This window comes from Caloenas nicobarica, chromosome 15 (assembly GCF_036013445.1).
Source record: "Caloenas nicobarica isolate bCalNic1 chromosome 15, bCalNic1.hap1, whole genome shotgun sequence".
NCBI classification, from domain to species: Eukaryota; Metazoa; Chordata; class Aves; order Columbiformes; family Columbidae; genus Caloenas; species Caloenas nicobarica.
The window spans coordinates 13742101-13814189 of NC_088259.1; the positions used below are offsets into that span (position 1 = coordinate 13742101).

Below are 72089 nucleotides of genomic sequence, written 5' to 3' on the forward strand. Positions count from 1 at the left end.
ACTAGGGATTTTTGTGGCCAGGGCTTCAGAGAACCAAAGGAATCTCCAACTTCCATCTTGTTTCAGACCAGTGCAGAAACGCTGCTATAAATCATTACAGATATAAAGAAAAGTTATTTTAGAGGCAGAACCAGAGGCAAAAAAAAAAAAATGCACATTGTATCTCTGCTGCCCCATGCAGCTCCCAATTGGCTCTAATATGTATTCAAAATAAACTGCTAAAAGAATTGTTCCTATGGAAATGAAATATAAATAAAAGTAGAAGCGGAGACCATATTAAGATAATGTTGGACAAAATTGTCTCCCGCTTATTTAAACGCGCAAGATAAGCCTCAACAGGAGAGAAACTGTGGGCTGCAGCTGTTGTATATAATCCTGCTTCCTACAGACCTGTAAAACCCACGGTCTCCAAAGATCTCTCTGCTCCAGCAACCGAAGTTTTATGATTCAGGAGCATGGTACATATGGTTTAGCATACACACCCCAATTTTCCATGCAACCTCCCCTGTTAGGATTACTAATACTTGTGGCATGAGTAGTTTGTACAGCAGCTGTGCAAGGGTTATGCAAGCGTTTATGTACACACTGGAATAAAGGCACAAAATAATGGTTCTTTTGAGGTATTACTCTGCACCTGCCTGGAGAGAAAAAGTAAAGCCATCCAAATTTGTCCCATTGCATTTTACAGGTCAGAATCAGTTATTGTTGTTCCCTTCGAAAATAATGAATAGGTTTTATTTAGCTGAGTGTTTAAAGTGCCAAACATCTCTACCTTTTGTGAAGACAAACAGCAGAAAACTAAAAAATACCCCAGAAGGCATAAATACATGTTAATTAGAAGAAACCTAAATATCTGATGAGGGGCTGTGTAGGGGGAAAGTTCACCATTTATTATAAGAAAACGTTACAACTAAGCAGACTTTCAGAGGCCCGTTTCCAAGATGCTGCAGTGTGGCTTCAGTCCGCTCCTAACACTGTGTCCTCAGCATCGTTTTTCACAAATATAAGCCTAAAATTTCAGATGTTCAGATGACAATGTTACCATAGAAGGAAATGCGTGGGTTTATGCCGAAAGCTTCAACCAAATCAAGTGTGCACAAAATAATTTAATAGTACAAAATTAAATTCAGTTTTGTTTTGGCTGCTTTGGCAGCGTATGGACCTAAAAGTGGTCCTACATTAAACAATATTCATATGTACATGTCTGTGCTACAGCAATATATTACTTAAAGACATTATTGAAGTATACCAGTATATGCACACAGACACGTGCTCATACCAATATACAAACAATTGCATATAAACATATATATAAAATAGACCATAGGTCTATATTCAAGCTGTACATAGATGTAGGATAAATATAATACTACAAATGTTTCAATGATATGAACTGATTTATAGAGTTCTGGAGTAAATAATAATAAAATAATTCCCACAGAGAAGTGGGGAACTGTGAAGGACTGAACTTTGTCCACCTTAGTTGATGAACATTAGATTTGGCACTATAGTCCCATTTCATAATTCCAAATATCACATTCTATTTTAGTTATCACTAGCATCTCCAGAAGTAATAACGCCCAAAACACAGATTTCATTTCTGGCTCTCCTCTGATCACAGCAATGAGAATCAATACTTAATTTTTGCAACATAATCAGTCTGGTCCGACCCAGCACAGTTCAATCCGGATCAGTTCTAATGCCAATTCCTGGATTAGAGCTAATACTGTGGCTTAGCCATAATGCGATTACTTTCATGTTGGTGAATATGTTCTCAGTAACAATGCTGAAGAAATGAATAGAAACTTTTGATAAGAATGATCCAATATAGCATAATTAATAATGCAAGCTAATTATGCGTTGCTATACAAATAATAATGCTATTATTTTTGTTATATAAGTGTTTTGCATGCAGAGGACCCAGAGGAACAGTTCAAAATTCCCCAAACACATGCTATTTTAGTGGGAATATTTGGAAGAAGAAAAGAAGGAAAAAGTTTGCTATAATTTAGGACTCGCATTTTGTGCAAGACAAATGAGAGAAGATGCAAAACAGAATGGAAAAGAAATATGGTTAAAGTTAAAAAGCGGACATCAAAGTAGGAAGGCAAGGAGCTTGAAACTGATTCAGCAGAAAAGAGGAAAAAATGCTTTGTGTCTGATTTTCAAAAAGGCATGAAATGAGTTTGTGAACAGAACCCACACTTTTTATTGCCCATTTGGTAAAACTGAATGCAAATGGCCAAAGTCTGCCACTGGCATATGCCTAAGACGGGTACACAATGATGACAGCAGCGCACACAAATTCATCAAGCACAAACCTGCACATTTTTGTCTATTTCATGTTTTAAAACCAGACCCTTTATCTCCTAAATACATGTTTCCAACTATACCAGCTTCCACACAAACAAAAAGAATGGCAGTAGTTGGTACAAAAATCAGATAAGCGCATACACGCAAAGCTCAAAGAGATCAAAAAGTTACTCAATTGGCAATGTGGCTTGCGCAGAACCCCAGAAACATTGAGAGTTTGTTTTTATAGAAATTATCTGAGGCAGCAAGTGCCAACAAAGAGGGATTACTTCATCATAAGCATTTAGTTTTCCTTCTCAAGAAGAGGAGGGCAGACAAGAGAAGCAGAGAAGAGTAAGAGGAAAAACTGGTTTCTTAATTGATCCAGGAAGGAGGAGGAAAAATACAATGACATGAGGGTGCCGATATTTCAGCAGCCTGCGTGGAACTGATCCCACAGGAAGCGGAACGGGGTTTACACGGCAGGCAAGAAAGGAGGGAAGAGAAAGACGTCGTCCATGAGAAAGGCAATCCAGTTTGTACCTCTCCTGAGTGAAAGGTATTTGAAATCCAAGCTGGGATCTAAGGACTGGACCACTGTGGTTTGAGCTGCATCATCCTTTATTGTATGCAGCAGAATAAATGCCGCTCTTTGTTGTGTCCCAAGGCAAGCCGGAGTCAAGAGCTGAGGACTTCACATTCAAAAAATTATTCTTTAACAGATTGCCTTTCCCATAGCACACTCCCACCGTGGTGTTGTTATGCTGTTCTAAGAATACATGCAAGCAGTACCACCACGGCAAACTACCACGCATTTATTTAATGCTGTACCTGGTGCAATCAGATCATGGGAAATATTACTACAAAAGATTAAACTCTCTCAGCTGTTCCTATGAAGAGGGTACAGTTGCAGCATTAATCCCTCTTTAAAGACCATATCCCGCACTAAATCAGAATGTATCTAAATTTGACCAAACCCAGATAACTTAAACAAACAAACAAGAAGGAAATAGATTTAAACATCACTTTTCCAAGGAATCTGTCAAATCAGGAAGTTTCAAGGTTTACTTTTCTTCCTCTGCTGCTTCGTCAATGACACAGCTTCAACAGTCGTTACCTAAGGTGTTAATGAGTCAGGATCCAAACTTCCCAAACTATCTTTTTCTTTTCTTTCTCTCAAAAATTGATGTCACTCAACAGCATGACACTGACCTGAAATTTAGTCAGTTTCCAAACGCGAGCTACAAGCAATTCAGGTTTAAGTAATTCAGGAGGCAGCAGAGACACCTGCTCTCCAGTCCACTCTTCCACCCTCACTGAGTTTTTTAATCTCACTGTCCAAGTCTCCTTGCCCTGCTGCTGCCTGGTGAAAGACCAACACTCAAAACTCAGGCAAAAAACAACTGCCTAGAAGGAACAAAAGTGGAATCAAGCTATCTGCAGCTGAAAGAGAGAGCAGAGGGATACTGAATCATGTCTGCCCTTCCACCACCAGTTTAAGCCAACCTAAGGCAGCCCAGCCCAGCCCAGCCACCCTCTCCTTGCCCCCAGCTGTGCATTCCTGTGGCCTCCCTAGTTCCAGCACAATATGGAGTCAGTCAGAGCAAGGAGCTGATCCAGCAGAAAATGAATTCGGCACAAACAAATACATAAATGGTTAAAAAAAATATTGCTTTTAAAAACAGAATCAGCTTCCTGACCTGCGTGTGGATGTTAGTAGCGGCATTGGAGAGGGGTGGGTTTGCACAGCTGAAGGTCCAGGCTGGGGTGGGATGAGAAAAAAACATCATTCTCAGGAGGAGCCTGGCTTTAGATCAGCTTAAATTGATCTAGAAACCACACCCCTGGCAAGAGAGAAACTCAGGCAAATACCTGCCTGGTTAAGAGCAGTTTCATGCTGCTCCTCAGTAAATACAAAAGATGCTGGAGAGTTTGATCTTAACCTGACATCCAAAATGCAACTAGCGTGGGGCAACGGGAAGGCAGGTACAGGGGCGGCATTTGAGCACCCCCATTAGCACCAGCAAATTTAGCAAGTGCTCTCATGTTACCTAAGGTGGATGTGGCTTCACAGCCTCTCTCCCCTCACCATCCTCCCAGAGCTTGAGCCTTTCTTAAACATGTGTTAGGACTGAGCTAGGAGTTTAATGCTGGTTCCACCACTATTTCAATAGCTCTGTGAGTCATTTCAATGTCATGCCTCAGTTTCCCTGTTATTAAGAGGTGCACATGCATACACACTAAATCACTCAACATGTTTCCCATGCAGCTTTTTTTACTAGTTACCTGCTGTTCACATAAGGATATTAAAGAGCTAGAAGAAGTGCTTAATATTATTTTCTAGAACAGATGCAGGATCTGGTGTTGGATACTACTGGATATTGCTCGTCTGAAAACATCAGATGAACAATTGTTAAAAAAACCAACACTGACCTTCTTTTTCCCTTGCCCCTATTCTTCCTCCTTTGCCTAGGGAATGAATCTTAATGTCGGCATAAACTTAGTGTGCACACACACACATATATATATATATATACACACACATATATGTGGTTTCTGAAATTACCTCGGGCTGGATTCAGTGACTCAGATAAACCCTTCCATCCTGCCTCCTCCTTGCTTTACAAGTAAGATTTGGGAAGCAGTAGTTTACATTTGTTATCCGAGACTATTATTATTTACTGTTGCAGTAGACATCTACCTGGACTAATCAGGGCTGGGGCTCCATTACTGTGGATGTTACACCCACTGAGCTGCTAAAAAAAAAAAAAAAAAAAAAAAAAGAGTTGCTGCTTTAAAAAGCAGACAATCCATCTCCAGACAGTATTCCACAAAGGCGTGTGCCAGACAGCAGAAAGAAAGGGGAAGGCGAGAGAGCAAGATAATGTAATGGCATAAACCACCCGTGTGCACAGGTTGATGGTTCTGATCCAAGTAAACTTTGCTGGTTTTATGACTCTCCTATGATAACTCTCCCCTCGGATTTTTAACGCTTCTCCATTAACTCTCCCCGCTGCTGGTTGGAAAAAGTGACCTGGGGCTCTGTGCACACAGACGTACATGCCTACGTGCGTGAATATAGAACCATCACATTTTAAATCATGCACTGCTGTTGGGCTTGTCCTGGACAGTGTCTCCCCAGATGTGCTTCTTAAAAAAAAAAAGAAAAAAAAGGGGTGGACGGGAAGGAAAAAGCATGCCCGTGTATGCATGTTTGTGCAGACAGACGATCTACTTGCATCTATAAACTCTCCGCGAGTTTGGGCCCTTTCCTTCTACATAAACCACCCTGCCTGCTGGGGTGTCTTCTCCTTAATTACGTCCACGTTAATTTAAGCACTTGGGACCGGCTCACCCTCTCTCCCGAGCCAGCAGCCTCCACAAACATCCTGAAAAGCAACCTGATCAGATGTTCCTCCTCTAGGCGCTCACACGGACTTTTCTCTCCCAAGCGGTTTGGAGCGGGCGAGCGAGAGCGCTCGGGTTTTCCAGCCTGCTCCTCCCACCAGCCACAACCTCCCGCTGCCTCTCCGCCGAGCAGCACTGCTCACACGGCTCCGCCGCGGCGTGCGGGGCGCGGGCAGAGCGCTCCGCTCCCGCCGCCGGGGGAAGCAGCGCCTCGGGCCGCCGCCGCCTGCGCTCCGTCCATGGGCCGGGGCCGCCGCGCAGCCCCCGCCGCGCCATGAGCGGGCTGCGGCGCCTCCGCGGGGGCTGCCGGCCGGCGCCGTGAGCGCGGGGCCGCGCCGTCCCTCCGCGCCGCTCCGCGCATGCTGCTGGGGCGCGTCCCGCGGCGGGGCAGCCCCGCGCCCCCCGCGCCGCCCCTCCGCAGCCGCCGCCGCCGCGCCGCGATGCCGGCGGCGGGGCGCGGGCAGCCCGCCTCCTGGCTCCTGGTGCTGGGCGCCGCCGCCCCCGCCCTCTGGCTGCGCTGCGTCCTCGCCGACTTCACGGTGGACAACGAGGTGCACTCCAGCTTCATCCACCGGCGGCTGCGCGGCCCCGAGCGCCGCGAGATGCAGCGGGAGATCCTCTCCATCCTCGGCCTGCCGCACCGCCCGCGGCCCCACCTCCACGGCAAGCACAACTCGGCCCCCATGTTCATGCTGGACCTTTACAATGCCATGTCCGTGGAGGAGGGGGCGGCGGGGGCCGCCGCTGAGGAGGGCGAGGGCTTCTCCTACCCCTACAAGCCCATCTTCAGCACCCAGGGGCCACCCCTGGCCAGCCTGCAGGATAGCAACTTCCTCACCGAAGCTGACATGGTCATGAGCTTCGTCAACTTGGGTGAGTGCCCGCCATCGGCGAGGCCCCGGGGCTGGAGCCGGGATGACTGGGCAGGGGACCGTGCCAGGGGGAGGCTGGAGCAAGGGTCCTGGCCACCAACGGGAGGGCAGGGGCCGGTGGCACAGGTGGCCCCGGTACGGAGCTGTTTCTGCAGCCGGTCGGATGGTTGGCAGCCCACTTGGGCGAGGAAGGGCAGGTAGCGGCCCTTGGAAAGGTGGCTGCTTTGCGAGGCGGTAATTAAATGGCAGCAACCTGGAGAGGGCTCTGACTTTCCATCGCAGCATTTGGACAGCCACAAGCTCTTGCCGCGTTCACCCTGACACGCTAAGTTCTTTGTCGTCTTCTCCCTTTGATAGTTATTTGCTGCACCTCAGAAATTGGATTTGCAGGTAGGAGTTGAACGGGATGATTAGCAGCTCTGTTCTGCATCCTGCACCGCCAAGGAAGACACAAAACCCAGGCAGGACCACGGGCCAGCACGGCTCCCAGCACCGGGCCGGCGCTCGTGCAGGATGCAGAGCTACCAGGGCTGCCGAGATGGATGGTTCCGAAGGGGCCGAGCGGCTCACACGTTTTCCTAATGGCTTGGGAGGGATTCCACAGTAAATCCTTATTTACCCCTGCAGCTTTTTCTGTTGACCCCAGTTTCCGCAGCTAACTCGCCTCTTTTCACGAGCACATGTGGATGGGTTTATGCAAATGATACAAAAAGTTGGCATGCTTTGTATGCGGCTCACTAGGCCTCTCTAATTGGATGCCACGGCCCGATCTGATTTCTGTTTGCTTGCTGTAGATTGCACACCCGTGCAGACTGACTTGGCCGGATTTGAGTCAAACATTGTCGGGATGAGCGTTCTATTTTAAATATGTAATTATAGACCTGGTTCACTCTATCCATTTTTAGACCTCGTCATGTGCAGCTCCGAAACCACCACACGTACACATTGGGTGCCTACGAGTTCAAGACAGAATCTGAATAGTATTTCCGAAACAAGATCAACTCAAACTTTGTCCCAAACAAAGGGACGTGCAAAGAGCAAGAGGAGCCCACCTCTGGCACGTAACTGGCCAGGGATTACAGACACCCCCCATCACCAGTAAATCCATTAACACCTTTATGGATGTCACTGTTCTGGACGCTTCCACTGTCTGGAGCTTCAGAGGCAACAAAGATTAAATCACCACCTAAATCACCACATCTCTAATCCCAGCACTTTAACTAACTGAAAAAGATCAGTAGCTGTAAAGGCTCTGTGACACACGTTAATAATTATTAGACACGGTAGCCATCCCGGCACAATTCTTGCACGATAGGGAGACACGGGACGCCGTGGGAGATCTCCAGTTTGCATGAGCTGCACCTCCTTATTAACTACCATCAGCTGCACAGTGGGAAGCTCTGAATTACAATCTGGCCTGGGGGCTGCGCTCTTTGAGAGCGCTGGTGCTTTCCATTTGGAATTACAGTGTTTGTCTAATTGCTGCTAGGTACTTAAGCTGATCAGCAAATGATACATTTAAAATCAAATATTTGAGCAGCCAAAAGTACCAATGGCGGTCAAATATTTGACTTTAGAGATAAGAGTGATCTTGCTAACATTGTTCTCTGTGGTTCTTGGGTCCTGCACCGTGTACAGCCAGAGTGCAGGGAGAGAGTCCCGAACAGAAGACAAAGGATGTTGAAATAACGATAGCGAAATTCACACTTCTGTTTCCATTTCGGTAGAGAGGAGAGAGCCTTTACCAAACATGTAAGTACCTAATGGGAGGGAGTTTAGCCCTGGGGAGGCAGCTCTGCTCCTCGGGTCTGTTTGCTGCGTGACTTTGAGCAGTGAAGCTGCAGCGCTCCCATCCTGCGCTTCCCATGTAAGGAAAAGTCACCTTTGCAGCCCATGGAAGTTTTACATGTTCGGGTTCCTGATTATTTTGAGTACAAAGGAGTGAAATCAATCCACAAACTGTGAAATACACACGACATTTTGGATATGTCTGTGTCTACGTGAGAACTTTTTATAGAGCAGGTTTTACCTGTATAAACTACGTAATCAATAATCAACATCCCAATGCTATGCGATGACTATAGTGGATATATTAGTTAATTTTGACCTGCTGGGTTTTGTAGTTGGTTTAGAAATCCACAGGTGTTCTTTATGCAGTATACTTAATTATCATTTTATTTAATTGCTGTCAGTGTGGTCAGTGAGTAGTAAGAGCGCAGGCAAAATCCGATCGTTTTAAGGACAGGTGGAATTATTACCAGCAGGGCACATTTCGGAGGTTTATCTGTACTGTTTTGTTCCCTTGTCAACAGTGCATGCCAGGACAAGTTTAAAAAGGACATAGATCTATAATAGCTTTCTTCATCGCTGTGCACACCTTTCATCCCATTATAGTCATCGGTCTTTCATCTTTATAGGACAAAGACAGGCTTGTTTATGGACGTTTTAGTGAATTAGACCAGCCACTCACTCCCGTATATGGTCAAATACAACACCTGCTTTTATATGTACAGTTTTCTATGACATTCAGGGAAACTTAAAAGATCTATTGTAGAACTGATTTTTTTTGGAGACTTTTGACAATGATCCCTTTTAAGGCAGAGCTGAATTGCTAAATGCAGACTGTAGTAAACTGTGTCCTAGTTTTGTAAGAGATACTCTGCGAGCATTACATTTCACAGGTAGGCTTTTATTACTATACTAGAGCCATCACAATGAGGAAGTGTCACCACATAATACAGGTTCGTCTTAGATTGGAGGAAGTAAAAGTGAGTAAAGAAATACTACTTTTAAATTTCAATAAATAAAACATGCTATTCCAAGCTTCCAAATGCTAATCTACAAACCCACTTTTTTTGCTTTATTCATATTCTTCAAGAATCTCATTGTACAACTTTAGAGTAAAAAAAATATTTTAAAAAATTAAAGAGTTACGTTGCAAGATTTACTGGGCTACATATTAAAAAAAGCCCCCAAACTAACAGCACCCTCCCGCCCCCAATTGATTTCTATGGAGATACTGTGTTTATTTTTTCCGGGGAATTTATACTGGATATTGGTAGGGAGGAACCAGAATACAGGTGCTCTATTTCAGGGTTATGTTGCAGGGAGCTTTGTACTAAGCATGTAATGTTACTGTAAAATCTTGGCAATTAATTAGATTTAGATTTATAACCAGTTAATTCACAGGCTACATTTTCTCTTGGCTTACACCTGTGCTAAGATGGATGGGGAATGGATTTGTGTCAAGAATGAAGTTACATGTAAATTAAAAGAGCATTTAGCCACAGTGGTCTAAGTCAGTTGATTACTGGCTAATTTTATAAAATTTATTACTATGATTTCAGTATTTGGAATTTAGTTTCGGATCCTGTCCAAGTACAGTTTACAAACCGATCCATTTTAGGAGCTGAAAAAACACAAAGCATTTTTTGCACAAGTTTAATTTCAAGTTTATAAACGGCAACTACGGAGTAAACATCCTCTAAATTACTTAGACCCTCTCTTCTAAAAATAATTGAGTTGTGCTTATGTGGGTGATCTTGCCTTGGTAAACAGACTTGCTTAGAATATTTTTAAAAGAGTCGGCACAAGTGATATGCAATTTGTTAATTTGTCTCGTGATTGATTATAAAATGAACAACATTGTTTAATACTGGCAAAAAATAAGGGGGGGAGGGAAATTAGTCATCCTTGGAAGGAGCACATGAAAGTGGCTTTTGTTAATGTATATCAAGAAGCTGAAGAGCCCCGAAGTTTCCTTTTATTTCATACCATCTGGCTATCCTTTTTGTTGACAAGTGTTTGGCATAGAGAACCATCTCCTTGCCCTTTAATAACAGGCTTTAACACTGTAGGGTATTAGAAAAAGATTCTATAACAGTTAAAAAATTTCCTTCGGGGAATACTTTATAAAGTGAGCACGGGCTGCAGGCATTTGCAGCTGTAACCTGGCTTGTGTTAAAATTTGGAAGGGGCTGCCTTGCATTCCAGCTCACTACAGGCCGTCATTGGTGTACAGCCAAAGGTTAATATAGATGTCACACAGTTTTTCTTTGGAGAGCCTCAGATATAAGAGTGCGCGTACAGCTGTGTTTTTAGTAACCCTTTCATAATCGCTTCTTTTAAACCTCATTTTCCTGCTTATATAAATCAAAGATTTTCAAGGATATTTGACCTGGATTTGAACTTATTTGATCTTCACATATTTCCCACTTGAAACAAAGCAGATTAAATGTTCGCCCTGGATGCCTGGTCACGATCACATGGTTTGTCCATACATTAGGCCAAGCCCTCGGCTTTTTTTTTTTCCCCCCCTCCACCTAGCACTGTTAGAAGCTCTCAAGCCTGGACAGGTACCTCCCGTAATTATTTGGGACGGTATGGATATATGCAACACTTAGTGGTATAAAATCAGCCAAGGTAGAAGGCTTGCAGCAAACTAAAGGTATAAAGCACACTGACCGTGCAGCCAGTAACCGGCAGGTGTTCTTTCAATGCACCCATTCTAGAGAGACCTATTCTGGAGAGAAACTCATTGGTTTTCTAATTTTCAGACGCAAAATGGCAGAACAGAACAGGAACTATTTACCGCCGCCGTCTGGGTGCGGCGGTGGCAGAGGACGGAGCAGTCGGCTGAGGACACACGTCCTCGTGCAAAGACAAGGGACACGGAAATTGTCCCCGTCCGCTCGTGCGCCTCGGCAGCGGGTTTCTCCCAGAAGCCGGGTTTTTGGTTTTTCCTCCGTTCCCGCACAGGCTGTCCTGGGGAGGTGAAGCCCCCTCCGGGAACTGTAGTTTAAAAGCCAAAACACAGCGGCTTGTGAAGTGCTTTGAAGGAGACAAGCCTTGATGGCCAGATCTTGTGATGCAGGAGTTGGGCACCAGTGAAGCGTGCAGGACCTGCACCCACCCGGGCTCGGCTGCTGTGCGTGTGCGTCCCCCGTCCCCCTTTGGCAAAGGAGATTTAATGGGCTCTGGGCAGGCAGCGTGACACCAGGCATTAGTTTTTCCTCTGTAAATAAGCTCGAAACGCATTTCTGGGTAGGGGGAGGGGGCAAGATGCGTGAGAGAAGGTTCCCCAAGTGGTTGGAAACATTAATTAAAAAAAAAAAGATTATAACTATTAAAAGCCTAGTCGGAGCTGTTGACAGGCTCCTTTTAAATAGAACACTGCGATGTTTTAGTTTAATACATTCTGGCAGTGTCACCGGGGTTAAGGCTAATACTGGGATGTGTGGATCCTGTCATGTTATTGTCAGGAGGAATGCAGGGATTAGGTTTAAAAGTGGCGGTGGGTGAGTGGTGCAGCTGTGTACACTTATTATAAAAGATTTAAGTCCCACTGGTAAAATCAATATATTAAATTGCAAGAGCCTCTGTTTTTAATTAGTTTAAATCAAATATACTGTTGGTGCCATTATGGCTTCTATCCTTGAACCAAGCGAGGAAATGCTAATATTTATATGGAAACTGTTAATCTGTGGTTAAAATGATAACACATTTCGTTTTATGCCTCTAAATTGTTCTAACTGGATGAATACCAGTGAGAAGTTGCAATGATGGTTGAATTCATCTGAACAAGAGCACAAGTAAGCAAACTTTGATAGCATGCCAGATAAACAGCCTACCTGTTGATACACAAAATTAAGAAACCACGATATTTGAAGCCCTTTCCAGTGGTACAGTCCTCCTCTCTGGGGCCTGCATCAAAGCACTGACTTGAATTTACTATATATATATATATATTTTTTTTTTTTTAACATATATAAAAATAAAATATGCTATTATATGTATGCATGTCTTTTTGAAAGGGAAGGGACTTCTAAAGAAATGAGTGAACTGTTTAAATTAGTACCAGGATGAAGACTTTCAGCCTACAACTGTTTGAAGTAAACGGGACTACTCCCGAGGACTAATCACGTGGATAAAGTCCTGCACACGCATATGTTTGGAAAATGGAAACCTGACAGAAAATTCTTGGCTAGGTCTTCATCGGTGTAAATTGTCAAATTTCTACTGAAGCTGCCCCTATGGTCTCATTTATACGAACTGTATGTCCAAAGTAATTCCCATAAACTCCCTGTTGATTTACACTAGCACAATTGAGAACAGAATTGGGCCACAGAAATGCCCCCATGTTGAAATAATGAGCCTGCAGTAGTTTCTGCTAGAGCTTCAAACAGTTTTCTCTCCTAATCTTGAAATTGTTTTTGAGGGAGTCTTCCTTTGCTGCAAAAAATCAAAACATGAACTAGCTCCTATTAGTCACTGCTTATCATTATTAGCCCAATCCTGGTTGTTAAACTACAGCTGAATTCCCATCTTTGCAACAAACAGAATTTAACAAATAATGCTTAACAAAAATGTGAAACTGATATTTCTTAATACAAGACATATTTCATATGGAGAAACTTCGGTGATGAAAGATTCCTGGTATCAAAATATCTGAATCACAGTACAAACAAACAGTGTGTTGTAAAGACTGCCGGGCCAAATTCCGTGCTGGAGTAATTCCACTGAAGTCAGTGGCCTCGTGCCAGGAGATAAACTGCCATCTACATTTATTTTTTGTGTACATGTGAAAACCAGCAGTGTTTAAGATTTTGTCAGTAAACATCTTTGCTAAGAGAAAGCTTGCAGGTAGAAAAGTTTGAACCGATCCTAATTCTAATACCTCTTTGGGAAATCCTTATTTTGTTGATGAAAGCTACAAACTTTGCCGATGCCTCCTTTTTTGGGGGTATATGTTGTACAATTCTATTTTTTATAGATAAATTTACCTGATTTACAGCAGGTAATGTGAGAGGGTCTTGGGTTGCCCCACAATACCATGCCTTGCACATTCTTTTAAACATTTGTGTCGACTACATCTTGAACTCAGTGAAAATCCTTTAGTGATCCAGATTGAATGGATTGAATTAATGGCAACTTTTAGACTACAAGTTTTAGTGTAATTGCTTTATTGTTTTGGAACCAAGATACTTACAATCCAGTTCCTGTGCAAACATGTTTAACGTGTGTTAATGTGTTTCAAACCCAGACCCTCTCCGCAAAATTCTGCTTTTCATTAATTGACATCAGTAGCATGGTACAGTATTTCAAAGCACTGGCCAAATATAAACTGTGTTTCTAATTTCCTTACTTTCCTGTGTTTGGAATGCCAATGTTAATTTGTTCCCATGGAAGAGTGAGAGCTGCCAACCACAGTTTTATATAAATGACTTTACAGTGCAGGGCTGCCAGCATTAAATGATACTTAGGAATTTTCATGACGTTTTGTATTAATGCTTGTGTGTGTATGTGTGAGAGAAATAGAGGGAGATATATGGGATATTGAGCAGCACAGCCACTGATGATCAAGGCGAATATTGGACGAAATTTATCCTTTGAGTAGCTGTTATTTAATGTTTCTTCTCATTTAAGATTTTTTAATAATCTATCGGGTATTACATAGCATATTCCTTCTGCATAGAGAAAACTATTTTGCGGTGAATTTTGTTCCTAACTGTCCAAACAGTTCTATGGTTCCCCCACCTCCCACAATTTTAGTTATTTGTTAATAGATATGCAGAAGGACTTTTGTTTATGTTGCTATTCTGATCACTATGAAACAGATTGTAAGAATGTGCTATTACTCAGCATGAGAAAATGTAAAAGTAGAAGAAACTGCCACAACTAAGGAATAGAGGGATTAACTGATTCAATTAAAACTGCCAACAGATTTTTTCTTTAAAATAATAGGAGTAGCTAGATAAAGTAATTTGCTTTCTTAAAGAAATGAAAGCATAATCGTAGTTTCTTTAGTGGTATGTACTGTCTTTGTACATGAAAAAAACGTGAAATTCCCTTTAAATGAATTTATTTTAAACTGATGATGGTGAAAACAAGGTCTGTTTATGTATTTCTCCTTTTATTCCTGGAAGATGTTCAAAATACAAGTTGTTCATGTTTCAGTAGATTCCTCTTAATGAGCGCTATGGTTTATCTCTCCATTTTCCTGTTTTATTGGAACAGGTGCAGTGTCTGCCATCTGTGCCAGCCCTGCGCTATACCAACAAACAAAGTGTTGTTTTGGTTCACTGGATTTAAAAGTCTCCTGAGAGTAAAGAAATGAAAGAGAAAGAATTTAGAAAGTGCCTAGTGAGGGAAAGGCACTTCACGTAATGTGCTTTGTCACTCAAGGCTTCCCGTAAATTACCTTAAACTATTTCTAAACTGTTTGAAAAATTTTATCCGTAGAGTATTAAGTTTCTGTTGCATCTCGGCGGTCACACGCTATTTCTTTGTCATCTTTATCCTACCACAGTAGCTTCCAAGTTAGACTCTTTTGTTGTCAGGTTGAATTAAACTTCACAGGAGTAAAAAAATCTTTTTTCCTTGCCTTAAAGTAGAAGAATTGTAAATTTTCAGCTTTTCACTGTTTCTGATTCTGCCTCGTTTAAAAGGTACTGCAAATAGCCGTCCAAGTTTAAACAAGATTATGTTGTAATTAGACAGACAAACTCATAATTATTTAAGGACTAAACCAACAACGACAACCCTCTCAGGTTCATTTTGACAGTGTTTATCCAGCGTATCTGGAAAGGCCTACAATTAACGTGCCTGAAGGGCGGGGATGAGATTTTTCAGCATGCAGTCAGTGCTATCGGGTCCACCTGGCCTGGGAAATTATGCAGGCTTTGGAGTAGAGAAAATCCTTTAACTTAGATCTTCATGGCAAGCCCTTAAAAGCTACCTTCCTTTAAAAAACAAAAAAAAAAGGGAGGGAGAGAAAGAAGGGAGGCGGGGGGGAGAAGGCACCGCTTCCCTTTAAATAACAATTAAAACGGGCAAGCGCCTTCTTAGGTTCCTTATGAGGAGGCAACAGCATTGCGCTGATCAGGCTGGTCATCTCGTAGGCCATCGGTTAAAAAAGTTTTTTCTGTTGCGCGCGATGAGCAAAAGGTTTCCGCTCGTTCTGCCGCGGCCTCCCAGCGCGATGCCGGTCCCAGTGCCACCTCCCCGCAAACCCGCTGGTGGCACGGGGCCGCCCCGGCGGCGAAGTCGCCGCAAGTGACACCATCGGAGGAGCTGGCACAGTGTCTGGGCCACGTTTTGAGGGCTGTAAATCAGGTGGAGCTTTGACTCTGTAATTAGAGCCACTGGGCGAAATCCTTCAGTCACCTCGTGGTGGTGGCACCGGTGGGGCCGCCTGGGTCCGCTGGTTTTACCCATCGTTCTGCCCACAGCACAGTGGCAGTAAAACTTCTTAAAAGAGACCAGAAGAACCCTGGGAGAGCTACTAAAAAATGCTCATAAAATAATACAGCATCGGTAGTTGGGAGTTATAATTCCGACGGAGAGACAGTTCCTTACAGAGTCAGGATTAGGGGCAGGGCTGGCGGGGTCTGAAATGCCCAGAGACTTCAGTGAGTCCTTCGGCACCCCAAGGGAAAGCAAGTTCAGGTTTTTCTTTTAAATGGAAGATTAAAAATTACTGTAATTTAGAAATTCTGAAGCTTACAATTTAGTACTGTTCAAATACTTTTGTATCGATACTTTAATGATTTACTTACATCAGCCAAGTATCTATAATGCCACGAGTGATAATAATTCACCACTAACGGGATTGAGTTCCTAGTTGTATCTGTTCTACCCACATGCTCAGTGCTAGCAAGCTGCTTCTCTAGGTTAAAACTTAGTGCTTCTATCACTAAAAATATTCTGAACATTTTAATCTTGCTACTTTTATTTGTTTATTACTGTGCAGTCATTATAATCCCACAGGGACTTTTTAGATGTTAATAAAGAGTGCTGCACATCACTTTTCCTGAAGCTTGTGTGGCACTATAAACATCATGCTGAGTTTAAGGTCCCCTTTCTGACCATATCCTTGAAAAATCCAGCATTTGTTAAGAGAAAGGAGGGGATTTTTTTTTTCTTCTAAACAAAAAGAAATAGAGAAAAAAAGAAGTAACTTTAGCCTCACAATCTGCTAGCTACATAAAGCAGTAAGTGTTCAGTTGAGGCAGGGAAAAACCAGAACTGTTGGAGATTGGTTGTTTCCTTTTGGAGGAAACAATAAATGTGCCCACTTGTATTTTAACAACATCACTACTGGGCCCCTTAATTACACAAATATACTTGTAATAAACTGCAGAAGAGCTGAAAAAGAATCATTCAGCACAGATCTTTCTTTTCAACTCAAAAAGAAGCTTTTGAGTAACGATTCTTTTAAATCTCAGCCCAAATCAGAAGATGAAGATATTTCAGCACTGTGTGATGAATCATTTGTCTTCTGAGACAGGTGGAAAGGAGCAGCAAATCAGGCGTGTGGTATAAAACATCTCTTACTGGTGTGAACACAACTTTGACCACTGAATATAATAGTTCCTGCAACTCGGTGGCATGCATTATAATCAAATTACAACAGTGTTAGAGTCCACATCCACAGAAATCTCTGACCGTTACGCTACATTGAAACCTGACGCAGGGAATACAGAAATACGTGCAAGAATCCAGAATGATGCAGAAGCACGTTCAAGCAAACCCCAGATATTTTTTTAGAAAACAGTAACTGTCATTTTGCTCATTAGTCCACAACTGCGAGATGAGAGCTGTTCCACTGCAAGTGTTACAGAGTAGAGGAAAAATCTAAGTCAGTGTGTCTAACGTGCCCAAAGTCTTTCCTCCCCATATTGGAGTTGTAGTTCCACAAGCGATGAGTGACTTGCAGGCAAGAGCCCGAGCTGGAGAAGAACGATCTGTGTTCTTGCTCCTTGAGAGAGACTTTCATAAACACCGTACTCTCATTTTTAACAAACTGCTATTTTTAACAATTGCACGCAACAGGATGTGAACCGCGTTCCCTCCATTCATACCAAACCGATGTGAGGACAAGAGGGCATATTACAACAGCCCAGCTTTTACCCCAGAACTGCGATTGCAAAATTGCGTTTGAAGACACGCAAAAGCCCAAAGAAAACAGAAAATGCTGTTGTTAGGGGCTGACTCAGGAGGCCGGGATGGCCCAACCCTGGCGAGAGGCTCCGTGTCGGGAATCCAGGCATGTGGTCCACGGGCTGCAGGGTGGTATGTGGGGATGGGGCTGCTGGTGTCATCCGTGGCTTGTACCAAAACAACAACAATATCCCTCTTGTATAATAGGGATTGCGTGGGGGAATTAAACTAAAAAGAAATCTTCTCCTAACCTTCAGATGCTGTTACACCTGGGCCACCCACATTTAAATTATAAAGAGGACAGACACGTACGTGCACACACTTTATACATGCAGAGATATATATGTGTGTATATATATATATATATATATATATATATATATATGTCTTCCTGAGGACATTTCTGGAATAACAGTTTAAATTTGCCGTCACTTTAAGACACTAGCGTTTGACATCTACCAGCAGAAATATGTGGATATCGTCAACCTAAGGATCTTTAATATTGACAGTCCTCAGGCCCGTATACCAAGTTATTAAAAAATAAGCAGTCCCTTGCCTGTTTCTCAATAAATGTGATGCACGGCGAACATTCCTAGAAAGCGAAAAGATCATACGCATAAGCTGCAAGAGCCATCACAGGGAAAAGGGCAGCGAGGATCATTTCTGGGCAAGGAGCTCTTCTCCTGTCCCCGTGTCCCCAACCCTGGGGACCGTGCTCAGTGCTCTCCTGATCTCAGCTCTCTTGGCAGCACAGAGGAAACATGATGATCTCAAGGAAAAATGTGAAATAGGTCACAAAGTCCCACTTTCATGAGGAAGGGCACACTGGAGTATATTTCTAAGCAGTAATTCAAATTCTCTAATCATTATTTTCCAAAATATTTCCTCCCATTCCTCCAAGCACCGTATTTCTATCTAATAATCCTGGTTTATAAACTGTGTTAATATCACTGGATCTCCCACATATGGAACACCTGAAGAACCTGCAATAGCTGTAGCAGTAAGGATGCAAGACGAGCTCTGCTCTCGCAGGGATTTCCCCGCTAGGGCAGATGGACCTTTCCCCAGAGGAGTTTGCTCCCCCCTAATCTGACCAAGAGAGGTGCAGATGTTTGATATTGCATAGACAAGCCCAAAAGGTCCAGCTGATTGCAGGCTTATGGCACAGCTCGGAGTGTGGACATTCCAAGTTGAAATTTTGCTGATTACAGTCGAAGTCTGAGATTCTTATCTGGTGGCCGCATGTCTGATATCGACTGGCTATTTTGTAATACCCCGCAAACTACTTTCTCAACAAAACCAGGATCTGGGATTTCAGCTGAGAAATCTAGCAAGTCATACGGTTTAAAACCTGGAAAACTGGTTCTTGACTTATTTTCCTTTTACCACAAAAAAGGCTCGATTCCCACACCTGTGACTCCGCCCAAAGCGCCTGTGCAGGTGGAGACCCACACTCTGGAGTATTTTTGGGGACACTCGTATTGTTGTGGCAATACAATATTAAAAAAGGATTAATTAGATTTATGTTATTTGGTTGGGCAGCTGTTCAGTAGATGAAAGGAAGGCTAATGCAAATGAATAAGCCTTCAGAGGTGACCGTGCAGTCACTTGTTCACTTGTGTCCCTTAGCATGGCTGGTGCAGAAATGGGCACATTCTTTTGACAAAAACAAGGCATTTGAAGATTCCATCAGCTGAACTTTCTCTTTCAAGTGTTGCCAGTAGATGCACAGTATATACATGTGTTTTTAAAAGACTTTTATTTTGAACTCAAGATGTGAATCTATGGTATTAAGGAAAGCAGAACAATCCTTTATTTAGCTGCACCTGCACCTTAATGCCTAATGAGTTTAGTCTGATGGAATCCAGACCTCAGGAAGGATTATAAATTCTCATTTGATTTCATTTACTTCCAAAATACCTTAAACCAGCTGTACCAGTCCGGAATCCAGTCCTTCTTTTTATATCAGTTTTACAACTGTTGTTGAATCTTTTGCTGTTTTAAGTAACTTTATGCTACATCATAATACACGAATAGCAATAAGGAACACGTGGCAACTTGAAAAACATCATGTAGTGGAAGATAATTAGCAGCATATAAGCTTGAAAAGCATCGGTTTATGAGCACAACTTTATAATAAAGTTTTTCATGCTCTGGAAGCAAGATTTGGAAAAAACCTGAAACTAAGTTAGTAGTCAATATTCTCTCTCGCTGGCCTGGTGAAAGGCAGAGGTGTCCAGCCTTGCAAACGCAGATGAACACGCTCCAGGGCACTAGTGGTATGTTTAACCATTTCTGTCTGTTTTGTATAAACACGTCAGAGATGCTTGGGCAGTGACCTTCCCAAGATTACTGACTCAGGCTATTTATTATGGACAGTATCTAACTTATCAAATATATTTGAAGCCTTTTTAATTTGCCTCAATGTAGTTACTGGAATGTAAGAGTATAATTTGATGCTGTCGCATCTCTGCATGATCAAATCATCGCATCAAAGAGTTACTATACCACAATTTGTTTATTCTTTGCATGTCCTCTGCACACACCTTCTTGCAGATCAAGGTACCTGTGCTGCAGGCTCCCAGCTTCCTCCTGTTGTACAGACCTCGGCGTAGGAGCAGGGAAACTACATTTCAGGAAAACTTCCTTGCCTTCTACCTGATGGGAGGTTTGGTCCAAGCTGAAGAACTGTTTCACACTGGGAATCTTTCAAGAATGACCTGGATCTTTTTATTCCAAATTTTGCGTTTCATCCCAAATAGCCCATTTTAGGTTTCCCTGTAGTAGTTGCTCGTACTGCCTTTTATCTTCGCTGGCTGAATGCACATTATTTCTGGTCAGATCTGTTCAGCCACTTGTCTCTCCTTCCTTGGGCCTGGGGAATTGTTCCCATGAGTTGAGGGCTGTGTGTACAAGCAGACAGGGCAGACTGCTGGTTTTTGCATCAGCAATTTCTTGAGAGGCCTCCAGCCTCAGAGCAGGTTACAGGAAGGACCTTGAGCCCCGTTTGTCTGCTGGTTGGACTGGGGGATTATTTTCCTCAGTGAACCATGTTGTCACTAACTTTTCTCCCTCTGCAACCTCCTCCTCCTTGAGACACCCATCACCCTGCTTTCTCCTCTAGACCAGTGCCACCCTGTTCTGTGCTGTGGCTGCCACCATCTGACCCTCATTTGCGGTTCCTCCTCCCCAGGCTGCCACTATCTCCTTGACCCTTGGATGCACTGACCAAGCGTGTGACTTGGAGTTCACACCTAAGGCTGGCACAGCTTCCTCGTAAAGTTGCCCTCAGCAGATACAACTCCAGTTTCACAGCACCAGGAAAGCAGCCTGGCTGTCACACAAATGACAAAGAGAGAGCACAGTGTAATGCAGCAGTCATCTCTGTTAAAAAGAGGGAAAAGAAAAATGTATTCCTGCATCTTCATGTACTTCCCACAGCTGCATCCGGAGGGTGTAGGGGATGTACTAGACAGCAGCGCACCTCTGCTCTTAGCCTGCGTTATTCCATGCTATGCATCACGGTGCAGACAAAGAAAAGAACGCAGCAGCAATGATGAGTTTCTACCTGTCATTTTGCTCCCTGCTCAGTTTGACTACAGGGATGTTTCTAGAGGAGGGTGTAGAGAAGAGCTAAGGTTGCCTTAGGGAGCTGCAGGAGTCCCTGGCTCCGAGCTGCTGTCCAGGTGCATCCCCACCTTTCACATACCCAGAGAGAAGCGACAGTCCCAATCTGTTGAGGGTAAATACCAGCCTCGGTTAACCCACTCCCAGTGATCACACAAGAGCTTGAGATGTTTTGTGATGGCCACAATTCTGGCCGGTTGGGAGGACATAGGAGGAGCCACGTTTTGCAGCATCCCCACAGTCCCCAGCTTGGCTCTTTCTCTCCCCAGAAAAAACCACCAGCCCCAAAGTGCTGGCGAAGGGAAGGCTGCTGGGGGCAAATCCCCAGGTCAGCAGTGTCTTGGGTCCCCCCTTCCCAGTGAGGGGGGAAGAGAAACAAGACTTGAGAGGCTGATGAGGGAGACCCTGCGGGAGATTTCCTAATGCTGAATTCCTGGAAGATGAAGGTAGAAACAGAGGGAGCCTATCTAAACGAGAAACTTCAGTTCCATTTATTTCTTCCCCTTGTCACTGCCCCATTTCTCCATTCCCTCACACCCCCTGAATCCTGCAGCAATCCTCGGTGCGTTACAGCAGCTGCAGCTGGATTGCAGCACCATGTGCTGCCGTGTCGCACGTGCTAAGGCTGTGAATAAGGTATTCTGAACAAACACAACTCTTCCCTGCTTACTTAACTTTGCTTTCCCCAGATACACATACAGACACTGCAAACTCACCATCAGGATTCACACCACGGTCGGTCTGTTTACCATTAGGAGAGTTTCGCGTTCACGAAACAGTCCCACGTGTAAATTTTTCACGATACCTTTCATCTAGTCTGGCTCTGATTTCAGCAGAGAAACCACAGCGTAAGCTGGTACCAATCAGGGCACACTCGGAAGAGAAAATGGATTATCTGTGGATAACCCACTCAGATATTTCATGGATGGTCTTTAAGGAGAAATAGTTTTACCATCCAGCATTGCCTTCAGGTGCCTGTGACGAAACCCCGGCAGGGCCGTGTCTCCAAGGGCAGAAGACAGCACACGTGCTTCTCTCTGTCCTTTCCCTTCCGATGATTCTGTTTCCCCTTTGCCATCTACCACCCTAAGGAATTTTAACTAAGAAGTCTCCTGGGTGACACATGGGCTGAGAGGATGTGGTGACGTGCAGCATCCGCTCATCCCCGCCACGTTCCATGGTGTCTCGGCTCCCGGGGACACAGGTGGCTCCACATCCCTCCCCGAAGCCCTGCCTGTGGCGGGCACAACACTAACCCTAATACTGCAAGAACATCAGAAAGGGCTCAGGCATTTTGTTAGAGAAATAACCAATTTCTGCCCTGAGCCGTCCTTGCTAGCTGAAGTTCAACTTAGTCAGGAAGAACTTGCTGCTGCTTCGGAGATAATTAAACCCATCTTCCCCCAACCCACTGTTTGTACACGCACAATGATACCATTGTTCGGAGTCATGCAACACATATGCTGACATTAAAGTGTTTAATCTTGTAGTACAGTATTCCATTATTTTTTGGACATCTGTACATGATAGAAAGGGTATGTATTAAGGGATTTGTTGACAAAGAAATAGCTAATGCTGATACATGTGTGGACTGAAAGGATCTTTCCAAGTTGTGTTCAGCAGTAGGGAGAGTGCTGCTTCCCAGGCCTGAAGCTGGCACAGATGTGATATGCACTGTTGCTATTACCACTTTTCAATTTATAACAAGGAGTCAGTGTTCAGAAGAATTTTGGAAGCTCCCTGCTGGGTTTGTGGCTAGGTGGTCTTGCTGGCAACACCACCTTCATGCTGAAAGCTGAAAAAATGAAGTGATGGCTAAAGGAAGAATATTAACTCCAGAGGGCTTTTCTTTTTTTCTTTTCTTTTTTTCTTTCTCATTTTTAAGCAAAAATGCTTACTCCCAGATCACTTTGCAGAGTGAGTGCTAAAGAGCTTCAACCCTCCCTGTTCCTAACCTCTGGAGTTGGGGATTGGGGTCTATGGAACCTGCTTTTCATCTCATCTGAAATTAATGCATTAGTCCTTCTTTCCGCCTGTGGACAAGGCAGGACTTTGCCCTGCCACACACTGAATTTACCACACGAGAAATATCACCTTCACCTCCCTTTACCTGTCTGTAAAGCGGGCACATGAGCGTTGGGTGCAGGTTCTCTGCTGCTGAGCGCTGCCGTGGCTCAGAGCAGCGAAGGGCAGACGGGGACGAGACCATCAGGACCGGGCTTCAGCAGAGGAGCCCAGACGTCCCCGAGTGCCTGAGAGTCCCATCCCTATGGCTGAAGGACAGACTGCGTTTTTAGAGAAGTTGCAGGATGGCGGCAGTCCCTGGCAATGGGATGCATCAATGAGTTATAGAAAAACCACAGACGATTTTTCTGGTAAGCTTAACTCGCAGACCAAAATCAAGGGTGCATTTGTTTTTCCTTAGGTTTCTCAAAAAATCTGCAGTAGCGTTTAGATGAGTTGGAGAGCTGCAACTATCCACTGTAAAAAAGCCCGCCAAACACTGGTTTTATCGCCCTTAAAAAAAAAAAATAGTCCCGTCGCGCAACCCAGAATATTTGCTCTACTCCATTTACAGGACTGCCGATTTATATTCTTTAACTATTTCTTCAGATATTTCTTTAACTGCTGTTGATGTCAGCATGTAAGTCTTGTAGCCGAGAGGATGAAGCAAATGAAAACCAATCACAGAACTTCGCTTTCCCAGATTTTTGCCATTCTAAATTTACTGCCGCTGGCCCTGTAACTCTTGCCGTCAGGCACAATGAGGAGGGAAACACGTGCCATGGCCCGGCATGACATTATTGCAATCTTTATTGTACTCCCCCTTTTCCTCAGAAAAATATAAGGACTGACCTTGCACTTCTTGCTCAGTTGGGAATCCTGCTGAGCCCAGTAGGCTCTTTCAGCTCCGGAGACCACTGGCTCTTTCCCTAATTGTTTTCCTCCTTCTTGAACCTCACTAGCATACAGAGAAAAGGCCTATATTTCATAAGCAACATGGTTTTATCCACCAATTTGGAGACAAAGAAGTGCAATTTATAGAGGGAACATTTAACGCCTGTTAATTAGAATCCCATCAAGAGGTCTCAGATTTGGCATCCTGAAAATTTACAGCGCAGTTTCACAAGGGCTGCAAGCCCAGAGCCCGAGGGGTGGCTCTGCCCTCCCTGACGGGATGTCCCCCGTCATCCTCCTGCCACCGCCTGAGCTGAGCGAGGATGGGATCCACCTGAAAACTCATCTGGGAAAGGGAAAATTATTTTCCAGCTGAATCTGCTTCCCAAGGGAGACAGCAGGGTGAGGCAGTAGGTAGGAGTGGACCTTCCCTTTGCAAGCAGCTATGGACATGGGCTACAAGTGCTCGTGGACCCCAGGCAGAGCTGGTGGTCCCAGGGCAGCCGGTTTCAAGGAGTCTCGTACTCTACAGCGAAATGATGCAAGAGATTTTCTGAAGTTTTGGCTTGGATCTCTACAGGTGGTGATGGAGAGAATTGGATGTAATTTTTTCTAGGAAAATTCTAACAAGATTTTGTGTTGCTCGGTGAAAATGGTGTAAGTCAGAGTGTAGTTTGCCCTTTCATGAAAGCACCGAGGCTAAAATCCAGGAGCTCACGGGAAAAGCCAGCCAGCCCTCAGCTATCTCTGAAAAAATAGGGCTTGTTTTCTGCAGCTCTGCAGCTATCGGAGGCAAAGCATGTAAAGACTTTCCTACCCGCTAAGCTCACCTACACGACTCCTTCAGTCCCTGGGGCCAGGCAGGCGCAGGTAGACTCTGAAAACCTGTTAGACCTTGATGCCGGAGCATGGCAGATTTTTTTTGGCATCCAAATCTCTGAGGGGCTTCGCAGGCAACTGCTGATGGCTTTGCAGCCGCCTGGCCGAGAGGCTGAGGCGAGGGGGTGTTGTCTTTTGGAATCTATTTTCCTTTGGCTTATCTTTCAGTCTCAGGAATTCAGGACCTTTAATCTATTTGAGATTAAAGTCCTTTACAAATCCCTTCTGGCCTTTTTTGGGAGCAAAGTAGTTACAGACACCCTACTGCACATTCCTTTTGGTGCTTTTTTTCATTGTAAATGAGAAACAAGTAGCACTCTTAATTGCTGTGAGTACTATGGTAAATGAGACAACTGCTCCTAAAGTGCCTTATAAAAACAATACACATCAGGTGAAAGTGTTAACAGGAAAATTTAAGTTTTTACTCATTTAAATATTCAAAGTATATTCCAAGTGCATCACTCAAATGTGCCAGGGAGGAGGAGGTGTGGAATTACCGAAGCTTTCCGAGTTTGGCAGCCTGAGCACAGAATGTATTCATCTGGTATTTACTTTGCTAGTGAAAAAAAGATATTTTTTTACATCTTCAGAAAACAAGAGTGTAAAAATACTTAAGAAGGTAGATTAGCAAAATTAAGACCTCCCATGAAATCCATTTAAATTAGTGGAAATATTTCTATCGACTTCCCCGGGGTTTGGATTAGCTCTTTAACGCTTCTGTAGTAATTTATTTTTTAACACAGTAATTCTTGGAAAATTACTGCTGTGATTCACTGGTTCTTTGCTTGACACATGGAGTTAGTGATTGACATTGTGCTACTGCGCTGGCTAAGGCTAGAAGGGTATGGTTTCTTTGGTATGTACAGAGAGAAATAATAACTACTGTGAGCCACCTCTCAGCATAATCTTTGCTGTCATGTGTCAGACCTTGCCTACTGTCAATCCACATTACAAACTTACAAAATCCACATTACAGTGGTCCCACCAGTGTTTACAGAATTAGCTCAGGTTGGCTTTTCACTTACCAGTAGCGATTTACAAAGTAGCTGAAAACAGTCCGGGCTCTCATTTCTAGTCTCAACGTATTTTCTCGCGAAAATGACCCAACATGGGATTAGTTCAAGTTTCCCAGCTTTATGCTGATGTTTTTTCATTTGCTTTAGAAGTTTGGGTACCTTGAAGTGTTAAACCAGGATAACAAGGCCTTCTGTCCAACCTTACTTTTTTTGGTACTGGTTTCAACAATTCTAGCTGTAACTACACATTTCTTCCCTGCATCTTAATGTTTTCAAGTTTTGTATCTGAAAAGAGCACGCTTTAAGTCATGTCAAAACAAGTACCAAAGATTTGTTGACATTTTATCTCCAGCTTTCCCATATTTTTGGATCTGATAGCTGGCTACTTCACACCTGAGCACATGTATCCATCATGTTTTCTTTTAACCATCCCGGTCATTGCACAACTATGCGGTCCTGCCTCCTCTTGCATCACCACAATGCCACAACAGTCGGTTTGGAGAGACGAAAGACTTCAGGGAGATCAGAGCCCTATCTGTATCAGATGGATGGGTGCAGTCTGTGCAGCATGCAGATTGCAGACAGATAGTCAAAGCCAGACTTTCAAAGATGCTGAGCTTACTTGCATATTTGCAACAGAGGTGTGGCAAATTTACTGATAACCACTAACCTAAGATATGCGCTTGTTTCGGCTGGATCACCTTAGTTGTCCTGCACGCTTTTTGGTGTCTTGCTTATTTTCTCATGAGTCTCTTGTGTGCCTCCATGCTGCAGCTTTCAAATCCCATCGTCTCAACCTTTCCCAAAGGACTATGCCAAAGGGAGTGTCTGATGATCCCCACCTACCGTAGCTACGGTTAACTGCCACAGTCACCATGCCCAAGAGTTATTTTGCACCAGCAGGTTTTGAGCCATGTGTTAAATTAGGTCACAATTTGTCTACAGTGGTTGTGCCTCCAAAATGTGATACCACTGCTAGAAATGAGGAGGGGCATGCGTTTACACATGCATCACCTGTAAGCGACTTTGCATTGTTTCTTTAAGAGTGGAAATCCGCTAAAGCACACAGTCTGTTCCATAGCAGAATTATTTTTCAAGGGTATTCTTCCTTTTCATATTTTACAACCTTTGATTGCACATCCAGATCTTTGGCTTCCTCTCCAAGCAGCTGCTTTGACAAGGCATTTGAATTGTGACAGTTTGTGAGCTGGAATTTCCAGTGTTTGAAATTAGGAGCTGGGCTAACACCATTGACCAAAGTCTTTGGGTAGCAGTGATTTGTAAGAACTATGAACCTGGGACAAACATGAGTTCAAGTTCTTTGGGCAGATGGGCTATTAAGGATAGCCAGCAAGAATTTGTATTGCTTGATGACTTTTAAGGGAGCACTTAACACATATGGCTGACAAACAGCTGAGATTAAGTCCCTCAAGAATGACCAAAAAGGTGGTCATTACGGTGTGTTATATCAACAGGGATCATGGATTTTATAGATCTAACAAAGAAACCACAGTAGTATTCAAAAAGCTGTAGCAATTCTCTTGACTGTTTCGATGAACACTTAAAATACCGCTCTTCCCCAACCTTTTTTTTTTTTTTTGGTAAAAAACACCTCCCCTTCCCCCCCTTTTGAAACTCCTCAGGTAATTAATTGGAAATGAAGCAGTTGCAGTATTGTCAAAGGTCTGACTCACACCCATCAAACCCAGGAAACTCAGAGTTCCTGAGCACTCCCCTGCTTACCTCGTGCTGTTGTGCTGAAGGTATTCCTGGGGTCTACAAAAAGTGCACGGTCATATATACTGTACCATATGTTCACAAATACCAACGCACAGCAGCATGCGTTAAGGATAGGATTTCAGCCTTCATAATGAAGAGTCTGGCTTTTATGAGTTCAAGTCAGACCCTTAACGTTATTTTAACATGGATTTTGGTGTTTAATTATGTAATAAGATTTACTGCAGTCATCTAACAGATGTTGATTCAGGGTCAGTGTTTCTCATAAATTAGTTCTGAAAGGATTTGTTACTTCTGGGTCAGCAGATAGGTCCAGAGTGCAAAGAAAAGGGGGAAAAACAATAAACACCAAGTTGAAGGGTTTCTTGGGATTCTTTCTTCAGTTACATATCCACATATTTTCATGATCTTAATGACTATAGCCACAGGAATGTTTACTTTAACACTAAAGATGGCTCAGCCCAAAACCCTACATCCAAACATCTGCAAAGCATGGGAAAGTTCAGACTTTGGGGATCTTTATTTTATGACCCTGGCCGTTAATTTTTCGTACTAATATGACACATTTTTTCTAGGGCTCTGCAGTGGGAATCACTATGCACTCTAGCAGCACCCAAAAAAGTTTTGTCTTCGTGTGTTTGTTGTCAAACTTTGTGTATGAAGTGCAGCTCAAGACTGGTGTTGGCTGATATAGTTGTCGCCACATACGTACACTGGGAAGGTGCACCCACCTTCTTTTGAAAATTCAACCTTCCCGTGTCTTTGGAAGAAAATCACATTGGTACATCCTACTGCTAGACCTCTCTATAATACATCCTGCTGGTGATGCTATCCGTAATATATTAATAATTGAAACCACACAACGTTATATTCATTCTTCTATAGCTGTGGTTATAGGAGCTATTCCATATTAAAATATTTTTTCCTCCCCTCTGTAATTTAGGTGCAGACAAATTCCTTTGAGACTGAAATCATACTCTCTCTCTCTTATTCTACTGAAAATACCTTGGAGGAAAGGAATTGAGGCACATTTAATACTGCTGCTAGCACTTATAAGGCAGTTTTAGCCTGCTGAGTGTTTTACAAACACCAGTGAATATTCACAATATTCCCCCACTTCAGGAGCTGGGGACCTGATTGATCTGCCTGAGGCCGTACGAGATGTTGTAGCTCAAGGTGCCGCTACAACTTTGTTCATTCAGCGCACTCTAAAACTGCCCAACGTATAAAACTTAATCATCTTTGTCTTGGAAAGTTTAGGGGTTTCACACTTAAAAATCTCCTCTGAGATGAATCCCGGCTATTAGGAAGAGCTCTGAAGTGTTTCCCTGAGCAGCAATCACTCGGTGGCAAACTCCAAGCCCTGGACTCCTTGCGGAACGATGTGTGAGAGGAGGCAGAGCCCGCGGCCAAGCTGCTGAATCCCAGCCAGCAAAGCTGCACTGAACCTGCCCCGTGTGAGCCCTTGGACGCAGCCGGTTCCCAGGGGTGCCCCCCAGTCTGTCCCTGCCACGGGGGAGGCCCTCGCGAGTGCCGACGTGCATTTGTGCCGTGCAGCGCTGTAAATTTAAATAGCACTTTCCAGACTTGGGCTTGAAACTCCTCTTTTTCAGGAGTAATTCCTTTTAAGTCAATGGATTTACACAATGGATTTGCTGCTGCCAGAAGAGAATGAGGCCCGTAGAAAGACACACATTCTTTGCCAAGAAAATCTCGGAGCTAACTACTTGAATTGTGCAGTCGAGCTGCAGGGAGGTCAAGTGGACAGACGATGGGACTGGGACATACGGGAAGTCCCTGCTTCAAACCTCGGCTCTTAAAATGACATGTGGTGTGACCTCTGGCGAGTCAGTTCAGCCCTTCTACCTCTGTTTCCCCATTTCCCTTTGTCCGACTTGTCTATTTAATTTGGAATTTGTTCCAAGAAGGGCACTTCACTTCATGTGCCGGGCTGGGGCACTGACACCTCTCCTCCCCGTCGCTGAAGGACAGTCTCGAAATCTTTGTTTCTCACATCACCGACCCTCCGGTTCAATACCCGCAAGCAGCGTTACACGAGACCATCGGCTGGTCCATCAGAAGACAGGCAGACGTGTCACTCGGTGGGACAACGCACCGTTCCGACACTGTTTTGGGAGGACTCTGGCACGTCTTGTTATTTCATAGGCAGGGTGGGGAGAAGGTCCTTTTTTTTGAACATTTGCTTCACAGCCCCGATCACTAAAGATGCCTTAAAATGAAAGCTTTGACCCTTTGGAGCGGGGCTGTGAGTTTGTGATGAATTCAGCTGGCACTGACTGTGGGTCACGGGCACGAAAAGCCTCAAGGGCTGGAATCTGTGTGTGTCTGTGTGCGGGTATGCACGTGTGCGTGTGTAATTTCCAGAAGCAGAATGAGGCCAAGAACCAGCACCCCTGAAAAGCCCCATCTGTGTGTTTCAGGTCCTTCCCACAGCTCGGTCGTTATCGGTGGCGAGTGTCCAGAATCACTTGTCAAATACGAAGCTGCCAAAAATTAAACACAACAGTCACCCACACCCTGTACCAGCCAGCTGTAAAACGGTTTCAAAGAGAGTCTGATAAACACATATATGCTTGCAATAGCCCAGATAGAGTCGTGCGTTTCCTACGTGCTTTAACGAACCAAACAACAGCACGAGATGCAGCAATCAGATATTCTTGCCCTTTTCTGTTGTGGCAACTTGCAGACTTGTTTGATGGTGAAGGGAAAGGGAACAAAGCAGGTGGCTAATGGGCTGTTTTTCTGTTTCAGTGGAGCATGACAGAGAGTTTCACCATCAGCGCTGCCACTACCGAGAGTTCAGGTTTGATCTCTCCAGAATCCCAGAGGGGGAAGCGGTGACGGCTGCCGAGTTCAGAATATATAAGGATTACATCCGCGAACGCTTCGATAACGAAACGTTCCAGATTAGTGTCTACCAAGTACTCCAGGAGCACCCGGGAAGGTGAGTGACCCACAAGGAAATCCCGATGAAAGCGCAAACACAATATATGCTCCTTCCAAAAGTTCCGTCCAATACTTTTCGAAATAGCAGTGCCATCAGCGAACACGTCTGAAGAGCTGGGCTTAGGCATTAGGGTTGTAGAGCGAAATCTCAGCCAGTGCTAATGTGGTGGGCGCGGAGCTGCCGTGTCCGGCCACCCGCCGAGCGCACGGGGCGAAGTGCCCCCAGGAGCATCCCCAGCGCTGTCGCCCAGGCCCTGGGAGCACCCGGTAGCTCTGGCCCTGTGCTAGTGCAGGAAGAGACTGTCAGCTCCAAGTATTTCAAGATTTCTGGAAGACCTACCCTCCTGCTGCTTATGGATCTTGAGGTGGCAAAACCACATCCGAATGCTTCCTTTCTAATTGTAGCTTAATTACTAGCCTTTATTACCAAAGGCATTCAAGATCCCTAATTAACAAAGACGGGCGACACCATGCTTTTTATATTGACTGATTGTTTTTTGTGTGCAAAACTACAAGATGAGCTATTAAATCCCTTCCAAGCTCCCTGACAAATCCTCTAGGGAACTTGAATAAGAACATATGTTCAATTTTCTCATCTGTTTTTAGTTCCAATTAATCAACAATCCCAAACCATTTATCAAAGGCACTTAGTTTCATTGCACATATTTCTTTTCATACAAATGCTACCAAAAGTGAGGTTGCATTTATTTACATGAAAAGCATTTACAGTCACATGCTAGTCAGAAGTTATTCTCCAGGACTACTAAATATGGGGTAATAATACTACAGCCCTAATTTAGGTTTATGAGAAGAGAAACACTAGGGATTTAAAAAGGTGAAAGTCCAAAAGGGTAAAAAATAATAGTGTAATCAGGACTCTGGCTTTATATTTTTATAAGAGCTAATAAAAAGGCAGAATAAAAAAAGTTTTGCATTTTTTGATCCATTAAAATATGACAGCAAATCTTATCCACATTTTTAAATGGTGAGAATTTCTACCAGCTTTGCTGTATGGTAAAAGTATTTAAACACTGGTGTGTTTTCTTCCACATCTGAAATTTCAATTTTATGGGTCAAAGCTTAGGGTTCACTTGGCATTTCTAATGACACAATTATTTGAAGCGTTCAGGGGCTATGCTAATATTCATCTGTTTTTATCAAACAATGATAATTCAAACTATACATTTGAACCAGACTTTCTTAAAGGAGAAGGCAACAAGCCACAAATGTGCATAGAACCAGTTAGATGTCCTGCTTAATACAAGCATTTAAGCTTATTCCCTCTTAGGCCCTCCCAGAGACAGAAGCCTCCCTTTGCTGTATTTCTGGAGTAGTTTATATAGGTACAAGCCTGCAGGGATGACTTTTCACTCTCGGGAAGAGCAGAAACAAGAGATGAAGAGGCCGTCACCAGTGTGCCAGGGCATTAGGGGATTGCCAGAAACCTGTTCTTGGAGTCAATGTCCTTCCTCATCTGATGCCAGGGACATTCTCCTTCAGATCCTGCTGAGTGAGGTAGGTGCCCACAAGGAATCTTACTGACAGAGTTTGGATGACATTTATTACCTTAAATTTACAACGATACATCCGCAGGTTTGTTAAAACCATGTTTAGAGAGGGCTGCAAGGAACTCACTGGGGATAGTTATGTGTGGAGCAGCAAGAGTTCCTGCAAACTGTCTCCTTTTCAAATTCTTATTCCTAAAGCAAAAATGTATGCAAAGGGCAGGAATGTACATGAACCATTGGCTGGAGGAGGTGAGGAATCTTGCTAATTATACAGATGTTCCATTTACAAGTTCAGATACAATTTGACTGCATCACATTCACCACAGGAACCGTATTTTTAATGAGTGTTTGTACATATTCACCCTCTGCATACATTTTGGCACAGGCAATGACAGGTTTTGAACAGATTGTGCTGAAAAAATATTCCTGTTGGTTTGGATTGACCAAAGGTAAAAATATTGTCACTAACATTTGTAAAAATATTTGCTCTTTTTCTGCATTTTTCCACTGACATTTTCCAACCAGCTCTGTCACAAACCAGTCATCCAAGCCCATGTGTCACTGGGCAAGTGGAGAAAGAAAACAAACTCCCTCCAACGTTGATCAAAAAACACTTTGATGCTTCCTTGGCTGTTTGTCTCATCCTGAGCGGGCTGGAAAGTCAGACCCGTCTGACGTTGTTAGCAACAAGAGCAAAACAAAGCCAAACTCTCCCCCCTACACAGGCAAGAAAACCTGTGCTCACGTTGGGCTTTGGAGATTCCTGTTCCTTGAGCACAGCAGGTACAACGGCCAACAAGAAAACAAGTGGTTTTCCCCCTCCCTGCGCTCTTACAATGACACAGGAGCGGTGGGATCTCCCAGGGGATTACTGGAACTGCCTTTTGGGATGGGAAACACCAGTTATTCTCCTGGGCTGTGCCCCCCTGTGATGTGCACCAAGACACAGCAGCTCGGAGGCAGCTACAGCTTCGCTTCTCCCTCGTAACAGCAACACAGCAGAGATCGAGGCAGCTTCTAGGGCCACAAAACCAGCATGGGATGCAGCTGAGAAGCCCAGGCTGAGGCTGACTAGAGATTTTTTCCTTTGAGGGTGAAGAGACCATTGGATATGCTGAAGGCTCGATTTTCAGTTAAACCTCAGATGAGCCTCCAGTTTGGAGGCTGTGATGGTGTGCCCTCAGTTCAAATAAACCATAAGTATGAGCAGTTCGACAATTAATGACTCGCTTTTAGGAGTTCAGGCAGGTTGGCAGGTATCTAAGCAGCAACATCTCTTGTCGGTGAAAAATACAGGCATAGGTCTTTCCAGACAAACAGCTGTGCCCACAGCGGGCTGTTTCTGAAATCCTGCCCCTCTGCCTGCTCCATCGTGGGCAGATAGACACCTAACAACCGTGGCAGTAAAAATGAAAGCCCAGCTCTGTCCTTTCTGGCAGATAGGATGCCACTCTGGGCTTTGACTAGTAGAAACTTTATCTCCGTCAGGCTGGATATATTATTACAGGTGTTTAAAAGAAACCAGACTAAATGATCAAATATTCTTTCTGGACTTTCCAAATCTATGAATTCATTGCAAGGCAAGCTCTTCGGACTGGCAACATCTCCTTTCTAGAACGGTATGTGCAGCATTCTTTAGGCACAAAGCATCAGCTATTCACATTAAGCAAACAAGTACATTCATGAACAAAAATGTTCCTAAAATCATAAACACTGTGAACACAGTTGATGTTTTGACTAATATGACACATTTCAAAGCTTTTGTGCGCATAACTTAAAAGTCCAGTGACTCATGTCCAACTTCTGTTTGGTCTTCATGGTTCACTCATGCAGAAGCCTGGGGAAGAGTTTTATAAAGCCAGTGACTGGCTCGAGAAGGGTACTGAGCAGCGGGACATCAAGTCCTTGTTTGTGGTCACAAACCCTGCTAGTGGGAACTAAAGGTTCCATCAGAGAGCTGGGTGCTGCTTGAGCCTCCATCTCCATCCTGGGCGCTGCAGGAAAGCAAAACAGATTCCAGTGCCAGGGAGGAAAGTACCCAAGCAGTTCTGGGGCAGATTATCAGTCAGGACATTGTCCTCAATTTATTAACGTGAAACTGCAGAAAAAATGCAGACTGTATAGCTCCCCTCAACATCAGAGCTCGATCCTGCCCATCTGTCTGCACCTTCAGAAGCTAAAATACCTCATCCCAGAGTCACGTCTCCAGTTTCATCGGACCCAGTACTTGCATTGTGGAGTAAATCACAAACCCTTTGAAGTCGATGAGAGTTTTGTTACTGGAGAGAATAAAGCCAGGTACTTGACCGGCCTTTGGTAATTGAAATGTAGTTGCTACATGTTCACTTTGTGGCCATTATGGATTTCACAGGCTTCAAAGGCACTGAATGATTTGAATGCTCATGTTACGAGCCCTGCAGAAAAATATGATCCTGCACGATGCATTCCTGGGTTTGACTTGCAGCTGGAACACTTTAGTTTGTGCTTCAAATTATGCCACTTCTGCACCCAGATCAAACCTGAGCCCCTCTGCAGACCCCTTTCTCCCATTCATTGGAGTCTGTTTCCATGTTGTGGGTTGAAACATGTAATTCTAGCAACTAAGAAAGGCTTAGGCCCACCCAGCCCGCGATGCAGATGTGCCTTCTTTTTGGAGCTTTTTTAAATACCAGTGTGATCGCTCTAAGGATGGTGCAGCAAAGAAGGGTATAGCTTGTTTTAACATTGTGCCCCAGCGCCATGACAGGATCTGCAAGTACCGACAGCATCTAGAAAGGTACTGACAATAGCTTGGGTTTTCTTTTGTGACTTATCTGCACATCGGTTGATAACTGTACTTATCTCCATATGCTCTTGGGTGCAAGGGAACTAGCAAGGAAACCCTGTAGCTCTCCAAGAACAGAGCTGCGTCCAGTTGTCTCTTTTAGACAATTCCTAAAAGCCACTGCAGCCTGCAAAACCTCTGACAAATCCTGAACTCTCTTGGCGAGGCTCGACTCTTCACAGGCACTTGGGGAGCGGCACGAGGCATTTTGCGTAACCCAGTGGGCTCTTGCTCAGCTCAGTGGTGCGCTAATGAACAGCGATTCAATGCTGAACAGAAACTGCTGTATGTAAAGTGTCAAAGATATGTATATAACCTCATTTCTCTCAGCGCTGCTTTTACAAGAGGCTTCATATTTAGGAAACACGTTGCATCTCTCTGTAACAAACTGCCGTTGCCACTTGTAACCTGTCTTTGACACCCAAATCTTACCCTTCTCAAACACCACATAGAAAACAGAACAAGCGTCCTAGAGACACACAAAGCAGAATAAAGAATCTGCTGACGTCTTTAAAGTGAGTTGAATTTCTCCTAAGGTTCAACAAAATTTACACAGATCCGTTTCACTACCAGCACAGCCAGTTTTCAGACCAGTCCTTGCTGGAAACCACCTCCAGCAAACCCTTCTGCTGTGGCCCAGCCTGTGTTTGGGGAGGGTTGTTATCGCTGGGGAGGGAGAGGGAAGGATGAGCAGGGGATCCCGGGGAAGGGAAGGTGTGGGAGGAGGGCTGCAGCAGGTCTGTGTACAGAGGGTGTTGCAGACGTGCCAGGGAGAGGCCCAGGGAGATCCTGGGGCCCTCTCGAAGTAGGAAAATCTGAAAAATATTTTCCTAAGGTTGTCTTTGGACAGCTGCAGCCGACTCTAAGCAACGACACCAAGCAAACTGGAGTCTGGCTACTGCACTTTTTTAATCCAAACAGATGTCCTCTAACCCCAGATCTCCTCTCGCCCTCCCATGGTGGCCTTCCTGCCTTCTCCTCCCTCCACCTGCTCAAACCTGGATGTGAATTGCCCCAATCTCCCTGTGCCAGCTCTGTCCTTGGGCTACCCATTAGTAAACTCGCTATCTTGCACCATGTCTGTGACCCAAACAGCTTCTCTAGGGTTGGAATACCCATCCAGATGAGAGGATTACGCTCCCGGCTTAGTGGCTGTGGTTTACATGGCGAGTCAACACGACACTTAACGTATCTGTGCTTTAAGTGTTTCCCACTTTAAAACAGAAGCAGGAAAGTTGACCCACATTTCTATTTGAAGTCTGTTGCAAGGTGCCAGAATATGGTTATTGTTTAAAACACTGCTAAATCTGTAATTTCTCAAGCTGGCAGGTAGGGATTAGCGCGGTGCAGCTGCTGGGCTGCCTCCGTGCACTGTTTGGGCTGGCAGAGTACCCGGCCGCAGCGGGGGGACGGCAGGACCTGGTGGCGGTGGCCCTGGGCTGGACGTGGCCAGGCGAGCCCAGGGCTCCCCGTCTGCCCAGAGTGCCAGTGCGGCACAGAAATCCGCTCGTCTTGCAAGGCAGTGAAAGTCACCGCGAGTCACCTTCTCTTCTGCTGCCTGCCCTCCTTCCCATTTGTTTTTATCTCATTTGGAAGTGCTCGTTGGTGTTTACTACCATCTGTCAACCAGCAGGTTAAAATAACAGAGCTGGTGAAGGGGATGGGGAAGGTGAGTGAAGAAAACAGATGCATAAGCAGGTGCTCTTTGGTAACAGAGCTACTCTAGAGTAGTACAGACCTTATAGCATTATAGTATACAGTTGCAGAGTTTCATCTCCTGTTCTCTCTTGCTAATGCAGAATTGCCAGCTCTCATATTTTCACTGAGTCTCTCTTTCCAGTCCATGTTCTTCCTCATGCCCCAGCTCATCAAGGCAGGTGATTAGGAGAGATGCTATACTTCTGATTTTTGAATATGCTTCTAATGTCCATTGCTACAAACCAAAGCACATCATAGAGGCTGAAAAAGGACCCCAGCAAAAGGCAAAGACATATTGTTTTCATGAAGCTTCATGGTTGTTAATCCTTTTTCTTATCTTAGAATTACCGCGTTGCAACATGGCAATTCTCTTCCTCACTGTTCCCTTTCAGGATACTTTTACTTGCTTTTTCTGTAGTTTGTCTCCTCTTATTTCTTCTTCTGGTCGTTCCCTCTTCCACTGATCACCTGTGATTCCTTTTCTTACCTCACTCCTACCACCAGCCAGCCCTCCACGGCCCTTTGGCAGCTTCAGCCCTTCCACCTCCATAACTCCAGCTGCTTTCCAGACACGATCTCACATGCATCCTCCCCAGCCACCCTCACTTTGCAGTACTTGTTGTTCATCCTTGACCCCAGAGAACACCAGGTTTCCTAAGGAAATTTCATAGGGCACATAGCAGTTATGTGACATGTAGACAATTTTTTTGGGAGTGTTTCTAACAGGGGGCACCTCTCCTTTCTGGCATCCAGCACCAGACACTACCAAAGCGATCAGTAGGCAAGTGTCAGCCTCCTGTCCTCATCTTAGGCTCTATCAACAGCTCAATGCTTGAGAAAACTGAGCTGAAAGTCCTGAGTTTTATCATTGCTAAAAGCTTTGACACTCCCACTGATGTAAGTACTTCATATGCTGAGCTATTTTGATGTGGTCTCAACAAAACATACTTGTGGTCTGGATCCAGACTTCATCATTCATGTAACTCTAATCTAGACATGAACATTTCCATGTCCCAGCTTAATGTTCTGTAAAATGAGGATCATGTGCCTTTTCCTATCTCTTGGTGTGGTAGTTCTCTGAAGTTCTCAAATAAAGGAACTGAATGCAGGGCCAAGGAACCAGTGTTCTTTTCTGCCTCCTAGTTGTAGAGCCATTATTCACGTTGGTCCGAGAACGCATACAGTTGGTAGGTAAGGTACCAGACGGTGAGATGTGCACTAGAAACCTTTTCCCTTTGTGCTTCGTGCTCAGATCTTTATCTCAAAGCTAAAACCCAAACCAGCCACATTAGTTAGACTTAAGCAGCACTATCTCATATGACAACTCATTAGATGGAAGCCCTCAGAACAATTTTGTTTAAGCAGAATAACATTTCTTTGCCACATTTATTACATCTTGTCCAACAATGATGTTTAAAGGGCTTGCTGTCTATTAGCTAGTGATTTAGTGCTGTTTGCCATAGGTCTTCGGAGAGCAGGGCATTTCACTTAAAGGGAGGTTGTTCTTTCAAAAAGAACAAGAGGTTTCTTTTCATCAGAACACGCGCCACAATCTCAGGAGCCTCTGCTTGCAACACCAGTCAGGTTTTGCATCCCATCCCTGGCTGCTGCTGGTGGGCCAGAGTGGAAAGTGCTAATCCAGGAGTGCTTGAACTTCTCCAGAGCGTCTGACACGGGGCCTTTTTGGATCCAAATGTTCCAAGTGTGTGTGGGAAGGACATTTCCCTTTAGTGAGTCCCTTTGATTTCTCTCACTTTGGGCTTCCCCTCCAGGCCTATTGTTTGCACATTGCTGTAACTACAGGAAAACAAATGCATTATACAATTTCCCAGACTGACTCACCCTGGTACTTGATGCCTCATGTTGTCTGGTTACCCTGATTGCATCATGTCAGCATGGGGAGCTTAAAGGCTGGTTTTTCTGACTAATGATACTACAGTTGAGCAGTAGCTAAAAACAAAAAAGTTATCATTATTGCTATTATCTTCAACCTGCAAATTACAAGGGAATAAAAAGAAGCAAGCCAAGTCCCTATTAACTAAACCTTGTGTGAATCATGAGTTCCAGTCAGAGGCCATGCTTAAATGATGCAGTATGTGAATATAAAAACCCTTTACTTCTGGAAACTTGGACTCAGCCATTGGAACAGGCCAATCTGTACTACTCCCTCGTCCCCGGCTCCTCTGGGATGCGTTTTGTTCAGCATGTTGTAAACAGGGAAGGGCGGGAGGTGTCCGCATGGCTGCGTCATGCACAGCGGGATCAGGGCCATTGCTGCTGGGTGGGGATGGAGCCCCAGGAAATGTGTCCCCTGGTTAGAATTCAAGCATCTTACGTTCCTGTAACTAATGTGTGTGTGGAGGGAGGGGGTTATCTGTACCACTTATCTTCAGCTGCCCCAGGTGCACCCAGCAATTCTGATGTAGACCTTCTTCCAAAACAAAAACTTTCAGTAAATGAAAGCAAAACTCCCTCTCCCATGCCTTCCTCCATGGCAGGGACATGCTGGGCGAAGGGAGGAATTACAGTCGTTATAATCCTCCACCTGCAAAACGTCTCTTGTAAGCATCAGACCTCGCCTCCTCTTTCCGAACCGAGCTGGCACAGAAAACCGCTGCTTTCCCTGAGGCTGCCACATGCAGAACTCGCTGTGCCCGCAGCAGCATTGGCTCTGTCTACATATTCGGCCCTGTCAGTGTCGTATCCATATTTAAACAGCATTGTGCATTGGTGAGGACAGGACAGAATCCTCCTCGATGTGCTCACGTGCTCTGTAGGAGCTAACTTCAGAAGTTTAATGTCATGTAAGCCAGCGCAGAGCCAGAGGCAGTGACATCTATTAGCTCACGGAGGAAAGCCATCATCTCTTTATACGCCCTGCCCCACAAAGGTTGAAAGGAAAGCTAGATAGTGAAAACATTGCAATAAAACTCCGTTTCTGTTCTGAGTCAGCTGTGTGGGACAAAAGCCTCTAATTTCTTGGTATCGCACAGGGAAAAGAATCACTAAAAGCTATGAGACAAAAGCCCCTGTGCCCACGGTGCTTCTCAGATTCATTTTTGATCACTTGATATTTCACGCAAACAAGAGGCACTGTGTAAACCAAGTTAAATATATATATATTTGCACTGACAAATCAATAGTGACAAAATTAATAAGTCCTTCTTTAAGTTTTGAGGACATGGTTAAAGGATTTCCCAAGGATATTTCTTCATTCAACAGGATATAATTAACACAAGTTATCACGTTTGTGCACTGTAAGTACAAAAGCAGCTCTTACAGGACTTGTCTAGACACTTCCACCATGTTTCTTTGTTCTTCTTGTAAAGTCATTTTTATAAAGGAACTGCACTACTGTCCGAATTTTTAATCCAAGTTTTATCTCTTTTTAAATTTCTGATATGAGAAGATTCCTTCCTTTACAGAATGTGTTTTCTCAAATTTTCATTCTACAGAAATTTGCCAGGAAATGTTTTGTAAATCCAGAATGATTTCACCTTTTTCAAATGCACAAAATCCTCTCTATTTCAGATCTTTCTCATTTTCTGGTATTAGTTCTTCAACTAGAATAACTCAGCAATTATCTTTAAAAATTTAAGCAATTAATTGAAAGAAAATTGCCACCCAAAGTAATGCAGACCTGTGACTGTGCAAAAGCTTAATTGCTTCAATCAATTATCTGTAACCTCAGATGAACAAATTTAAAAAAAACATTACATATGTTAATATATGCACACCAGTGTTCCAGCTGGCTTGCACCAATGCTACAATTATGCATAAAAGTCAGGAAATTATGTGTGGAAAGGATAATGAGCAGCATTGTCTGCCCAATTACCAAATTTGCATCCGCAAACAATAATTTTGCAAATCTGTGCCTGGCAAACATTTTTTCTGAAGTTGCATCAGCAGCTCTAAGGTTAAATGTAACAGCAAAGTAACTCAAAACCACCTCAGCTCTGCTTCAACCCATCCTCCCTTTTTGAAAAGAAGAAAAACACTTCGTCTGAACGTGATTAGATGGGAAGTCACGCCGGCACAGCTCTGGCATCGTCTGCCTGTTGCTGAACGGCCGACCAAGCGTGTTGCTTAAAGTGCATATGTGAACACCTATAGAGACCCTGGGTAACTGGGAATTACACTTTTTTTTTTTTTTTTCAGGGATTCAGATTTGTTCCTGCTCGACTCTCGAACAATCTGGGCTGCAGAAGAAGGGTGGCTGGTGTTTGACATTACTGCAACCAGTAATCACTGGGTGGTGAATCCCCAGCACAACCTGGGCCTGCAGCTCTCTGTGGAAGGCATCGATGGTGAGTGTCAGACACCAACATGAGTCAGGCTCCGTTTCAGGTACATGACTCCCAGCCAGGGGAACCCTTAAGCATTCAGGACTCTTTCCTTTGAAGAGGATTTCTTAAGCCTGCTTTTCCTGAATTTGCCTAAGATGGAAATAATAATAACAAAATAATCCTTAGGCATATTTCAGGTTAAGAGTGTACTCAAATGATTCAATGGATTGGTAACCCGTCTGCAGTAATTTCACTATTAGCTACGTGCACATCCCTGTCAAGGTAAGCATAGACTGCTGACTAATTTGCAGATAGTGCAATCCAGTCAAGGAGAGAGGAAGAAACTTTGTTATGTGCAAAAAGATGTAACTGAGTAATGTAGAAGGCTGGTGTTAATTGGCACAAAAGTCCTTTCAAATTCAGAAAACAGCTATGAACCATCCTAATTTCCTTTGTGGCGGTACAAACGACCAGTAAAGTCACGCCTGGCCTGGACTCCAAGATCTGCATCATGCTTATGGTACAAACCTGTGAGGTTTGAGAACGGGTGCAAAGACCTGGCTCTGAAACGTCTCCGTAAAGGGTGTGTTTAGAATCAGGTGGGGAATTTTCCTAAGCAGGTCTTAACTAAAAGTCGTACTGCTTTGTCTTGAAGTTACGATTCCTGATGCTCGCTTGGAGACTTGTGCAAGGAAACCAAAGTATCCTGGATCTTCTGGGGGGTTCCCAGTACCTGGGACCATCTGGAACTGCCTGGCTGCCCCACAGGAGAGGTTTACAAAAAACCCAGCTCAAAACTATTATAAATGCTCTGAATGTAGTGATCTAAGGACAGAATTTCACTCTGCAGATAGGCATCTGTGATATCACTCATTATTGGTTTTATGCAACAGTCTGAGCGTTTCCAGTAAGTAGTATTTTGCATAGAAGACTGTGCTAAGCAGTTTTGAAACAGGCAATCTACGGAGTCATTTACATGAAAGGGTGATTTTACTCATGTGAGACCTGAACACGGAGAGGTGCACGGAGTTTGTTTGAAGCTGCCCTTCGAGTGATCAGTGAATGCAGAAACCTAAACACAGATACAAAGCCAGACTTCACCATAGTCTCCACCCCAATGACAGATGCCTTTTGCCATCTTTATACAAAGATTCAAATTCAACCTTATTTACAAGTTACTCTTATCTCTTAAAACAGTAAGGCATATTGACAGCCAAGAGAAGCTTAACCCCTTTTCAAACACTTGATTTTAGTTTCGAGTTTGCCTCCTAAATGAAATACTCGGGAGGACGGAAGTTGTGTCCATGATCGTGACACATTCATTCAGTGGAGGTTCATGCATAGAAAAACTATCAAGACCCAGCCCAGAGTCCACAGAAAAGCAATAGCTGGAAGTAGGGTTAATATCTCTAAACACTATAGATACCACAGTATCACTTACACTCTGCTACCAGTAAAGTCGTCTTATCACTCTGTCTGCCTCCATCCTCACCTAGACACTTTACAGCAAAGGCCAGTCCTGTTTTTCAGCATTGAGGAGGGAGGAAACTGATTTTTTAATACGTTACAGATATCAGTGGAGACTTTTCAAGATCCTGCATCCAAGGAAATGCTGCAACTTTGCACATGCAGTAACTGTCTGCTCTACTGGAGCAATGAGAAGTGGACCTTTAAAAGCATAAAGCCAGATCTAGCACAGAGAGAGCTTTCAAAGACAGAAATTCCCCGGTTCAGTTATAAGTGCATTCTCATCTGTTATTTGATGCAATGAAAATGAGGAATCTGACTTCCTTTTGCACTCCTGAGAAATCTAGCTGGGTTTGCAAAGGGTTGAAATCATATACAAAGTGACTCGCTGCTTTCTCAGAATAGATACTTTAATCAGCCTGTCGTTTAAGTTAGAAAAGCCAACCGCAGTGTTTAAAAAGTAAATACAGAGGTACAGGACCCAATTGTCTGCCTGTCTGCTGTAACCAAGTCCCCTGACAGCACACCTTTGCACTCACGTTTCTCCACCATACACATGAATTTTTCTTTCTATTTTGAATGGCAAGGACATGTCCTTCCTTGTTCCCCAAGTTTCAGTTTGGATTTAGACCAACTGTGTACGCTAACAAGAACGTTGCTTTTACGCCTGGACTTGATATGAAAATCATATGTTGCAAACACAGGGAGATTTTGATGCAACACTATATGCTTGGGCAATCCCCAAAGCTTTAAGTGAATTAGGAAAAAAAAACACCTGACTTTTTGTATCTGTCATTACATGAAGAGATTTGCATTCATGAAGCCAATACGGTCTATTTTAAAAAAATTCTGATGTCATTATCACCGTCCAGATGAAATTGTGCAAAAGAAATTAATTTAGCCGATCTTAAGCAGAAGGTGAAGAAGTTGTTGATGTGTATTCCACGTATACAAATCTACCTGCACAAATTTTTGCATTTGCTGTTTTCACCCAAGCTTTCCCGGTGCCCTGTCCTGAGATCAGTTTTGCTTTATCTGGTTTGCAAGGCCTGGCCATGCTGGGCAGTTGTCCTGCTGCCGAGCTCCCATCAAAACACCTCTTGAGCCAGTCCTCTCCATAAATTCCGTATATTGCAGCTGGGCCTCGCTCGCAGGGCTGCACACTTTTAGAAAAAACAGAAAACGGGCTCCAGCCGAGGCCGCTCCCTTTCTTGAGCTTGGACCTCAGCCCCCTTTTTCTGGGTCTGTCACATTTATCAGCCTTTTGTCCACGTGCAAGAGCAAAGATGGAAACAGTTCCGTGAAGACAATACCTATAAACCTTGGCATTTACTCATCTTAAAACCAGCAGTTATATAATATTAGCTAGAAATACCTCAGGTTACCAGCTTCTTTTCACACGGTAGTCAGAAGCTAACAAGTTAAGGACATTTTTGTCAGTGGACTGTAGAGCCCCTTGCCTGCTCTCCCTGGCCTTGCTGCCTCTCAGGGCTTCTCTAGGAAGGTGTCTGCTGTCCTGTGGCATGTTTGATTTGTGGCTGACAGGGCCCAGCTCTGTCATTAGCTAAAGGATCACAAAAGCAACTTTGACTTAGCAGCAGTACTCAATAGCTTGGAACAGAATAATTCTGGATATCACCCCTGCATTTCACAACAGCACCCAGACATCCTTTGGAAAAATATTAAATTTCCCACTGCCACCACTTCTTGCATTTTTTTTTTTAATAATTGATTTAATTCTACAGAGAAACCACCTAACCATCTTTTACCCAAACCCAAATTGTTTTAAAAGCCCAGGATGAAAGAAGCAGAACAGTTTTGCAACAAAGTTGTAAGATACAGTAGTGCTGAGATACAGCAACAAGGAAAATGTCTCTAAACATCTGAACTATTTGTTTCTCTCGGCTAAAGTATATCTGGAACTCTGTCAACATTTCATACAAGGTATTTTTATTTTAAGTTAATAACCTTCCAGTGGGAATTTAGTGCTCCTATGGGCTGACTTTTATGGCTCCTTTTATAGGATCACTTCAAATTATAGGTTGGTGAACTTAAAGAAACCCCTCTAAAGAATGCATGAGAAGTTAATGCTAAGCGGATTTAGGGTAAAATAATTATATGTAGGACTATTTTATGTAACTTTTACACGCTGATATAAAACGGAGTTAGCTGTGCTGAGCTGCTCTTGTCAGCTTTGCCGATTAAGTCCAGGCCCTGGGTGGATCGACACATAGAGACGTGCTCAGGAATCACCTTATAGCCAGCAGTTCTCGTTATCCTCATCATGTCTGCTGAAAATGAAACATTACCGCAGTCCCTCTTACCAGCCTGTTCTGTTATTAAGGGCAAAGCATCAATCCCAAACTGGCGGGTCTGATCGGAAGGCACGGCCCGCAGAACAAGCAGCCCTTCACGGTCGCGTTCTTCAAAGCCACCGAGGTCCATCTCCGCAGCATTCGCTCCACGGGAGGGAAGCAAAGGAGCCAGAATCGATCCAAAACGCCAAAGAATCAGGAAGCTTTCCGGGTGTCAAACATCGCAGGTACAGCGCAGGTTGCTGGGTCAGTGTTTCTGGGTGCGGGATGATGTGGGAACGGTTTCTCCCACGTTCGGTCTGTTTGTTGTTGGGTTTCAGAGACAGTAAGGAATATAGAAAATAGGTAAAGGGTGCTTTTCCCTTATCATTCCTTTCACAGGTTCTATTTCTATATAATTGGCAAAACCCAGATCTTTTTGATTATTGCCTATATGAGGTCAGAGGAAGCCCAAGGTGGGGGGAAACAAAAAAAAAAAACAAAAAAAACCCCAAAAAAACAAAACAAACAAAAAAAAAGAGTCTACTTTCCCAGGCATTTTTTGGCTTTCCACAAAAAACCAGAGGGACATTTCATATTTATCAAACCCAGCCATTATTTTAAGACTAAAACTGAAAATGTTTAGGGAAAAAAAAAGCAGCCACAAGTGCAACAGCTGAGCAGCGATGCCTGTTTCCCTGTCGGGGCATTGCTGGGGGCTGTGGGTGCCGGGGCGGCCCAGCATTGCAAACCCCTATTCTCCCCACGCAGAGAACAGCAGCAGCGACCAGCGACAAGCCTGCAAGAAGCACGAGCTCTACGTCAGCTTCAGGGACCTGGGGTGGCAGGTAAGGGCTGGGAGCAACCAGGGTGTGAGCTGGGGTGCCTTGACACATCACTACCACAGTAAGATCAATAACTGGATGTTTTTTGTAATCCCTAGGGGGGAAAAAAAAAAAAATGTATATTGCCTTTAGCATGCTTAAGAAATGCTTCTGCAAAGCAAGGGTATACAAATATTTAATGTGAGACTGGCTAGAAACTCTACATACTTTGGTCCCTTTGAGAAACTGTGGTGCTGAATCTCCTCCGGCAGTGCTGAACGCTCAGACACCTCTCCATTTTCATCTAGCAATTTTTAGACCGGGTTACAGAAAGCCTGCACCTGCATTTCAGTGATGGGTGAAGTGATACTTGTGGACAGCTGGGAGGACACTGCTGAACGGATAAAAAAACCTAAGCCCTGAAGTTCAGCACTTTGTGGGCACATTTGCAAAGTGAGGTATATCCATCCAGGAAAAGCAGCTGCTTTTAGACGCATATAAGATAGGATTAGAAAGGCCGGTGTGCCAGATTTTAATTGTATTTAGATGTACAAATTGTTGGATTCATGTGCTGTTGTACTTTCTGTTTCAATGCACAAAATTTCTGTCTTTTTCCACAATCTAATGTCTTTAATTTAATCAAGGACTGGATCATCGCTCCGGAGGGCTACGCTGCGTACTACTGTGAAGGAGAATGTGCTTTCCCATTGAATTCATACATGAATGCTACAAATCATGCCATTGTACAGACACTGGTAGGTGCATTGTAGCTCCTAGTATAGAGTTATTTCTTATAGGTGCTACTCAGAAATAAACTTATACACAAAAGAAATCTCTAAGCTAACAAGAAAAGGAAGGTCTTCGTTAGGCCATTAAGATGCATCTGGCTAAACATGTCTAGCCAAGTGGCCTGAATTAATAGTTGGCTAAGAGTTACCTTGTGTTTGCTGCAAGCATTGACATGCTCTGCAGTTTAAAAGGGCCCTACGAGACACTTCTTAATGGTGGGACGTACAGTCCCGCTGCATGGGAAGGAGAGAGCGGGATGTGAGACCCATCATCAGCATCTCTTGGAAAAACTCCGTAAGGATCTGCTGTGTGCTGCTGCCAAAAGTGGATTTGGGAGTAGACTGAGGAAGGGGTCAGTGAATCCCAAAATGACACAGCCCAGCTGCTCTGTGGGTGTATTTGTTTTGTGAAATCGTGCAAAGATGTCCAGATGGGAGCCCCGAGCTGGCATGTCCTCGTGACACAGCACCTGTGCTCTGGCTGAAGGCCACCCAGCCCAGCTGTGTCACCAAAGCCAACACGCCAGAGCTCTTGGCATGCGCCAGGAGACGTTCTGGTCCCCAGTACCCTGGCTGTGCAGCATCCCCAGCTCACCTGCCTGGACACCCCACCTTGTCATTTACATTCCACGTCCTGTGCACATCTAAGGACAAAAGTTGCGAAAAGTATTGGGGAAAATAGAAGCACCTGCATTTCCAAAGGAAGAAATATCTGTTTTTCTCCTGGTAGACTGCTTTTTATTTATTTTTGCCCCCCTCTCCCTGAGGTCCCGCAGCAGAGAGTGCAGGGGACCCAGAGCCCTTGGCCCCAGCTGGGTCTCGGTGCTGCCAGCCCCAGGGACAGGCACCCGCCCAGGACCAATGGGGTTTCTCACAAAACCTTGCCCGCACATCCCGCAGAGTTTTTCGTAACCAGTACACTTCTGCAGAACGCTGGCTGCTTTGAGAAATAGGAATTTTCTAATGAAAACCTGCTTCACTGAAAGATTTCCAGCTAGATGCGACTTGGGTGCGTGCGTCAGCCTCCCTACGTGCAGGGGACATCTCAAGATGTTTGTACACAAAGCCAGGTGTTCAAAATATGTCTGAGTGTGTGTATGGGACAGACGTAAGGCTGCCTGGGGAAAAAAAAAAATATGGGGGAGGAAAGGGAAAAAGTAAATCTTAACATGCCTCTACTTTCATTCCTCAGGTTCACTTTATAAACCCGGAGACTGTGCCGAAACCCTGCTGTGCTCCTACACAACTCAATGCCATCTCAGTGCTCTATTTTGATGACAGCTCCAATGTTATCTTAAAAAAATACAGGAACATGGTGGTACGAGCATGTGGCTGTCATTAGATTTGTAGGAAATGAAAAAAAAAAAAGAAAAGTTATTTGTAAAGAGTGGTTTTGTGCGGCCGTGTGGGGGAGGGGAAAAGGTTAGCGCTCCAGCAATGGGTTGAAGAAAAGCCCAGACAGTTTTTAGGACTGGGCTTCTGAAAGTTCAGACAATGAAACAGTTTCTGGATCTAAGTGGCATTTGAACACATTTTGTTTTAGTTTATTACAGACAATGAGCTTGTAAACTGAAACAAGCCAGAGAAACCATTTAAGACCAAATCTGCCTACAAATTGGCTCCTACAATACATACTTCTGCAAATGAATCTTTCTGAAAATTGCAAACTCACCACTGTTGATTGTGAGTTAAAAAATTATAATCTGTCCAAGGTGAGAATGTGCTGTGACTAATAAGCATGTGTAGTTCCTGTAACACAGTTTGCAATAAAATAAGTGAGCAAAATATACCTGGAGTGAACAGGTATTTTGTTAGAGAATTATAGCTTCCATCCTTCTGTTTGCTTCAATTTCATAAGCAAAAGCAAAGATTAATTACATGCAACTTCCAGTTTTAAAGTACAGTAGCAAAATCTATATTCTGGATTGACACAAATTCAAAGGACAGATCAGTCTAAGAAAGTCTCCAGTTGGCAAGCGAAAGAACTGAAGAAAATAATTCCAAAGAGCAAGACCTTCTGGGTATACTTCTTTTTTCTGTCAACAGGGAAGGGAATTTCCTTTAGCAACCAGAAAGAATTTGAATTTGCTGTGAACTTGAAACAGGAAAGCAGCAAAATGTTAAGAAACAGGCATTAAGCCTAAGGTTTAGCTGGGGTATCCTAAGCAGTTACAGAGTTGTGAAAGACAGCTAAAGATCCTGCTCCTGTTTGGAAAATGTCCATTGACTTCACTGACAGAACAAGTTCCAACGCTTTTGCGAAAACGTGGAGGTTCAAGTGCAGAAGGCGCCGTAAGCCGGGACGTGCATACGGCACCACACAGACAGCTAGAAACCAGCTAGGAAACCTTACTTCCTGGAGTCAGTGTTTGCAATAAAACCACTGCTCTATTATTGGCTTCACCTTTAAAAAATAATAATAAAAAAAAAATAAATCCCTTTCAAGAGCCACACCAACAAGCTGGAACCAGGAGCAAGAAAACGTCCCCTCAAGGCTTTTCTTTTTCTGTCTTTTAAAAAATCACAAGTTACACAAACATCACACTTATGTAATTAAAACTCAATTAAAGTTGTGAATAAGAATACAATGTAGCAGTAACCAATCACAAACTGATCCAAAGCTTTGGCATACGCTGCGATTACAACAGTAGTATTGGCATAAATTTCACCAGAGAAATAAAAAATAAAATACTGTCCAATAAAACACCAGTTCCTCAGCACACCCAGCGCTCAATCTCTAAAATTCAAAAACCTAAGCCTCCCTCAGATGGGTCCAGAACATGACAAATCCCTGGAGATGGTTCTCTCTGTGCAGTGAGTGGGAACTTGGCTCCATGTCCTGCCCCAGAGGGGAGTTAGAGAAAGATAAATGAACACAACTGCCCGATTCTGGAAATCGGTCACTGCTTTTCTTCCTTTAAGTAGCAGGTCAAATCCAGACCACATCCCTTGCTTTAAAAAGAAAAAGAAAATTACTGTCTATGAAATAAATTGGAAGCTTGTTTCTGATGGTCTAATTCTAATCTCATTTAAGTCAATTGGTGCTTTCCCGGCAGTTCTCTCAGTAGCAGGATTAGGCTTATGAGAAAGTGGAAGTCTGTCCATGACATCAGTAGGTTTTGGAGCAGGGCCTTGGTGAGCAGTTGCCACATCGCCAGCTGTGCCCGGCTCCCAGCCCAGGCAACTCGAACATCTGCAGGACCAGCCTGGCTGTGGCGCAGCCGCTCGGCAACGCGACTGCAGCAAACGTCGCGCCTGCCCCGAGGTGAGAGTTTGGCCAAAGAGTTAGAGGCGGCCGAGCGGCAGGAGAAGAGCTGAAGCCAAAGGACCGCCTCTCCCTGGAGCCTGCAGACAACGCCATCCACAGTAAACAGCCAAAACTGCCCTCCGTGCATCGCTTATTTAGACTGAGGCGCTGAAATCACACAGATCGGACGTGTCCTCTGACTTTGTATTCACCAGTGCTTCTGTAAACCTCCTAAAGGAAGTTAAGGTGCTGCCCAGAAAGTTCAAAGCTAATCGTGCCTAAACTTCCACTATTTAGTAGTCAAGGATTAGTTCTTCTTGCGGGTGTTTCAGTGTTGGTGGTCACTGCATTGATGTATTGCATTTTTAACTTGGACCACACTGTCTTGCTGTATAGGATTCATATATTAGATATTATGTGGGGATTGTTTCGGTTTGGTTTTTTTTTTTTTAAAACATAACAACAGGATTTCTGTTGCTAGGCTCAACATCAGCTTCACTGTTTGTACATTTTTATGTAAATAGTTGTCACAAGCGGAAGAAGAATTATTTATTTCCATCTCCGAATTCCTTTTCAATCACATCCAGGAAAAACGAGTCTCAGTTCCTAAACACGTTTGTTTCCTTATTTAAGAAGATATTTATTAACAGTTGGCAAAAATGCATACATGTTTCTGGTTCTTTTCATAGAGCAGTTGTCAGAAGCCTTTTGTACAAACTAGTAAAATAAATCATTGCAACTTTACAAAAGATATCCCAACAACTTTGCGTATCTGTGTGGTTATTTCCCCTATATTCAAATAACCTTTTTGGTTGGGCAATACTTAATCTTGATCCTCTGTTTTCATGTAGATCAATGTCTGTGTACAGGCAGAATTGGCACATGTCGCTATTTGGTGCTGCTCCTTCAGTCCAAATACAACAGAGAGGGAAGAACACAGAAAAATATGAATATGTTTTGCAGACTGCACTGCAAAGGTCCATGATTGAATTATAGTGCAGCTGTCAGCAGCTGTTTCAAAGAAGCAGGGGGTAAATTAGTTCTGTTTACTGCTAACATAGTTCAGAGATTTAGTCATCCCAATAAAATTAAAGAGGCACAAGAAAGGAAAAAAGAAACTCCAAAGGCACATCAGCCAAGAAGCTGACATTTTCTAATTTAGATTGTTTTAGCATATTTCAGAGATGCTGCTGGCATGAGATTCCCTACTGTGGATACCACACTGCATTGCTATGGAGGCAGCTGAAAAAATAATGGTCTGAATCCCTGTATTAACTAAACATCATATCTTCAGGCCATAACAGCAATTTTTGGGTTCTTGTTTACTCTTAACTGCGAGCAGAGTTGTGCCAGTTTATGTAGATTTATTTGCTGATCCAGAGGCTCAAATCACCAGCATTTTGGAGTTAAACCACCATCTTTCACAAGTGATTACAAATTCATAAGTAAATTTTCTTCATGCACCGATCTGAAATCCAGCAAAGCATCAGCAGAAACAACTTCATTGACCTAAACTGATGCCTGCTCAGCTTTTGTATGGCTAGACTAGCTTTGGAATTAGGATCCTCTGGTATTTCTTAGCATGGTCCCAATTCTCTGCATTTAGACCCACTGTAAGTCAGAGGTGATTCCACCAAGGGGAGGAAAAAAACAAGAATAATTAAAAAAAATAAATAGAAAATCATCCTCCTTTAAGTGCCAGTCTTGCAGCCAACAGAAGCTTTACCACTAACTTCAACACGTCCAGCCTTATATCATGAAACATCAGTTGGTTTTCAACTGTGCCTCAAACACAACTTGCTGGGTACGCTTCAGAGCAGCTTTTCCAGCCTGGGAGCCAAAAACTCGGTTCCTGAGCTGGTTGCAGCCTCCCCTCGGTTCTCGGCGCTGCTGTGGCTTTGTCTCATCTACTGTTCTGGAAGAGGAATTCCTGACATGAATATGTATGCTGCCATAAACTGGCAAGGCCATAAAACTAGTGAACCAGCTTCAAAACAGCAAGATTTATCTGAGTAATGACATTTTAAAGCACATTTAAAACATTTTATAGATCAGTTATTTTTAACTTCCTTTCAGGCCAAACCTTGAGGATGTTATGTTTGCTTAATTGAGCTGTTTTAGAGCTGTTCCAGTACTGACAATAGGATCCTTTTGTCCCCACGAAGGAAACTGCATCCGTTGCTGCCAATGTTCATAAAAAAAAAAAGATAGTGGTTTAAGTAAGCCTTAGTGTAATTTTAAGATTTCTTATTTTTATGGAAGCATCAGTGGTAAAGCCTAAAAGCAGAGTGGGGGAGCAGAGCCCACACAGGGCAGCTCAGCCCACAGGATTCCCTCTGCTGCTCCATTCAATCCCTTCAGCTCTGCCTGCAATGGGAACAGACACTTTCCAGTTAAGTAAAACCAAAAAGACTCATCTTTTGAGTGCAGAATTTGCATCCTCGCTATGTTTCCATCCAAATACCCTGCTTGCTGACTTCCATTGCTGCCACAACCACATTATTCTCTGTATTCAGCTGTTTCTTTGGAGAGAAATTCTGCCCAATTAAGCTAAAAGGAGCTTGTTTGAAGTTTTTATTTATCGGGTAATGATTGACAAGACCTTGAGGCAAAAAACTAGAAGCACTTTATACTACAGTCATTCATTACCGAAGTACAAAAGCAAAAGAAATGGGTTATTACGGCCACTTTGAGTTACTCTGTTCTAAGTAAAAATATCTATTCCCTTCTGCTTAATGCAGCAGAATTTATATTCCTAAACCAGCAGCTAAGACCGACCAGAAGTTTTGGATAACACACGATTTGTTTCCTAGCATGCACACTGGTTTTCTTAGGGTCTGTTTGCTGACCAGGCAGTAAGAGCAGACTTCTAAATTTTAATGTTTTAAGCGTTATTTGGGTATTGCAAGGTTTGCCACTTTGGAACAAATCTGCTGTTTTCTCCAATTAATCAAATCCTGATGTTTGAATTAATTCCATAAATAAAGACAGCACAGTTTTTAGACAGCTCGAGTCGGGGTTTGTATTTGAAAGGAAAACAGGACAAGTCAGTTGGATTCATCAGCTTCACTCTTTTTTCCCGCCCCCCCAATCAGAGAAATGTATTGGGAAAACTAGGGGAGAAAAGAATGTTACAGCCTCAGTTGCACAAATCCCTAAGAAAGGTAGCTTTGCACTTGACTAGTTTTTGCAGGCATGGTTAAGCATTTAGCCATTTGCAGGATAAGGCTCTACATGAGGCTGCTTGAATTAACCTCACCCTCAAAGAACTGGCTTGCTTTTCCGCAATAAAACCCAATCCCAGGCCAGTCAGCACTAATTTGGGGAATGGAGCATTTGTGCCTGGAATTGGGAGGGGGCAAGTGGCTGCAATCACTGCAAGGTCCATGGGCTTGCCCGTAATTAAAAACATGCACTTACCCTTTCTGAACGGGCAGCTGAAACAACTCCTGAGCCAGCAGCTCTGTGCTGCTGATAACTTGCAGCTAATGGTCTTATTTTAAGCAGCTCTTAAGAAAAAGGAAGGGATGCCAGAACCTCAGCAGATTTGTATTTTTTTTGCATGTCAGCACCTGTAAGCTCAAGCCCAGGATTTCAGGTTTATGCCGAGTTTCTAAAGCAGCGCATGCAGGTTGGGGATGTCTCTGCTAAGGTCTAGAGCAGGCAACGGCCCTGGTAGTGGCCAGACACTAATGGTGACACCAGCAAGGTGACCTTTGGCTTGGCTAATGAAGGCAAACCATTGCAGGCTGCTGGATTTATTCCTGTGTTACTTGTTGCTGCTGTGTCAGGTGCTTCATATAAAGTACGTGGAAACAGAGACGCTCAGTGTCTGGATTTGGTTATGGAGGGTCAGAGCTCAAAGATATCATTTCTCAGGTCCCAACATTTTAAGCCATTTTGGTCAACATTTATAACAAGCTGTAGACAAGAGCAGAGAAGTTGATGGCTCTACATCTGTCTGCCTTGGGTAGAAGTACTAGACAGCCTCTTTGTATTGCCCAAAAGATATTTGGGCAATCGCTTAATGAGAACAAATTCCTCATTTTAGCTTGAGTCTTTGACTATATACTAAGCATACAAGAAGAGAGTACAAACCAACATACTCAGCTGATCCAAAACTGACTATGAGGAGTTTTGCTTCTGATTTGTTCATTCATTTCTCATGGTGATCTACAGCCACTACTGCCCTGTATTTGGCTCCCAAAGCTAGCATCTAGCTCTTAAATCCACTGAATTGGCTTGTTCTTCCTTAACAGGGAATGACCTGGCAGGACTGCAGGTTTAGGACTTGGTTAATTACTCCAAGGATGTATTTCCTGAAACCCCAGGGCTAGGTTTTGGAATGGACAGCAAGTAGAGGTAGAGCCAGGCATTTGTGAGAAGCGTGCAGGTACTCACACTTTGCAACTGTACAACCAGGTGTTGAAATCCATCTTGCAGGGTTCCCCTGGAAACCTGGCCAGTGGTTCCGGGGAGAAGGAACATGACACTCATAGAGCTTCAGCCACCATTGACTTGGAGCAACTTTAATCAAAAGATACTTTTCCTAACAGGAAGGCACACGTTTTTTGTTTCTCTCTTTTTTTTTCCCCCTCCTTTTTTTTTTTTTTTTCTTTTTTTTTTTTTTTAAGTTAGAGAAATGCAAAAGTGATTCCAAGTTCAGCCCATCAGTTGTTTTGGTTTCACATGACTACTGAGAAATCAGCTGTAAAAGCTGGTGCAGTTATATACACACATACCATGCACAGAACGTGAACTATAAATACTGGCAGGGAGTCTGGTTTAAGAAGCTGCAGTTAATGCTGTGTCAGAACAGCCCTTGGAACCCCCATTTCCAGAGATTTATATTGCAGGGTGTGAGGAGGGAATAAATCCGATTTTGCTGGAACATTGCCCACAACTTCTCAGCCATAAAGCCTTTATTTATGGCTGTTACATAGCATGAAGGATTCAATTTGTCCTTTGTTATGAATTTCAGTGGATCATGTAACTGTTTATTTACAGACATATTAAAAAAGTTGGTATTTTTGGTTTGCAAGAAAAAACAAAGCTCTTCATACTAGTGGGGGTGTGTTTAGATCACACTCGATAGAGACAGTACACTGGGTCCACAGAAGATGAGACAAGGTAGTGAAGGACTTCCATGAGACTGGCGTGCTCGGTGATGAAGCACAGGCTCTAGCTTGAGATGTCCCCGCCCCAACCACCTCAGTTGCTCAACTGTGATCTCGCAACCATTTCAGTCCTTGGTGAAGAGCAGCAGAAGCACCCTCCGAGAGCTGCTGGAGGGACTTCTGTTTGGAGGCAACAGCTCCAGCTTCACAGGAATAGGTGGAAAAACATAATCAATTCAAGGTGCAAAACTGTACCGGCTCTTCCCAGCTTTGAGAGATTTCCTGCTTCTAGTAGCAGCCAAGAACAACATGCTCAATTAAAAAAAAAAAAAATCACAACCAGAGAGAGACGCACGTCTGTAGTGACACAGTGCACTTTGCAGCAGCAATATGGCATTGCAATGACAATGCCATTAATTAGCACTTGCAAAGCACTCTCTCTTCAAAGCACTTTTGTTGGTATTAAAGAGGAAGAAGATTGTATTTTGCATTCATTTATTTCATGTTTCTCATCTGGCTCAAGATCAAGCCTTGGCAAACCTGTTGTTTGGACAAGAGGTAACAGCCTCAAGTTAAAATAGATGGAGACTCCTTCCTGAGAGATGTGGGAGACTGACAGTAAATTAAGCCTGCAGGTCAAATATTATGTTATCCAGATGGGAGTGACAGTCTTTGAGGAAGCAGATCTGGTTTTCTGCTGCAGCACCTCTCAGAAAATGAAAAGAAAAACATATCCGCCAACAACTGGCATTGCTTTTGCTTCATTTCCAGACCATGTGTCAGACATACTCTGATGTCTCCTTAGATGTGTCCTCCTTCCCTTTATGAAAAGAGGTGGAAGACCAAGGAAGTATCAAGTCCGTGATTCACCTACCTCCCTTTGAAAGATGCTCAGCAAATGGAGAACTGGAACAGATCATAAAGAATGTCATCATCTAGGTCAGTCCTTGGCTGATCAAACACAGGATCAATATTTGGTTGGTAAGACCACGGCACAGACATTCTGCAGCCCCTTACCATGCTTGCAAGCAAAACACAACATCTGTCTTCTACGTGTACGCTCAGATTAATTAAAAATCTTTAGTGCAAACTACCAAAGAACAGTGTAAGCTACAGGCTATCAAGAAGAGAGCTGGGATGCTGATGTCCCTACAGCAGGAGCACTTACTAGACAAAGACATGAGCATAGCACCCTGCATCTGGTGACAGAGTGGCCTCCCTTCATTATGGAGGCAACGGTTTTCTGAGTAAGGCTCTGAAGCTGAATACTTCCTATTCCTCATTAATGAAGCAAGCTTTAATGAGCTTTGCTGTTCCCACCACTTCTTGATGGCAGCTGGGTATAGTTTTCTCATCTGTGGGGAAAGCAGTAAACTTGATCACAGGCTACCAAGCCTCTAAGGCCCTTAATTAAACTGTGACGGCATCAAGGATGACTCTGTTAGAGAACAAGTTTTTCAATGTTGTCTAGAAGAGGAAGGATTTCAGGTGGCATGGAGGTCCACTGGACACCAGCAGTGAAGAAAACACCCAAGCCAGGCTGATGGGGAGCCACTGATTGTACTGGCTGTTTGCAGAGAGGAGCAGCCAGCAGGGAGACAGGCACAGACAGTTCTTTTAGCACTTAGAAATGAGCTAGCTCTGACCCTTCTGATGTTTATTTTCCAGCACTAATTTCAAGCCATCTTCCTGAACTGCCTGATTTTTTCCAGCTCTTAGCCTGCTTTGGCAAGTCCTCATCACTGCTGTGCTTTGGATACCCTTGCAGTTGTATATGTGTTTATGTGTTTCTAATACATACGTGTGTGTACATACAATTAAGAAAAGCGAGGTAACTTGACTACTGCCCTGAGAACTGGGGATTTTAACCCCCATCTAGGTTTGGAACAGGGCTTCAAACCCTACAGTAGCTTCAAGTAAAGCCTAGAAAATAGCAGAGAGAGGCGGAAGAGGAAAAAAAAAAAAAAAGAAAGAAGAATAAGCATATTATCCTTTTGCCAGGCAACAGATTTCTGTGGATCAAACTGAGTATTTCTGCTGATGGGCCTAACCTCAAGTTACACACTTATGGGGAAAGGTAGAACATACCCCACGTGTCTTTTGTTATGTCTCTCAAACACCTTCCACAGCACTTCCTTGCATACCTGTGAAGGTACCACAAACAGAAACAGCTTGGCCCTCACTGGTTCTGCTGCTACCTGATGTGCCTGTTAAGGCTCCCTGGTTCTAGAGCCAGGTGACAACAATATTTCATTTGATTTAGCTTCTGCTTTCAGATCTCTGGAAAGCAGCAGAAACCACCCTATACATAGGCTACCACAGAGAAAACTGTTGATACCCAAATCTCTATTTACATACGCATTCTGAATTCAGCTAGACTTCAATGAGGTTTTACTGATTTACAGGAGACACAACTTCCCATACACACTATGGACACCAACACACCCTGGACATGACACATGTTCAACAGCTCTTTCCTGCAACCTTCAATGTGCTATGTGGTCACAGAACATCAGAGAGACTGTGTTTACTGCTCCTACTGCTTAAGACTTCAAAAAAGCCATTTTGGTTGATTTATTTTCAGTATGGCAGTCATGACCTCAAGGGCTTTTTCTGGGCTCAGGATCCCCCAGTTCTGTCAGTCTCTAGCTGAAAATACACAGATTAATTGGACAGAGGCATGACAAACCTTTCCACCTCCCTTCCCTGCCTCTGAAGGGAGGGTAAAAACGAGTGACTTGCCAGAGGTCACACACACATTCACAGAAAAGTTTACATTTAATCAACATCTGCCTCTCCCACCCTCCTCTACATATGAGAACCTTCTGGGAAAAATAACAGTTTACTCAATCAATACACAAATATTGAGCTACAGCCCTTCCCTCTTCAGTCGAGCTAAGGAGAGACCTTTTTTGCACAGTGACAACTGACAAACACCGTGCCCTTACTGGAGGCCTTCATTGCTGGTGTCTACCTTAATCGCCGCTTCCCATTTGCTTTGGCCTCTTCTCAAAGCAAGCAGCATGTGTAATTGCACACTGAGGGAGATGTCTGCCTCTGATCTGCCTGACCAGTTTCTCCCAGTAGTAATTTAGGAGTGCCTCTGTTGGTAGTAGATTTAACCAGCAAACGAAAGCAGCTTTGAGATTCATCCATCTTCCCCAAACTGAAGGATTTTTCCCTGTTCAATAGGATGTTGTCACATATGGCTACCAAAACCATTTATTGTGCTGTGAGCCGTTGGCCAAATTGAAGCTCAGCCACTGAAGTTGTATTCATTGAGGCCACCTCATCTTTGGGAGCCAAGCGCCGCATCCCATATCTCACCTCCACCGTTAACTCGCGGGGAGCAGACACGAGCGGTGCAGAGCTGGGTCAGGCATCACCAGCACGTCCCGCTGGGGACAGCCCACCCCACGCACCCAGGGCTGCGCATCTTGGTGACAACACCCCGGGGTTCTCACTGTGCCCTGGCCTCTTTGACCTCTATGCAGTTTGCTTAGCTCAGGGGAAGAGTCCAGCACGTTCACAACAACTCAACAATTTAAGGAGGAGACAGTGCTGGCGCACACCCAAACCCCCAAAGCCTGGCAATGCAACCAGCGGTGTCCCCAGCAGCCTGCCAAGCTCGTCCCTCTGCCCCCTCCATTTTCTTCCCCCATTTACTTGATTACATTAACATGAAGAACAACATCAGAAAGTTTGTGGTGATGGGACTGGAATTCCTCAGTCAGGTTTACTTTAACACATGTAGAATACTAGATATCCACTGAGCTATATATAGAGATAGGGTTACAAAAAAAGCCCTATACTTCTGAAAGCCACAAGGCCATGAAGATAGATTATCTGAATTACTGTCATTACTGAAATTGCTAGCTAAAGAAACTTCCAAGCACCATGCATCACTCTAGCAGTTTGACTGTGGGAACCACTGTAATTACAAAGTATTTTAAATCATGCCAGTACAAACAAGATCTGGAAATGGAAAATACCATGCTAGTCATTGCATCTGGAAATTAATGGTTGGCATGGAAATGCATGGAACTGGTTACTCATGCTGAGCAGTGGGCACAGTGAAGTCATGTCCACCACTGCTCCTGACTACCTTCAACTGCAGGCTAAGGTTATTTCCACAGTCTCACCCACACTTCTGGAAGCCTCCAAATCCAAGTCTTGTGCCTCACAGGGAGAGCTGGCATCCCCATTAGGGGAATCTCAGCTCAAAACATCCCCAAGCACCAAGAAAGACGTGACACGTGAAGGCCAAGGGGCAACGCAAGCCACATCAACCCTGTTCCAGGCATTAAGTAGGTGCCCTTCGCTCTGTTGGACAGCTTACCCAGAGGTGTAGTGGATTCCTGGTAAGGACCAATGCTTGACACATGGTGATCCGCACTCAGAGATCACCCACACAGAATATATTTTTATCCCCTCCAAAAGCTTTGAGGAGAACATGGAACTATTTTCCTACTAAAAATACATACATCTGACAGGTTTTTGCGATCTCTGCAGAAAACCCAAAACCAACATTGCCCGAAGCACCCATCTTGAGTGAACACTGTCATTCTCTTTTGCAAGACCAAAGCAACATTGAAGTCGAGTAATGCACAAAGGCACTTTAGTGAGCCTATTTGGAATAACATTTTAAGAACTTCTTACTAAAACCTTTAAGAGAAGAGTTTATAATCAAGTAATTTCCAATAAAAAGGGAGAGAAAAAAAAATTACAGCAACTTCCAGATTTAGTGCGCGTGCCTCAGGTTTAACTGGTGAGAATAGCATTTCACCTCATTCTCCATAAGAGGAAAGAGTTATGGGCACGCAGCAGAGCGAGACAAAGCAGAAGTTCATCCATTTACATCACACCCAGGGTGCTACAGCCCCAATAAACACGCAGAAAGCTTCTTTCCCCAACGCTGCTGTCCTAGCTGCAGGCGCGCACACCAGCAGGACCATCTCGCCTTTGTGGGCTGCGCTCCCTCGTTGCACAACATCCCGAGGACTAATCTCCAAACACGATCAGCCTGGAGAGTGCCTGTCCTTATCTACTGCAGAGCAGCTGTTGTGGACTTCTGTCTACAAGATCAAAGGAAAGCTTATTCCAACAAGCCAGCATTACTCAGAAAGCTGGAATCAACTCGCTCCGGGATAAAGCTCAGCACGTCCCACCCAGGGCTGGGGTGCAGACCAGCAGTATCGCTCCAACCAGAACTGCAGGCTGAGCTCTGCTCGCCCAAGGACAAGAGCAAGCCAGCTCCCAATGGTAAAGCATCAATTCCTACTCTTGTTGCCACACTCCCTGTCCCAAGCCATGCTTTTGGTCCCCTACATGGATAAAGAAACACCCGCTCTTCCTTAGAGGACAAGCTCATGATACAGCAGTAAAATCCAGAAGTTCAGGGTTATTTCATCTGCAGAGTGTGAAGAGCTTGCAGGAATCTTCCCTACTCTGTGTTGTACCCGGCCCTGGAGGCAAGTAGAGCAGAGAGAGCAGCAGGGGAACAAGGCACAAAACACACAAGCAACAGATAGATTTTGCCAGCCACAGCAAGCGAGGCAACTGCCTCACTTGCCTCTGCACGTAACCAGCCCCAGACCTGGTCATGACCAAAATGAAGGTGAAACCAGAGCAAATCAAGCACTTGAATAATAATGAATATAACATTACTCTAAAAACACTGCATAGAAACTTCTCTCACAGGATTCAGATCGTTTTAATTCCATTCGTTGATGAAACCCAGCATATCAACGCCTCTGCTTCCAGACTCGTAACCAGGCTGGTTGCAGACCAACAGATATAGGTAGAAGCAGCTGTTCACCTGCTGTATCCCACACAGAGTGGCCGGTCTGCCCAAGACCCAGCTTCTCCAGGCCACTCCAGCTATACCCCCTCAACAACCATATTTCTCAGTCATCCGAACTACTATATCGTTTTATTTAGGACCACAAAAGATGAAGCTTACCTCTCCAGTACCAGAAGTCACCTTTTTCATTTCCACCACACAGAATCTTCTCAAGAGAAGCAGGCTGCAACATTGAGGTAGCACCAGCACTTAGTCCTTCCAGGGAGAGTTCGCACCTTCCTGAAGCCACCAAAGCACCAGAGGCCATAAGACTTTCCACCTCCTCAGGACAATCCCTTCCCTCTCTAACCAGGCCTGCAGCACCATGCTCTCACCTAAACCTCTCAGCAACTGGTTCAAAGTCCTGTAACTCAGCCCTTTCTGGGAGCTTCTGATTTTCACCTCGTTTGGTGATAATTTACCCATCAGGTTTTCTCAATCACAAGGCATCATTTCCTCTCCCCCAGGTGGTATAGCTTAAGTATGGAGGAGCCTACACCTGCCCTTCTCAGAGGCTCCAGCCCCAAGGAGCTCACTAACGAAGCAATCATCTATTTACTAACTGCATGCTGGTGCTCACCTGCACATAATTGTATTGTGTTTTTACACAGCCCTTCCAAGAAGCCACCTGCATGCCTGGCTCTGCTGTGGAGGGACTTTCTGCCCTACATCACTGTAGGGACCGAGAAGAACCTTCCTCTGTCCTGCTCTTTTCTCCCCAGGGTTTCTTGCAACCAGGCAGGAGACCTAGGCCTCTAGGTGGAGGCTTGGATGCCTCCACGTGGCAAATCAGGCAGCTGGGTGTTTCTAGTGAAATCACTGGTTCCTTGGAAAGCCTGGTGTAAAACCAATAGATTTTTGACATCCCATGGCTGGTTTGTAACAAGGGTTGCTCCCAAGATAGACTTCTCCCAAGCTTGTCTAGAATGTTGGCAGCCCCACATCTGCAGAGGGCTGGAGGCCTGCCCGCACGTGTGGGTGTATGTGCACGGTCCCGGGTGCCCAAAGCTGCACACAAGGAGGTTTGGTACAGGCACAGAAACCTTCGTCCCCTCACACGTTATCTGAAAAGCAATTTTAGGGTGCGCTATCTTATCCCTGGTCCTGCCTCAGCCTCCCAAGCACTTCCGCGTCTTCCTCTAGAGCCGCAGCTTGTAAGATTAGCATCACTTTAATGTGGTCTTTGTCATTTTTGCATCTGGGTTCCACATTTAGGAGTTCAGCACTTCGCGATGCAGCGGGGATAGAGTGACGGCAGGCTGGACCACTTAACTGATTATTTACCAGTTCCGCTGTTTTCTGCATATAGATTTTCCTCCGGTTGAAATCAATAGGCAGCACTTCCCACACGCGCACAAGGCTGTGTTTTGACAGTGAATGTGTGAGCCTAAGGATTGCGTTAAACCACACAGTGTCTTAACACAGCCTTTACTGTATCTTAAATGATTAACACAACAGAGTATTTCAGAGCCTACTACAGAAAAAGTTCCTATATTGAACTTTGATAATTGCTACACTTCTGAACTTTAAACAAGATGTAACTCGGTATGATATGGAAAGAGTTGGATTCGGAATTGTGATTTCTATTTCTCACCATCTACCGCATAAAGTTAGGCAGGAGGCATCAGCCATCAGTGCTTCAGTTTCCCTGTCTGTAAAATTTTTATTTTGCAGATGTGGCAGGATTTTTAAAGGCACCGATATGATGAGAGGGGCTATAAAGCATGCAAAGCCCTGGCACTGCATGCAGGAGGGCACAGCTGATGCCAAGGAGAAGTCGCACCCAGTGGCCACAAGTTCTGCCCAGTCCAGCTGTCCCAGACCAGTAACCAGAATGCCTGGGATGGGTCACTTCCAAAGCAATAACAACTGGGAAAACACACAGCAAGTCAAAAATTGGAAAGTGTTTGGCCACCATCCACCTGTCCTCACATAGGCAACGAAATTGCTTTCTCTCTGCTACTTTGTTGAATGGAAAATTTACCCTCTCTAGATATTTGTGATGTGTCACATCTCACAGCCTGGCATAGAAGCAGATCTGCCAGCTGAGGATGTTATAGTCCATTAGAGAGAAGACGGGAGTGAGCTGATCTCATGGTTATGGAGAAAAAATTAAAAGTAAGATTCATAAGACAAAAAAACTGGAAATGGCTGAGTGTCCTTATTGAAATCTATTTCAAATTTTCAGTTTTATCAATAATTTGCTCTTTATCCACTGAAAACCACCTCTGAAATAAAAAAAAAGTATACATGAAGTACAGACACGGGGAAGAATTATTTTAGGCATAAACTTTCATCAAAATTTGAAGGAAAGATGTGTGAAGGATCTTTAAAAACATACTCATTTTTATCAGAATTTTATGTTAAAATGTAGTTGCCCTTTTTTGGTCTGTTCTCCATAAAAGAGCAAATCTGAACTTTTCTGGACCTACAGTTTCCAGAAACCAGGTTTAAGCGTAGGCATAAGACGATTCCTACCAGTGCCAGGAAACGGCAGGAGCTGGATCTGTTGATGGGAAAGGTGAACACAGCAGCTACTTTAAACTCATGTCAGTTTAAAAACAAAGTGTGTGTTCGGCTGACTTTGGGACGGAAGAAGACTTTGGCTCACTCCTTAACTGTTTAAGGGATTCATTCATTCATAGAAAATAGCAGGTCTGCGTGGGTCAGCAGGTTAGGAAAGAGGGGTGTCCCCACCAGCTGCAAGCGCAGCTCTGACGGATGGAGCTGGAGTGCCTGAAGCAGCACCCAGAAAGGGCCGAATATTCGGCAGAATTAAGAACAAAGAGACTGTGGAGTGGTGCTGGGGAGAGCTGAGGATCCATTGGGACTTCTCTGTCACTCCACGACAGCGATCTGGGACAGACCTAAATCATCCGCATGGTTTGCCACTGCCTCGTACATGCTCCTGAGTTCACATTTCTCAAAAAGAGTTGATGCTACTTTGAAAGCTTGCCTTGTTTTCCCTAATTCAATCCGGAAAGCAGTCATATTAATACCAACAGATACCGCCCTCACGCAAATCAGAAAAATTAAAGGGCATTGCAAAAGTGACTGTTTCCAGTGGTCACATTAGCCGCAGACGGAAGCAATTCAAGATGCATTAAAACTAACAGGCTGTAATTGTCCAGAGGCATTGTCTCGCAGTGCAACACTTCTCTTTGGCTCTTCAGAGAGATTTCTTGGAATCTTTTCAATCACTCTTCTGCTTGAAATACATGCTACATTTCAGATCTTTCCTTTCCATGTCACAAGAGAATGAGCTAAATGTTCATCAGCAGCCTATAGCTACATCTCAGCAGAGAAACTTGAAGTCATTTCTTAATGCCCTTTCTTATTAGCTATCATTATTGCGTAAATGTTGCAAGTACAAGAGCACAGGAGGTCTGCTGTTAATCATTACAAACCCTGGATTCTCCCTGCCTAGCAGTTAAACCTTCAGAATAGTTTCATTTCTTTAAAATATAGAGAAAACCAGCTGCTCCCAGATTCTTGGGTGTTCTAGTGAATCATACCCTGAACTTAGCTCTCAACCAGCTTTCTTTAGTTAGTTAGTTAGTTAGATCTTCTATTTAAAGACAAGTTCCATCCCACCCTTCTGCAATCTGGTTATGATTACTGGTTACTGCCACCCGCAGACTGATAAACTTATAACAGCTGCATTGCAGGAAATCACCTCCAATTCAACCCTGATGTTGTATGGATGTCTTTAGTTAGCTTAAATAGCCTTTTAACATTCATTTTTTTGTGTGCAAAACACCTATCATTAATTTTGACTAGAGAGATCAAACAGTTAACAATGTGTTGATCCTAGCTTACTTTCAAGTGATGTATTGTATCATTTCTGAGAGTTATGAGGGGTTGATATTTTCTTTTACTAATGCATCAAAGTCGATAAGTGAATGGGGCAAACCTGCGTCCTGGGAAAGGAAGCTATTAACAGCTCCGCTCGGAAGGTTCTGAGGGCCACATTGCGTCATAGCCCTTGAGTTTATTGAATGTTAACTCTTTTTTTTTTTTCCTTAACCAAAGGAAATGAGTTTGTATAATCCTCTGCTTTGAGCTGCATCCTCAGTGGGGTAATGAAAAATGACCTACGCCATTTGATAGCGCACTACTTTGCACACAATAGATCTTCACAAGAGAGAGCACAATGCGACTCCGGCTTTTTCTTTTTCTTCTTGTTGAGACGCACAATGAATTTATTTATTGCTGATCTAAAAGGCACTAGAACAGAACGGGCACAGCAGGGGAATCGCCCAAGTTTAACTTGGCACAGTAAGAAAGCAGTCCCAGAGAAAATGACCAATGTTCAGACCTGGGAGAGCAGAACATTTTTATAAGGAGGATCTTGAAACGGTAGATTCATGCACATGCAGAGAGCAAGGCAAATTGGTTCCAAGAACAAGGCATCCGCTTCCTTAAAAACTTTTTTTTTGGCAGAATTTGTATGTGAGTTGGGCATGTTGAGTGATTTATGGGGCCATTAAACATACACTAAATCAATCTCTATTAGGAAAAAAAAAAGTGCCATGTACTTAAAAAAGGCCCTCGAGCTAGATTTCTGAACCCAAGGTCTGATGTTGCAAGGCAAAATGGTCATTGGTAATTTGGAGATGTAACATGAACTCAGTCAGTCAATTCAGATATGATAGTTTTTAATGTTCCATGAATCTAGCAAAATGTGTATCCAATTAACTACTACTAAAGGACCTTATTTATAAAATAATACTTTTGCGGTCAGGTTGCACTTTTTCCATTCATTTCTGTACACAGTTCGGGTTGCAGATTGTGTGTCTATGATTAATAAAGACAAACATCCGCTTGGTGCTGGCTGCTATTGGCACTGTGGCTGGGCAGCAGGGCTGCAAAAAGCAGTTTTGTCCCCATTATCAAAGTATTAGGCTGGGAGCGGAGGTAGGAGAAGGGTTTCCTGCTGGAACTAAGCAGCGAGAATTAAACCAAGAGGTTGTCCTTTAATGAGGGATCTCTGTAAGTGGGAAGAAATAAGTGCTGGAAACACTGAGTTGGCAAAAACCTCAACTATTTACTTAGTGCCATTTTGGAGCTGAAGAAATTAGTAGGTGGTACAAATGTGTCCTTCAGTCTGTAGGAAAAACACCCTCCTTTGAAAACATACCTGAGTTATTTAAAGGATGTGTGCAAAATGTATGCATCCCCAAACGGTCCCCCTTCCAATGTAATTTCATTTTAAGTCCATGCAGTGGGCAGGCATTCACAAATTCAGGCAAAAGGAGGTTTTATGAATTCCCCTATGTATTTCCTATGCAAACAAGCATAACATTCAAATGGAAACAGGCCAAAAGTATTTTGTGAACAGAGTATTAAGATATTTTCTTCTTGATATGGTTAGGGATGGAAAATCTGTAGCAAAGCCCTACATCTTGTCAGAGAAAATTCTCATATGTATATGTATGTGCGCACACAAGTGCATGAGAGAGTGACATGTAAAGTTTCTGACACACTACAAGATGAGATGGCAGAAACTGAGGAATGCTTTGTGATTCCAAGAGCATTTCTCACCCAAGATCAGCTTTTTATTTCCAGCTTTTCTCCGGTATTGTTTTCAGTTACATTTTTTACTGATTTCAAAACAAAAATATTCTAAGTGTGAAATGTCCGAGTTTCAAAAATGGAAAACCATCTTTTTTTCTTTCTTTTTTTTTTTTTTCTTAAGAAGCAAAACAAAGTGCTTCGTTAAAGCAGAGAAAGAAAAGGCAAAGGAGTAGGATTATAACAGAAGCTGACAAGGATAGAAGGAAGCACATGTAAGTGATGAGGCTATTTTTGGCTTGCGTGAGAGCCCCATCCCTCCACAAGAAACCCTTGAGCTCCACCACAGCCCATTACCTCCTGGAACACAGGAATCATCTGGGGGAGGTGTTCGGAGGAGTAGAGAATTAATTTTGTGTGGAATAGAGGCAATGGGATTTAGGTTTTGGATCGCACTCTCACGGCTGTAGGATTCAAGAGTAGTGACAGCTGAGAACACAATTAATATAACAAGTCTAAACCAGGTAATTACTTTGGCAATATAGCCTAATTAAAAAGAAAACAGAAAGCGCTGGATTTCTCCTGAGTACAGGCAGATAACATAGACTGTTTTCTAGTATTTTGACAATCAAGTGCATGTTCATGAGACTCACATTTCCAGAAAATACTTTCTGGGAGAACTAGATCTTCTTCAGTGGTTTCTCTCTGAGAGCAGTAAAACTGCAACACCATCAAGATTTGATAAAAATGACACCAGAGGCACATCAGTGTATTACAGCGATGTGCAAGAGGGTGCTCCTACAAATGCAGCTGACAAAACTGCAGCAGCAGATAAAGAGTGGTGGAAACAGAAATGGGGCAAACCACAGGAGAAAACCTGAGGTTGAGAAGTGTCTTGAGGAAATCTAGAGAAAACACCAAATGTGTAGGCTCTTCCCAGAGTTGAATTAGCAATCAGATTCGATTAGGTCTTCTCAAAACTGTAAATTATTTTCTCAGGATGCCAACCCACTCCTCTCATCGTCTCAGCTCAGTGCTGATCCGCGCCCTTCCCTACTCTCTAGCCAAGGTCCCTGGGACCAGAGAGGTCATTGCTAGAGCCAGGGTGGCTGTTGTGTGGCCAGGGGTGCCATGATTTGCTTTGCCCTCCCCACCAGTCACACACGGACAAGGGGAAGGACAGAGCTGCATGCCCCTGGCTCACCACCAGCAGGACCCACTGCGCAAGCTAATACTCATTAGAGGGAGCAGAGCCTGCACACATTACCCCAGGAGCCTTTGCTATTTAAAGGGAATTGAAAATAATTGAAAAGAAGACACTTGTCTGGAAAGTGTTCCTTGTCAGCTTCGCTTCCTATGTGAATGAGGCTCTGGGGAATACGTCTTGCACATATGGCCCTGTCTTCCCAAGACCTCTTAACTTTTCAACCCACTGGTTATGTTTAACCACATTAGCTAGTAGCGATTTTTAAGATCTGAATGAGAGAGTTGCTGTTGGTGAAACACCCCGGGATGCTCCTTACTTGCTGGCCACCAGCATCCCCAGTGGGAGAGCGCCCTGGGGACACTGGGCTGGGCAGGGGTTGCTCAGAGCACACACTTGCTGGGGGACACAAGCCCAGGAGAGGTGAAGTGCCCTTAGCTTGGGGACTCGCAGCCTCTGCCCTACCTGGGGGCAACATCCACAGCTGCAGGCTCTCTCTGCACCTGAGCTTTGCTGTCACTGCAGTTCAGGCTTTCCCAGGATTTTCACCAAGCCACAATTTCTTTCCCCCACCACCACAGCTGATGAAATATCCAGAACCTGCTTTGCGCATCCTCCTTGGCTTTTCTCCTCTTTTTCATTTGCATTAAGAGACAAATCAAAGCCAAAAAAGCCCAAAACTAAACCCTTTTCTTTCTTTCATAGCAAATGGAAAACCAAAATAAACAAAGAAGCAACTGCCTTCCCTCCTCCCTCCTCAAACCCTCCAGGCAGCTTGGAGGTAGAATGCCCTTTCTAATTTCATTGACAGTGCTGTTGATATATGGGGTAATTTTATCTTAACAACCTGTAACAAAGGATAAGACAGTAGTTGTCTTACATTCCAGACAGTAGGAGATGTTTACTCATTCCCCCAGCAGACTCTCTCATCATTCATCTAGACTTTATTAGGATGCCAGGAAATGGGAAACCTATAATTTAAGAAAGGTATCACACAGGGAAACTTCTTCTGTTTGGTAAATAAAAGGTAGCTGACGATCTGAAGGTTGATTTGCTTTTTAAAAACTTTTCTCACCAGTTTTCTTATTCCCTCCCAAAACTTTACCTTGAATTAAACCTTTTACAGAGTGTGGTACTGAGGAAAGACATTACTGGACACCTCAAGAAGGACCAGGATGGATGCTCCTAAGCCCAGGATAGGACACGTGCCTCTGCGCTGGGATCCTACACCAGCCAGTTCACCGGCTGTGCTGGTAGCCGTGGCCACAGCACACAGCAGCCTTCCGAGCATCCATGTGTGTCTATTGGCACGGATTGTTTTTGCCTTTATCTTTAGAGGTATCACATTGTCCAGGATAGTAACATGCTCTGAGCAATCTCCTTTCTTGGGGCCGAGAGAAGAGAGAGGGTGAAGAAAGCACATAGTTGCTTGCAAACATTCTTATGAGTTTTTGCTTCTTAAGGAAGTTTCGCATGAGCTTTTATTCCTGTTTACGTGGCTTGACATGAATGCCTGGCTTTGATTTGAGGACAAACTACCCCATAAACTCATGAATGTCTGAATTTAACCTTCACCTTTCTCCTCTAACCTTCACTCTTGCTTTTCCCATCATAATTGGAGACATTCTCACAGCCAAATTTAATAAAAGACGTGCGACTGAGAGTGAACTTGATTGTGAGCACAGACTGAGGTGTGGAGGGATGATGTGTGATGCTGGTCAGTGCAGGGGAGAAGATTCCTTCTAAAATCAGGTGCTAGGACAGAATTTCTCCTGTTTAAGAATAAGCTTCTCAGTAGCTAGAAACCCATTAGCAAACAGATGAATCTGCTTCTGGCTCTACACATCGACCACAGCTTGGCTTCTCTCTCTGACAAGTTAAACAAACACCCAAATTCAGTGCAACCGAGTGCTTTAAGTGTCGTTGCTTATGGATCATGGTGCCTGTTACTCCCTCAATCCATGCTGATTGCAGTGTTGCTCGAGTGACGATCAGCATCTCGCTAGGCACAGTGTGCTCCTGCCGAAAGGAAGCAGTCACCAATTTTAGATACCCATCAAAGGAAAAGTTTTCCTTTGAGTGGTGCTTCAGACTCTCTGCCCTCCAGTTGTCAGCCAGGAGCATGGCTTTCTCTGGCAGACGTCCGACAGCTGCCACTGCAGTTGTGTGGGCTGCACAGACTTCAATTGGGCTTAGATTTGGCCATGTGGTTTTGAGGCTTCTCACCCTACAGCAGTCTCCCAAAGAGCGTGGTCTTTGTCATCTTCCAAGTAGCCATTAAAACTAGAGTTGAAGTCAAGGTTATGTTGTACCACAAACCTTTGAAGAGCTTCTTTGCGTGCTATGTAAAGAAAACCCAAAATACCGCTGATGTACTTACTAGGTCAAATTCATCTCTGCTGTGAACTCCACCTAATGCAGCGGAGTCATTGGGGGGGTGAATGTGGTCAGCTCTGTGATTATTGAAGGATGGATAAAGACCTCTCACATTTGGACATATCTGATCATAGTTGTTTAAATTGCTTGGCACAGCAGAAGAGAGACTATTTTTCTTCTCTTTGCATTTATACTTAATGTCCACTTAGATATGGACTGCACCAGCTGCAGCTTGCTGGAGACAGCAATGGATGGAGGTAATTTATCTTGTGTATTTTTTCCCTGAAAGGAAATTTAGTTTTTAAATGCAGTCATCTTGGGGTAGGAAGAGGAGGAGCTAACTGAGAGGATAAGAGGTGTAACTTTAATGACAGGAAAAGAAAAATTTGTGAGCTCAAACTAACACAACTTCCAAACTCAAATAGATGTCACCATGGTGACAAAGCCTCAGACTTGATAAATTTTTTCCTCTTCCCGTTTGTGGTGAGCTCTGGTACCCTATTAAATACATCCAAAGCCTTTGAAAGGATCATTGGACACATATGATCAAGTAGAAAATTTCTTTATAATAACGCTCATTAGATATGGGGAGAAGTCAAGTCTCAATCTGCCTGCCTGCCTCTAAACACTAAAGACACGAATTTTGGAGTTAAAATTCATTGCCTATATGAGTCTCACTTGTGTAAGTATGATTTCTAGCACGAGAACTCCAGCGGGGAAGCCTGTGGTAAGCACATTAGGTTAATAATCCCCAAGATCCTATTTGTCTCAAGGTCTATGAATCCAAACTCAGTGATTAAGACATGTGTCTGTACTAGTGGTTGATTTAATACTGTTCCAGTGATGAATTGGAACTGGAATAAGCCTGTTTGGGTTTGCAGAGCCTCAAGACATTAACCTTTTCAGATAGAGTTGACCGATGTACATACACCTCAGTTGAAGCACATCCCATAGCTATCACCAGCTCAGGACTGTTTGGAGACCAGTGTAAAACATCTTAGAGGTTCATTTTCCTACAAGTTAGTCATCCCTCCACGGAAAGGCCTTGACATTGAAGCCCTAGAAGTGAAGGCTCAGAAACCACCAGGAAGAGGCACCTTTCACTCCAGCCCTGCTTCTGGGTAACAGACCTGCTCCCCTAAAAAGACCTTTCCTGCCCACTTCAGCTGTACAGCTCTGGGAAAACCATCACCTTCCACACAACCGCAGCCAGTTTGCCTTGAGAACCACTACATGCTGCACACTATGTAGCTTAACATTTCCACTCCTTCTCTAAATACTAGTAGTGGTCACTGCATCCTAAAAGAGAGTGCTGTTAACCTAAATTAAACATGTCATTGTACACGTACGCCAACAGTTACATCCAGACACTGGAGAGTGGGTTTTGCACCAGAAGAAAGCTGCATTTATACCTCTGCCCCCATCAGAGAAGAGTCCATAGGGCAGACCAGAGCAGAGAGTGCATCAGTTTATTCCTGCACAACACAAATCCCTTGCACTGAGCCAAGGATGCACAGCAGAGCATCAGATGACTTAGGCGAATACTTCCCCATCCTCAGCGGGGGTAAGAGAGGGCTATCCCTTACCTTCCTCCAGCCCAGGGTGGAGAACAGGTGTGAACACCCGCTTCCCACTCCCTCACAGTGAATTTAAAAAGCCTACGAATGTGCGATAAGCAGGTACCGATGCCACGACAGCTCAATGTTTGTCCCTCTGGCCCTTGTCGGCGTGATCCTCCCTCCCACGTTTCCTTCGCTGTTTGGCAGCTCTCCAGCCTGTGAGGTTTAACAACAGGAGCATTTTCATCAAACTGCATTTTTACCTCAAGCAGCAGCAGACAAAAACAGCATTTCAGTATCTGACCAGAAAGATCTATTTAAATGTATATGATGCCACCCAAATCTGGAACTCACAACAGGTTCTTCTGTGAAATCTAACCAGATTTGGGCCTCAGTGTTGACCAGATATGCCTTGCTCAGCATTTGCCAGCTAAAAAGAATGTCATGGGCCTGAATATTTCGGGATTTACTGCTGCAGAAACTCTCCAGTGTCACCTTTCTCCCCTTTTATGGCTCAGCCATAATCTTAAATTCAGCTGAATACAAAGAGCTGCCTGTAGATAGCTAATCCTAAAGAGGGAGCTTTGTGTGAAACTTAGAGGAGAAAAAAAGAAGGAAAAAGAAAGAAATCACTGAGAGGGATTGGCAGGAAACACAAATATTTTTGGCTAACTTTTGCTAGTATTCTTCAACCCTGGTTAAGAGCTGAACTAAAAGGCCTCTCCTTTGCCCTGGCCCATTCTCACACGATGTATTCACCAAAGCAGATAACTCAGCAAACAATAGATATTGCAAACACAAGCTGGGGTGGAGAGTCCTGCGCTTTACTCGCTGCAGGTGTGGGAGCGGGCGGCCGATGTCGGGGCGGAGCGGCCGCCTCTCCTCTCCTTTCACACTTGTAAGG

General features: G+C 43.9%; 1 protein-coding gene across 1 annotated transcript; it reads left to right on the forward strand.

Annotated features, from left to right (window-relative positions):
* Positions 1-6059: 6059 nt before the first annotated feature.
* On the forward strand, positions 6060-50260 carry BMP7 (bone morphogenetic protein 7). The gene is made up of 7 exons (XM_065645530.1): positions 6060-6573; positions 30443-30635; positions 40826-40974; positions 44765-44962; positions 45486-45562; positions 46183-46293; positions 47519-50260. The coding sequence occupies exons 1-7, from the start codon at positions 6060-6062 to the stop codon at positions 47666-47668; spliced, it is 1392 nt and encodes a 463-aa protein (XP_065501602.1). The 3' UTR covers positions 47669-50260.
* The last annotated feature ends 21829 nt before the right edge of the window (positions 50261-72089 follow it).

Bases quoted from the DNA above. Each gene is read 5' to 3' on its own strand.
- BMP7 (XM_065645530.1), top strand. From the start codon at position 6,060: ATGCTGCTGGGGCGCGTCCCGCGGCGGGGCAGCCCCGCGCCCCCCGCG. The intron at 30,636-40,825 runs GTGAGTGACCCA...TTTTTTTTTCAG, and splicing joins CTCCAGGAGCACCCGGGAAG to GGATTCAGATTTGTTCCTGC. The intron at 40,975-44,764 runs GTGAGTGTCAGA...TCTGTTATTAAG, and splicing joins CTCTGTGGAAGGCATCGATG to GGCAAAGCATCAATCCCAAA.